At 43.2% G+C, this 71,361-nt stretch overlaps 4 protein-coding genes and 1 pseudogene across 7 annotated transcripts; 3 read left to right on the top strand and 2 right to left on the bottom strand.

Moving 5' to 3' along the window:
* The first annotated feature begins 3,374 nt into the window (after positions 1–3,374).
* LOC103233856 (olfactory receptor 7E24-like) lies at positions 3,375–6,840 on the top strand. Its single transcript, XM_037992261.2, has 2 exons — positions 3,375–3,403; positions 5,843–6,840. Exons 1-2 carry the CDS (start codon positions 3,375–3,377, stop codon positions 6,783–6,785), a joined length of 972 nt encoding a protein of 323 aa, XP_037848189.2. The 3' UTR covers positions 6,786–6,840.
* A 6,846-nt stretch (positions 6,841–13,686) lies between these two features.
* On the top strand, positions 13,687–18,118 carry LOC103234354 (olfactory receptor 7E24-like). Its single transcript, XM_037992268.2, has 2 exons — positions 13,687–13,715; positions 17,176–18,118. Exons 1-2 carry the CDS (start codon positions 13,687–13,689, stop codon positions 18,116–18,118), a joined length of 972 nt encoding a protein of 323 aa, XP_037848196.1.
* Positions 18,119–25,153: 7,035 nt separating this feature from the next.
* On the top strand, positions 25,154–32,523 carry LOC119621863 (putative gustatory receptor clone PTE01; annotated as a pseudogene).
* Positions 32,524–41,497: 8,974 nt separating this feature from the next.
* On the bottom strand, positions 41,498–42,433 carry LOC103233858 (olfactory receptor 7D4-like). Its single transcript, XM_007995156.3, has one exon. It carries the CDS (start codon positions 42,431–42,433, stop codon positions 41,498–41,500), a length of 936 nt encoding a protein of 311 aa, XP_007993347.3.
* An 8,401-nt stretch (positions 42,434–50,834) lies between these two features.
* On the bottom strand, positions 50,835–70,244 carry ZNF699 (zinc finger protein 699). Of its 4 annotated transcripts, XM_007995158.3 has the most exons (6): positions 69,483–70,244; positions 65,251–65,299; positions 62,569–62,695; positions 58,651–58,761; positions 58,067–58,250; positions 50,835–57,706 (listed from the first exon to the last, which is right to left on the bottom strand). In XM_007995158.3, the coding sequence occupies exons 2-6, from the start codon at positions 65,293–65,295 to the stop codon at positions 56,242–56,244; spliced, it is 1,932 nt and encodes a 643-aa protein (XP_007993349.3). In that variant the 5' UTR covers positions 65,296–65,299; positions 69,483–70,244; the 3' UTR covers positions 50,835–56,241. The 4 variants fall into 4 exon arrangements, with proteins under 4 accessions (XP_007993349.3, XP_007993351.3, XP_007993350.3 ...); XM_007995160.3 differs by lacking the exon at positions 62,569–62,695 and having other exon boundaries at positions 69,483–70,243; XM_007995159.3 differs by lacking the exon at positions 65,251–65,299 and having other exon boundaries at positions 69,483–70,243.
* Positions 70,245–71,361: the final 1,117 nt, after the last annotated feature.

Below are 71,361 nucleotides of genomic sequence, written 5' to 3'. Positions count from 1 at the left end.
CACTGTTGGTGAAAGTGTAAATTAGTTTAACCATTATGGAAGACAGTGTGGAGATTCCTCAAGGATTTAGAACTAGAAATACCATTTGACCCAGCAATCCCATTACTGGGCATATACCCAAAGGATTATAAATCATTCTACTATAAAAATACATGCACACATATATTTATTGCAGCAGTTTATTACTGTTCACAATAGCAAAGACTTGGAACCCACCCAAATGCCCATCAATGACAGACTGGATAAAGAAAATGTGGCACATATATGCCATAGAATACTATGCAACCATAAAAAAGGATGAGTTCATGTCCTTTGCAAGGATATGGATGAAGCTGGAAACCATTATTGTCAGCAAACTAACACAGAAACAGAAAACCAAACACCGCATGTTCTCACTCATAAGTGGGAGTTGAACAATGAGAACACATAGACACAGGGCGGGGAACATCACTCCCCGTGCGTGGAGATGAGAGATTGTAATAAATAAAGACACAAGACAAAGAGATAGAAGAAAAGACAGCTGGGACTGGAGGACCACTACCATCAAGATGCAGAGACCGGTAGTGGCCCCAAACAGCTGGGCTTGCTGATATTTATTGCATACAAGACAAGGGGGCAGGGCAAAGAGGGTGAATCTTCTAAGTGATTGACAAGGTGAAGCAAGTCATGTGATTACGGGATAGGGCCCTTCCCTCTTAGGTAGCAGAAGCAGAGAGAGAAGGTAGCATACGTCAACGTTTTCTTCTCTGCACTTATAAGAAAGATCAAAGACTTTAAGACTTTCACTGTTTCTTCTACCGCTATCTACTATGATCTTCAAAGAGGAACCAGGAGTACAGGAGGAGCATGAAAGTGGATGAGGAGCGTGACCACTGAATCACAGAACCACAGTGGGGGGTTTAGGCCTCTGGATGACTGCGGGCAGGCCTGGATAATATCCAGCCTTCCACAAGAAGCTGGTGGAACAGAGTGTTCCCTGACTCCTCCAAAGAAAGGAGACTCCCTTTCACAGTCTGCTAAGTAACGGGTGTCTTCCCAGACACTGGCATTACCGCTTGACCAAGGAGCCCTCAAGCGGCCCTTATGCAGGCGTGACAGAGGGCTCACCTCTTGCCTTCTAGGTCACTTCTTACAATGTTTCTTCAGCACCTGACCCTACACCTGCCGGTTATTCCTAGGTTATATTAGTAATGCAACAAAGAGTAATATTAAAAGCTAATGATTAATACTGTTTATAATACTGATTGACAGTTGGTCATGATCATCTCTATACCTAATTTATATTATGACTATTCTTAGTCTATTTTCTTTATTATACTGAAACAGTTTGTGCCTTCAGTCTCTTGGGCCCATACTCCCCCCAAAAATATTATTCATTTTGCATAATAAAGTGTGGAGCTATCTGTTGTTGATATTAGTGGAAGTTAACTGCTCCATCAAGAGAACTAGAGTAGACATTTCTCTAAAGAAGATATACAAATAGACAATAAGCATACAAAATGATGCTCAATATCACTAATCCTCAGCAAAGTGCAAATCAAAACCAGCGTGAGATACCACTCATTAGGATGGCTATTATAAACAAACAGAAAATAACAAGCATTCGTGAAAATGTGGAGAAGTAGGAAGGTTTGTACATGGCAGGTGGGAATGTACAATGGGGCAGAAATAAGAAAAACAGTATGGTGCTTCCTCAGAAACTGAAAATAGCATTACCAGATGATTCTGCAATTTCACTTTGGGGTAATTACTCAAAAGAATCAAAGAAGAGACTCAAGTAGATATTTGTACACCATATTTATAGCAGTGTTATTAACAATAGATGAAAATGTGGAAGCAACTCAGGAGTCCCTTGTTAGATGAGTGGATAAACACAACGTGGTCCCTCCATACATCTATACAATGGAATATCATTCAGCTTTTTTTGTTTGTTTGCTTTTAAAGACGGAGTCTTGCTCTGTCACCAGACTGGAGTGCAGTGGCGTGATCTTGGCTCACTGCAACCTCCGTCTCCTGGGTTCAAGCAATTCTCCTGCCTCAGCCTCCTGAGTAGCTGGGTTTACAGGCACCCGCCACCACACCTGGCTAATTTTTGTATTTTTAGTAGGCATGGGGTTTCACCATGTTGGCCAGGATGGTCTCTACCTCCTGACCTCATGATCCATCCACCTCGGCCTCCCAAAGTGCTGGGATTACAGGCGTGAACCACCGTGCCCAGCCATATTTCAGCTTCACAAAGAAAGGCAATTCTACCTTTCTTTCATGTTACCACATGAATGAATCTAGAGATATTATGCTAAGAGAAAGGAATCAATCACAAAAGGCAAACACAGTATGATTCCACTTATATCAAGTATCTCGAGCAGTTAAATTCATAGCAACAGTAGACTGGTGGTTGCCAGGGATTGGTGAGAGGGAGGAATGGGGAGTTTAAGGACCTGAGTTTCTGTTCTGAAAGACAAAGTTGTTGAGCGGATCCATGATGGTGGTGGCTGCACAACCCCGTGGATGTATTTAATGCCAGTAAACTGTACACCAAAAAGTGGTTAAAATGGTATTGGTTACCTTTTTTTTTTTTTTTTCTTTTTTTTTTTTGAGACGGAGTCTCGCTCTGTCGCCCAGGCTGGAGTGCAATGACCGGATCTCAGCTCACTGCAAGCTCCGCCTCCTGGGTTCACGCCATTCTCCTGCCTCAGCCTCCCAAGTAGCTGGGACTACAGGCGCCCGCCACCACGCCCGGCTAGTTTTTTTGTATTTTTTAGTAGAGACGGGGTTTCACTGTGTTAGCCAGGATGGTCTCGATCTCCTGACCTCGTGATCCACCCATCTCGGCCTCCCAAAGTGCTGGGATTACAGGTTGGTTACCATTTTGAAGAGGATAAATGGTAAAATATTACTTGCCATTTTGTATAAGGCTATATTTATAATTTTTATATTAAATGTGGTATATTTTGCCATGATAAGAATATGAAAAATTTAAAAAGATGCATCCTTGAAAAAGAAAAAGAAATGAAATAAGTGAATGATGAACACAAGCTTTCTCCTGATTAGAGGAAGAGCCCAGAAGTTCCTGTGGATGTTCATTTTTTCTTCTTTATCTTGCATTAATAAGGAAGTCCTTGGAGACTGGGGAACTTGGGCCTGTTTGGCTAATGAGGAGCTCTGTGCATTGAGCCCCCAAGGCCGTAGAATAGTAAATACTCAGCCTGTGCCTCCAGCCCTGCAGTGTGAGCTTCCAGGCCAGTGGGCTCCACACCTGTGGTCTGCATCAGGAGGCTCATGTCTGACCCTGTCTTCCTGCCAGTCCTGAGGACGGAGCCTGAGCCTCCATCGTGCACCACGCAGGGAAGACAGCGGACCTGCTCTCCGTGGTCATGGCCCAGCAGAGGGGAAGCGCAGCTCAGTGAGTGCTGAGGGAAGGTCGGGAGCCTTGTTTCCTCATCCTCAGCACAAACAGGACAGTAGGGAGGCAGATGGGAGGACACCAATGTGCAAGATGTCAGCTCAGACGACTGTGGGGTTTATGTTCGAGGTTGTGATTGGTCTCAGAAATCTCATTCAAAGTTTAACTTTTCTTCCACACTGGTCCAACTTCCCAAAGACATCTCACCCACAAGAGCGTGTTCCCAAAACATGCCAAGGAGATTATGAAGGTGATGAGGATGAGGAGGACAATGACAGTCATCACGACATCAAGAACTTTTACGGAAGGCTTCCTGAATGCCAGGCTCTCAGCTTCATGTTTTATGTAGCCGGTTTACTTTCATCTGTATAGTCTTCCCTGAGTTATACCTGCCACATTTTCTTAATTACAGAATAGGAAAGGAGCCATCTAAGTCCAGATACATGGCATTTGGCCAGGCCTCTCCCTGAGTCCAACCCGCCCTCTCGAATCCTTGTCTGTCCTGGCAGATGCCCCTGATAACTGCATTCTCCTTTTGGGGGTTCCTGGTAGACCACAGCTAGACCAGAGGGTGCCACGTTCACAGTATCAAGTATAGAAAGGGCAGCCAAGATCACATCAAAGATCCCAGAAAGAACTGGCACAGGATCTTTCTGGGCGCACCTCTCCCTTGCCCCTGTTCCTGGCTTTCCTTGCAGCTCTCCATCTCCTCAAAGGAGACATAAAATCAGGGTCTTGGCTCCATTCCTAATCAGGAGGCTGGAACCTGTTTCTGAATGCACTCCAAATGTGCCTGTAATTAAGAGCTCCGACCTCTGCTTACAACTTTCTGAGAGCCGGAAAGTAATGAAGAAGTGTAGTGCCTACTACATTACCAAGGCCTCAGAGACTGACCGCTTGGTTTTGAATCTGCCCACTTCACTGAACTGTGTGACATGAGGCGAGATGTCTGTGCCTCTGAGACTCAGCATTGTCATCTGAGCTGATTTCTAGTTAATCCAACTGCAGTGAGCGATGATTAAACAGATCGTGAGTGCTCCCTGCGTGATCTCTATGTGATGGATGCATAAAGGCAAAGTCAATTTTTATATTATTATTATTATTGTTTTAAGCTTAATCTTCATACAGTTGAACTGCAATGTCCTCTGGCCTGAAGTTACAGGCCCCTACATTCCTGACAGGACATTTGACATTCGTCCCTATCTAAGTAAGTGCCGAGTATGGTGAGAGGAATGTTTGGGTCTCTTTCATTTCTGATCCCCCAGAACCTATCTCTTGCCTGTCTCAAAGGAGGCATCAAAAATAAAGTTCCCCGTTAAATATTGAATAGGCCCTTCCTTGGATCAGAAAAAAAATTGGCTGTGATCAGTGTGACCTCAACACAGTTAGTGGTTTCTTGTCTGTCCTTTCATCCCTTTAGGAATGTCTAATAAAATGAGATACAAGATAACACCTGTTTATGTCTATGTCACAGATACAGGGGCCTTAGAATTCCATTTAGTAGCATCTGCAATGTTCAAGTACCTAAATACCATGGCAGAGATTTTCTTAGGTATATCAGAAAGAAAAAACGCACAAAGAGAAGAGGGCAGGTAAACCTGACACTTGCTTAGACACAATTTTGAGTTTCACGTCATTCCAGACTAAAAGAAAATAAAGAGAAAATGTTATTAAACTTCATTATTATTTAGTCATGACGCATGCATCACACATTATTGATATCTGTGTGGTCGCTGAAGGCCTACAATTATGTGCAACAAAACTTTCTTATCAAAACCCAAAGAAAACATAAGCCAAGGACGAGAGCTGTATATTCAATAAATTTGGAAACATAGCTCGTATATTTGAGTGGGCATTTACTTGTGTGAAGAAATGATGTCAGAAAACCTAAGAAGGATAAAAAATATGAAAAGTCATTGGCATGTAGAAAGATCTTCTGATTATGAACTATCAGGTTTGATTTAGCTTTCAGATAATGCAGTCCTAGCTCTTGTATAATGTTTGTAAATATTCTACATCAAAGGAATTTGTAGCACAGTGTCAGAATAAAATAAAGTGTATTTCACTGCTTCTTAATTTCTTTTAATTAAATTCACTATTTTTTTCTTAAAGAGACAAGAACGTTTTGTTTTGTTTCTGAAAAGAGTAGGCCATGTTTTACTGCGATCTTGGATTTTGAATATATTAAGTCCTTGGTCTTCTAACATTCTTCAATTTATTTTATCTAAAGTGGTATGTACAGGAAGAGTTGAATAGCACAAAAGCAAGTCATGTAACAATTCTGAGATGTTTGGGATTGTCACAACTGAGAAATATTGCTGAGGGTATATGGTCCCCAAGTGTGAATATGTTCCTCGTGACTTGCTTGTATCCAAAATATACACACAGCATTAAGTGCAATTTATGTCTTTTATTTTCCAACCCTCTTTTCTTCTCAAGGTGTCCAAGTTACACAGAGCCACAGAATCTCACAGGTGTCTCAGAATTCCTCCTCCTGGGACTCTCAGAGGATCCAGAACTGCAGCCCATCTTCACTGCGCTGTTCCTGTCTATGTACCTGATCACGGTGCTGGGGAACCTGCTCATCATCCTGGCCATCGGCTCTGACTCCCACCTCCACACCCCCATGTACTTCTTCCTCTCCAACCTGTCCTTGGCTGACGTCGGTTTCACCTCCACTACGGTCCCCAAGATGATTGTGGACATCCAATCTCATAGCACAGTCATCTCCTATGCGGGCTGCCTGACTCAGATGTCTTCCTTTGTCCTTTTTGCATGTATGGAAGACATGCTCCTCACTGTGATGGCCTATGACCGGTTTGTAGCCATCTGTCACCCCCTACTCTACCCAGTCATCATGACTCCTCACCTCTGTGTCTTCCTAGTTTTGGCGTCTTTTTTCCTTAGCCTGTTGCATTCCCAGCTGCATAACTTGATTGTGTTACAATTCACCTGCTTCAAGAATGTGGAAATCCCTAATTTTTTCTGTGACCCATCTCAACTTCTCAACCTTGCCTGCTCTGACAGCGTCATCAATAACATATTCGTATATTTAGATAGTACTATATTTGGTTTTCTTCCCACTTCAGGGATCCTTTTGTCTTACTATAAAATTCTCTCCTCCATTCTAAGAATTCCATCATCAGATGGGAGGTATAAAGCCTTCTCCACCTGTGGCTCTCACCTGACAGTTGTTTGCTTATTTTATGGAATGGGCGTTGGCGTGTACCTGACGTCAGCTGTGTCACCATCTCCCAGGAATGCTGTGGTGGCATCAGTGATGTATGCTGTGGTCATCCCCATGCTGAACCCCTTCATCTACAGCCTGAGAAACAGGGACATTCAAAGTGCCCTGTGGAGGCTGCACAGCAGAACAGTCTAATCCCATAGTCTGTTCCATCCTTTTTCTTATGTGGGTTAGAAAGGGCAACCACATTAAACCTCTACATCTGCAAATCCTGCCCCCTTGGTCACAGTATTTTTGTTGCTTGATGAGTTTTACTCCTTTCCACATTTCCTATGTGAATATTGCTTTCTTTGTTAAGCCTTTAACTGGAATGGGTGAGTATTCTGGGATCCTTTGTTTAGCGTAAACATCGTGACTGAATCTTCTATAGCTAGGCAGACTCCTTCAGTTTCTGAGCAATGACCCTGTTGTCCAGGTGAAATCACAACCATCTTTTTATATACAGGAAGTCCTCACTTCGTTTTCTAATTCTCTGAAAATTGACTTTATGGAAACAATATACAGCAGGTCCTCCAACACCATTGTTTGGTTCGAAGTTGTTTAGTTAGAATGTTGATGAGGGATAAATTGGTTTCACTCTACATAATTTTGCTTAAAGATGCAGTTTCCAAGAGACTATCAAAGATGCTAAGTGAGGACATACTGTACATCACATTCACCTGTTTCCACAGTTCATGTGGAATTTCTTTATAAACTGCTTTTAGGGAATCGATTCAGGCAGGTTACATGTAGAGATCCGTGTCACTGGTCCTCAGTCTTGGCTTTGATTGAAATCACCTGGGGAGCTTACAAATGCTGAGGCCTGGGTCTCATTACCTGAGATTCTGATTTACTTGCACCTGTGTGGGTATGCGGATTTTTTTTGTTTGTTTGTTTGTTTTAGGCATCAGAGATGGTTCCAATGATGAAGTTCCTAGAGGGATCAAGCTCCGATGAGGAAGAACAGAAGTTAATTGAAATATGATTTCTTCAAGTATGATCTTCAAATGCATTGTCCTTCAACGCCGTACAAATTTTTGTCATGGTGTTTTTTCTTACCACTTAGCATTTTCATTTTACATTTGCTGAAGTTACAGATTTATACACACATCGATTGCTGTTTTATTTCACACTTGTGCATACACATAAAATGGGAAATAGAAAAGAATGAAATGGTCACCATATCTCTAAAGCTTCACATTTCAAGACTTTTAAAAAAATATTTATTTTTTTAAAAAGTTGTCTCAATTAAGAAAGTGTAGTGAGGCCGGGCGCGGTGGCTCAAGCCTGTAATCCCAGCACTTTGGGAGGCCGAGACGGGCGGATCACAAGGTCAGGAGATCAAGACCATCCTGGCTAACCCGGTGAAACCCCGTCTCTACTAAAAAATACAAAAATCTAGCCGGGCGAGGTGGCGGGCGCCTGTAGTCCCAGCTACTCGGGAGTCTCGAGGCAGGAGAATGGCGTGAACCCGGGAGGCGGAGCTTGCAGTGAGCTGAGATCTGGCCACTGCACTCCAGCCTGGGCGAGAGAGCGAAACTCCGCCTCAAAAAAAAAAAAAAAAAGGAAGTGTAGTATACACACAAGATGAAGTATTATTCAACCTAAAAAATAATAAAATCCTCTCCACTGCAGCAAAAATGGATGAGATTGCAGGTCATTATATTAAGTGAAATAAGCCAGGTGCAGAATGACAAATATTACATGTCCTCACTTATATGTAGGAAAAAAAAAGAAAATCTTGGCCAGGCATGGTGGCTCATGCCTGTAGTCCCAGCACTTTGGGTGGCGGAGTCGGATGGATCACTTGAGGCCAGGAGTTCGAGACCGCCCTGGCATGGTGAAACCCCATCTCTACTAAAAATACAAAAATTAGTCAGGCGTGGTGGTGCATGCCTGTAATCCCAGCTACTTGGGAGGCTGAGGCAGGAGAATCACTTGAATCTATGAGGCAGAGGTTGCAGTGAGCCAAGATCATGCCTCTGTACTCCAACCTGGGCAACAGAGTGAGATTCCATCCCACACATACACACAAAAGGAATCTCATTAAGGGGTGGAGAGTAGAAAGGTGGCTAGCAGAGGCTAGGAAGAAAAGGAGTTAGTTGGGAAATGAGGAGAAGTTGATAATTGGGTACAAAAATACAGAAAGATGGAATAAACGAGTTCTAGTGTTTGATAGTACAGTACAGAAATTTTAGTTCACAAGAATTTATTGCACATTTCCAGATGACTTGGAAAGAAGCTTCCTAACTTTCTCATTATGCTGGTGTTTAAGCTATTCTCTTTCTGCTCCAATCATACCCTTCAATACTCTTCTTTTTGAGGCTAGATTGGAACTCTTGAAATCATGCTGATTTCTTTTCGTTGTTTTGTTTTGTTTGTTTGTTTGTTTTGAGACGGAGTTTCGCTCTTGTTGCCCTGGCTGGAGTACAATGGCGCGATCTCAGCTTACGGCAACCAGAAAACACTCAAAACCAAAAAACACTTTTTACTAAGTGCTGAGAACTCAAAAACCAGAAAACACTTTTTACTAAGTACTGAGAACTCAAAGAAATCAAAAGAAAATATATTCTGAAGCAATGTTAGCCTTTTCAGTGAGTAGAAATCCAACCCTCTGGGGACAATGGCTAAATTCAGCCACATAATGGTGCTACTTTGGAATCTACATCTGGAAGCAGCATGATGAGGTCTATGGAAGTCCCCAGTGCAGATGAAGCTCTCCCATTTGCAAGTTTGTCTCCGAGGTATATTTGTTGGGATTTGATAGTGTGGCGAATCAGAGACTCTGCTGGAAGTCAGAGGAAACTCAGCCGGGTCTTGATGTCCTAAAAGCCCAAAGTCTTGACTGAGGATGAGACCTATGGGATGAGCAGCATCTGAGATGTTCCCAAGGACACCCCAACTCCTGGTTTTCATGCCTTTGTGTAATCTGCTCTGATGAATAGTATAGACCAAGTGACTCATTTCCTAACAAAGAGAAGGTGGAAGAGAAGTGATACGATGTCACTTCTGGGAACATGGTGAGAGACTCCAACTTTCTTTTTACCTGCCTCATCTTGGTCTTTGGCTTGGTTGCATTGATGGATGCCAATGGCTACATTGTCAACTCCAGGTGGAGAGACCCTTATCACAAGAAATAGAGGGAGTTTTCTGGCCAATGTTTGTGAGCAACTTCACCCTGGCACCCACCATGTGAGTGAGCTTGGAAGTGGATCTTCTGCCAATTTATCCTGGAGATGACTGTGGCTGTGACCAGAAGGTTGACTACAACTTTCTGAGGACTTCTTGAAGTATGTAAGTGAAGTATCAGTTATCAAATAACTATGTAATAATCAATAATATTGGAATATACCAGTGTGACTCAATTAGAAAAAATAAAAACTGAGTCCTGAGGACTAATTCAAATAAGCATAAAACATAAGTCTCTGGCACATAAAAAGCCAATGTAATAGCAACTAATTAAGAAGTTCTCCTGAAAAACAAATATTAACTGAGAACATGGAAATAGTATCAGATTCTTACTATAATAGAGCTAATTTTCTCTAGAGTATGTGATTAATACAATAGATCCACAGATATAAATTCACATGAGTTATTTCATTGCTAATTGATATGGTTCGGGTGTGTCCCCACCTAAATCTCATTTTGAACTGTAGTTCCCATAATCCTCTGGGTACAACAATGGCTAAATTCAGCCACATAATGCGGCTACTTTGGAATCCACATCCAGAAGCAGCATGTTTCGTGGGAGGGACTTGGTGGGAGGTAATTGAATCATGAGAGCAGTTACCACCATGCTGCTCTCATGATAGTGAGTTCTCATGAGATCTGATGTTTTATAAAGGGTTCCCCTCCCCCCTTTACTCTGCACTTCTCCTTGCTGCTGCCATGTGAAGAAGGGCACGTTTACTTCCCTTCCACCATGATTGTAAGTTTCCTGAGGCCTCCCCCGCCCTGCGGAACTGTGAGTCAATTAAACTTCTTTCCCTTATAAATTACCTAGTCTCAGGTATGTCCTTACAGCAGCATGAGAACAGACTAATACACCAATCCTCCCCTCTTAAATTTTGCACTAAGTTTCTTATTCTTGCATTGCTATCAGAAGTGAGGAATACACACTGAAAAAGCAAGATATTGGTGAAAGATGTTAAAGACACACAAAAAAAGGAAGACGTCATGTGTTCACAGATTAAAGGACTTAGCATTGGTATGATGTTAGTAGTATCCAAGTGATCTGCAGATTCCATGCAATCCCTAACAAAACACCAATAACGATTTTGCACCAGAAAAATCCATCCTGTAATTTATATAGAATCTCAGGGAACTCTGAAGAGCCAAAATAATCTGGAAGCAGACAAAAGTTGAAGGTCTCAGATGACTCAATTCTAAAAGGGTGTACTGTTCCTTGCAACATCCTTCGAAGGGGCAGGTGGTAAAAATTTAGGGACTCTTTCAGGGGGCTCATCTAAGAAGTTGCCTGAAGCGGTTGGAAGCCACCTCTTCCTGATGCAACTTCAGCTGCAGAGACCAGGGAAATAGAAAGAGGCTTTAAAGGCCTGAGAATTCTCCTGGCAGCCTTCCCACCAGGCCTGCCTCCTCCCTGGATAGTCCCTCCCTAAGTCCCAGGCCCTGTGTGGGAGCCTGCTTTCTGGAAAAGCTCCCACAGCCTGGTGGCCACAGGCCCCAATTCCAGGACTAGACCCACCAGTGACCACGGTGTTGGGATTCACCAACCCCTCCAGACCCTGTTTCTCACCTGCAAAACAGATAGTCTCTCTGTCTTTATTTGATCAGCACTACTGAAGCTCACATGAGATAGTATGTGCAAGGTATGTGAAAAACCCTGGGGAACTTACTCTCCAGCTACTGTAAGGATTTGGTTCTGCCATCTCACTCAATGTACAATTGTTAGAAAAATGAAAATATGTTGAAATTCATTTTTTTAAAGTTAAAAATGTCACTCTTCCTGGCTTACTGGCCATTGGTGTATCTTCTTTAGGGATATGTCTACTCAAGTCTTCTGACCATTGTTAATGGGATGCCTTGGGTTTCTTGTTGTTTAGTTCTAGCTGTTCTTAATCTATTATGGATATTAGCCTCTTTTCAGATACATGATTTGCAAATATTTTTCCTAATCCTTGGGTTATCTTTTCACTCAGTTTAGCTTTTTGATGCACAAAAGTGTTTTTCATTTAGACGTAATCTAAGGAATCTAATTTTTTTTGTTGTTGCTTCTGCGTTTGGTGTCATATCCCAGAAACCATTGCCCACTCCGATGTCATAAAGGTTTTGCCAGCGTTTTCTTTTAGGCATATTATAGTTTTATAATTGTAGGGAAGTGCAAATCAAACCAAAAATGTCATATCAGCCAGTAGGATGGATATGATAAAACACTATGGAGTGTACTTGAAAAATTAAAAACAGAATGATCAGATGATCCTGCAATTGTATTTGTGCGTACCTAGTGGAAAGAATTAGAAGCCAGGAGTGGAAGAGGTATTTGTAAACCCATATTCATAACACCATTATTCACAACAGCCAAACATTTAGAAGCAACCCAAAGCTCCATGGACAGATGAATGAATATGTGTAATGCAGTTCATTCATACAATGGAAGACTATTCAGCCTGAAAAAGGCAGGCACTTCTGGCCAGCACAGTGACTCATGCCTGTAATCCCAGCATTTTGGGAGGCTGAGGTGGGTGGATCATCTGAGGTCGGGAGTTCAAGATCAGCCTGGCCAACATGGTGAAACCCTGCGTCTACTAAAAATACATTAGCTGGGCATGGTGGCATGTGCCTGTAATGCCAACTACTCAGGAGGTTGAGGCACGAGAATTGCTTGAACCCAGGAAGTGGAGGTTGCAGTGAGTCCAGATTGTGCCACTGCACTCCAGCCTGGGCGACAGAGTTAGACTTCATCTAACAACAACAACAACAAAAAGGGAGGCGCTTCTGACACAGGCTGCAACATGGATGAATCTTGAAGACATTATCGTCAGTGAAATACATATATCACGAAAGGATAAACACAACGGGGCTGAGTGGCTCATGCCTGTAATCCCAGCACTCTGGGAGGCTGAGGAGGGCAGATCACTTGAAGTCAGGAGTTTGAAACCAGCCTGGCCAACATGACAAAAGCTCATCTCTACTAAAAATATAAAAATTAGCCAGGCGTGGTGGCTCATGCCTGTAATCCCAGCTACTCAGGAGGCTGCATCAGGAGAATTGCTTGAATCCGGGAGGTGCAGGTTTCAGTGAGCCCAGATTGTACCACTGTACTCCATCCTGAGTGACAGAATGAGATTCTGTCTCAAAAAAAAAAGATAAACACAGTATGATTCCACTGATATCAAGTATTTAGAGTAGTTAAATTCACAGAGTTGGAAAAATAAAATGGCGGCCCCCAGGGATGGGTGAGAGAGAGGAATGGAGGATTTGTTTAATGGGCACAGTTTCCATTTTGAAAGATAAAAATGTTCTGGAGACGATGGTGGTGATGGTTGCCAAACAATGTGAATGTACTTAATGTCATAAAACTGTAAACTTAAAAATAGTGGAAATTGTAAACACTTTTATTGACCCTTCTATATGAAATAATATCTATGTATAATTTTTAATATTTACACATGGTATATTTTACCATAATAAAAGATGAAAATTAAAGCATGTGGATCTTTAAAAAGAAAAGAAAGAAGCGAATAATACACACAAGTTTTCTCCTGATTAAAGGAAGAGCCCAAAAGCTTCCATGGACACTCATTTTTCTCTTCTTTATCCTGCATTAATTTGAGGAAATCCTTAAGAGACTAGGGAACTTGGGCCAGTTTAGCTAATGAGGAGCTCTGTGCATTGAGCCCCCGAGGCTGTAGAATGGTAAATACTCAGCCTGTGCCTCCAGCCCTGCAGTGTGAGCTTCCAGGCCAGTGGGCTCCACACCTGTGGTCTGCATCAGGAGGCTCATATCTGACCCTGTCTTCCTGCCAGTCCTGAGGACGGAGCCTGAGCCTCCATCGTGCACCACGCAGGGAAGACAGCCGACCTGCTCTCCATGGTCATGGCCCAGCAGAGGGGAAGCGCAGCTCAGTGAGTGCTGAGGGAAGGTCGGGAGCCTTGTTTCCTCATCCTCAGCACAAACAGGACAGTGGGGAGGCAGATGGGAGGACACCAATGTGCAAGATGTCAGCTCAGACGACTGTGGGGTTTATGTTCGAGGTTGTGATTGGTCTCAGAAATCTCATTCAAAGTTTAACTTTTCTTCCACACTGGTTGTCCTTTTCATAGACATCTCATGCACAATAGCAGAAAATGAGTCTCTCTAAACTATCCCCTAAGCCCAACAAAAGGATGATGAAGGTGATGATGAGGATAAAGAGGAAGATGACAAACACCATGGCATCATGAACCCTTACTGAGGGCTTCCTAAATGCCAGGCTCTGAGCTCTGTGGTCTCTGTAGCTTATTTCATTTCATCTGCATCGCCTTCTCCAAGTTATTAGTGCACATTTCATTATTATTTTACAGACTCGAAAAGGAGCAATGCATTTTTATAGTAGAGAAGGGTGACATCCCCTTTGAACCAGGCAGTCTAAGTCTAGACACATGGCATTTGGCCAGGCGTCTCCCTGTATCCAACCTGCCCTTTCAAGTCCTTGTCACTTGGGAAGATGCCCTCGCTTACTCTGTCCTTCTCTTTGGAGGTTCCTGGTAGACCACAGCTAGACCAGTGGGTACCACGCTCACTGTAGCAAGTATAGAAAGCGTAGCTGAGGGCCGGGCGCGGTGGCTCAGCCTGTAATCCCAGCGCTTTGGGAGGCTGAGACGGGCGGATCACGAGGTCAGAAGATCGAGACCATCCTGGCTAACACGGTGAAACCCTATCTCTACTAAAAAAATACAAAAAAAACCCTAGCCGGGCGAGGTGGCGGGCGCCTGTAGTCCCAGCTACTCGGGAGGCTGAGGCAGGAGAATGGCGTAAACCCAGGAGGCAGAGCTTGCAGTGAGCTGAGATCTGGCCACTGCACTCCAGCCTGGGCGACAGAGCGAGACTCCGTCTCAAAAAATAAAAAAATAAAAAAATAAAAAATAAAAAGAGAAAGGGTAGCTGAGATCACACCAGAGACCCCAGAAAGAATTGGTACAGGATCATTCAGGGCGCATCTCTCCCTTGCCCCTGTTCCTGGCTTTCCTTGTAGCTCTCGACTTCCACAAAGGAGTCATCAATTCAGGGTTTGGCTTCCATTCCTATTGAGGAAGCTGGAAACAGTTTGAAAATGCACCTCAGATGTGCCTGTGGTTAAGACCTCTGACCTCTGCTTAAAACTTTTTGAGAACTGGAAGACCACGAAGTTTTTAGTGCCTGGATCTTAGAGACTGGCCATTAATGTTGAATACCACCCTTTCTAGTTATCTGCATGGCAAGGGGCGAGACGTCCGTCCTCTGGGACTCAGCACTGTCATCTGAATTGATTTCTAGTTGATCCAACTGAAGTGGGCAATGATTCAACAGATCGTGGGGGTCCCCTGCGTGGGTATGTGATGGATGCATAAAGTAAAGGAAAACTGAAATTTAGATACACTCCTTAATATTTTAAGCCTAATCTCCATACAATTCAACTGAAATATCCCCTGACCTAAATTTCTGGTGTCCCTGCGTTCCAGACAGGACATTTTATGTTGTCCTCATCTCAGTAAGTACTGAGTATTGTGAGAGGAACAAGCGAGTTTCTTTTGCTTCGATTTCCCAGAGCCTGTATCCTGCTTGGCACACAGGAGATAGCAAAAGTAAAAACCTACGTTAATTATTGAATTGACCCTTCCTTGGTTCACAAAAATTGGCTGTGATCAGCGTGACTTTGACATACTTGATTGTTTGCTGCCTGTTCTTTCATCCCTTTCAGGAATGTGCCATAGAACCAGAGACGACAGGCCAGGCACGATGGCTCACGCTTGTAATCCCAGCACTTTGGGAGGCTGAGGTGGGTGGATCATGAGGTCAGGAGATCGAGACCATCCTGGCCAACATGGTGAAACCCCATCTGTACTAAAATACAAAAAACTAGCCGGGCATGGTGGTGGGTGCTTGTAGGCCCAGCTACTCAGGAGACTGAGGCAGAGGAATTGCTTGATCCCAGGAGGCAGAGGTTGCAGTGAGCCGAGATTATGCCACTGCACTCCAGCCTGGTGACACAGTGAGATTCCGTCTAAAAAAAAAAAAAAGAAAGAAAGAAAAAGAACTAGAGATGATAAAATAACACTCATTTGTGTCTATGTCATGACACGTGGGTCCTATGATTCTATTGATTAGTATTCATAGCATTCAATTATTCGAAAACCAAGGCAGAGCTTTTCATAACTATCACAAAAAGAAACAGAGGCGGAAAGAAACATGGGCAGGTAAACCTGACTGCTTGGACTGAGACACATTTTAGACTTTCACATTATTCCAGAGTCCAAGAAGGTAATCCAAAAGTGTTCTTAGAACTTCATTATCGTTTAACCATCGACAGCTCTGTTGCACACTATGGACACTGGTGTGGTCAGTGCTGGCCTATGGTTACTGCATTTAACTAAAAAAAAATTTTTTTTTGAGACAGCATCTTACTCTGTTGCCCAGGCTGGAGTGCAGTCACGCAATCTCAGCTCACTGCAACCTCTGCCTCCTGGGTTCAAGCGATTCTCCTGCCTCAGCCTCCTGAGTAGCTGGGACTACAGGTGCCCTGCCATGCCGGGCTAACTTTTTGTATTTTTAATAGAGACGGAGTTTCATGATGTTGGCCAGGATGGTCTTGATCTCCTGACCTCGTGAACCTCCTGCCTCGGCCTCCCAAAGTGCTGGGATTACAGTCGTGGGCCACCGCGTCTGGCCAAACTTTCTTATGGAAACTCTAAGTCCACCTAAGCCAAGGACAGGAGTTATATCTTACATGAATTTTAAAACAAGGTCCACCTATTTGAGTAAGCAATTACTTTTTTGAAGGAGAAAAGTCAGAAAACATAATGATGAAATCACTAGAACATAACTGGCATGTGGAAATATTTTCTGATTATGAACCATCAACTTTAATTTCATTTCCAGATGACATGGTCTCAGCTGTTATACAGTGTTTAGAAATGTTCTAAATCAAGAGAATTTGTGGCAATCTATTAGAATAAAATAATATGTTTGAGTTCTTAATTACCTTTAATTAGGATAAACATTTGCTTAAAGTGAAGTCAATGTTTTTATTACTTATTTTTCTTCTGAAAAGATAGGCTGTATTTTCTAGCAATTATGAATTTGTTATATATAATGATCTGGTTCTTGGAATATTCTTGAATCTAGTGTCTCTAGGGCAGGTGTGTATAGCAAGAAGTGAATAACACAAAAATCAATGCTGAAATAATTATAAGAAAATTGGGTTTGTCACAACTGCAAAATACTTAGTGTGCCTTGCTCTGAAATCTGGAACATTACTTGTGAATTGTTTATATCCAAAACACAGACACAGTGCTAGGTGTTGGTTTACTTGTTTCCTTTTTTCCAACCCTCTTTTCTACTCAAAAGTTGTCCAAACCGTGCAGATCCACGGAATCTAACAGATGTCTCAGAATTCCTCCTCCTGGAACTCTCAGAGGATCCAGAACTGCAGCCCGTCCTCGCTGGGCTGTTCCTGTCCATGTACCTGGTCACGGTGCTGGGGAACCTGCTCATCATCCTGGCTGTCAGCTCTGACTCCCACCTCCACACCCCCATGTACTTCTTCCTCTCCAACCTGTCCTTGGCTGACATCGGTTTCACCTCCACCACCATCCCCAAGGTGATTGTGGACATCCAAACTCACAGCAGAGTCATCTCCTACGTGGGCTGCCTGACTCAGATGTCCCTTTTTGCCCTTTTTGGAAGCATGGAAGACATGCTCCTGAGTGTGATGGCTTATGACCGGTTTGTGGCCATTTGTTACCCTCTGTATTATCCAGTCATCATGAACCCATGTTTCTGTGGCTTCCTAGTTTTGTTGTCTTTTTTTCTCAGTCTTTTAGACTCCCAGCTGCACAACTGGATTGCCTTACAAATTACCTGCTTCAAAGATGTGGAAATTCCCAATTTCTTCTGTGACCCTTCTCAATTCCCCCACCTTGCCTGCTGTGACACCTTCACCAGTAACATAGTCATGTATTTCCTTGCTGCCATATTTGGTTTTCTTCCCATCTTGGGGATCCTTTTCTCTTATTATAAAATTGTTTCCTCCATTCTGCGGGTTCCATCATCAGGTGGGAGGTATAAAGCCTTCTCCACCTGTGGCTCTCACCTGTCAGTTGTTTGCTTATTTTATGGAACAGGCCTTGGAGAGTACCTCAGTTCAGACGTGTCCTCTTATCCCAGAAAGGGTGCAGTGGCCTCAGTGATGTACACGGTGGTCACCCCCATGCTAAACCCCTTCATCTACAGCCTGAGAAACAGGGACATTCAAAGTGCCCTGCGGCAGCTGCAAGGCAGAATACTCTAATCTCATTATCTTATCTGTTCTATTCTTTAGCGTGGGTTGGAAAAGGCAGCACGGTTAAATATCTAGACCTGCAAAGAATATTGCTTCCTTCATTATGTCTCTAATTGGAATTGCTGAGTATTCTGATATTCTTTGTTCTTAATAAACATCAGGATTGAATCCAATATACCTAGACAGACTCTTTTAGTTTCTGGGCAATGACCCTGGTATCCAGATGAAATTACATCTCTCTTCTTCTTCTTTTTTTTTTTTTTTTTTTTTTTAAGGATTCTCGCTCTTTTGTCCAGGCTGGAATGCAGTGGTGCGATCTCAGCTCACTGTGGGAGGTGACAACATGCTAGCAGCCCTCGCTCTCGGCACCTCCTCGGCCTCAGGGCCCACTCTGGCCGTGCTTGGGGAGCCCTTCAGCCCGCCACCGCACTGTAGGAGCTCCTCTCTGGGCTGGCCGAGGCCGGAGCCAGCTCCCTCTGCTTGTGGGGAGGTGTGGAGGGAGAGGCGCGGGCGGGAACCCGGGCTGCGCGCGGCGCTCATAGGCCAGCGCGAGTTCCGGCGGGCGCGGGTGCGGCGGGCCCCGCACTCTGAGCAGCCGCCGGGCGCCGCTGGCCTCAGGCAGTGAGGGGCTTAGCACCCGGGCCAGCAGCTGCAGAGGGTGCGCCGGGTCCCCCAGCAGTACGGGCCCGCCGGCAATGCGATCGAATTCTCGCAGGGCCTCAAGCTGCCTCCTCGCGGGGCAGGGCTCGGGATCTGCAGCCGGCCTATGGCCAAACCCATCCCCGGCCCGCAGTGGGCTCCCGTGTGGCCCCAGCCTCCCCGACGAGCGCCGCCCCCTGCTCCGAGGCGCTCGGTCCCGTCGACCGCACAGGTGCTGAGGAGTGCAGGTGCACGGTGCGGGACTGGCGGGCAGCTCCGCCCGCGGCCCGGTGCGGGATCTACTGGGTGAAGCTGGCTGGGCTCCTGAGTGCGGTGGGGACTCGGAGAGCTTTTATGTCTGGCTGAGGGATTGTAGATACACCAATCAGCACTCTGTGTCTAGCTCAGGGTTTGTAAATACACCAATCAGTACTCTGATTAGTTAGCATCTGCCCTAATAGGGACTTAGAGAACTTTTCTGTCTAGCACTGGTGTCTAGCTAAAGGATTGTAAAGGCACCAATCAGCACTCTGTGTCTAGCTCAAGGTTTGTAAACACACCAATCAGCACTCTGTGTCTAGTTCAAGGTTTGTAAACACACCAATCAGCACTCTGTGTCTAGCTCAAGGTTTGTAAACGCACAAATCAGCACTCTGTGTCTAGCTCAAGGTTTGTAAACACACCAATCAGCACTCTGTGTCTAGCTCAAGGTTTGTAAACTCACAAATCATGCTCTGTGTCTAGCTAACCTAGTGGGGACTTGGAGAACTTTTCTGTCGAGCACTGTGTGTCTAGTTCAGGGATTGTAAACGCACCAATCAGCACTCTGTCAAAACGGACCAATCAGCTCTCTGTAAAATGGACAAATCAGCTCTCTGTAAAATGGACCAATCAGCTCTCTGTAAAATGGACAAATCAGCTCTCTGTAAAATGGACCAATCAGCAGGATGTGGGTGGAGCCAGATAAGGGAATAAAAGCAGGCTGCCACAACTAGGACTAAGTTTCTTGGGTTTCCTTTGATAGTGTGTGGGGTTTGTTTTCTTCTTGTTTGCAATGACTCTTGTTGTTGCTCGGTTTTTTGGATCCACGCCATTTTTAAGAGCTGTAACACTCAGTGTGAAGGTGTGCACACAGCAAGACCACAAAACCACCAGAATGAAGAACCTCCAGACACACCTGAAGGTATGAAGGAGCAAACTCTGGACATGCCTTCTTCAATAACTGTAATACCGCTAGAGTCTGCAGCTTCATTCTTGAGGTCAGTGAGACCAAGAACCCACCAATTTCGGGCATAAGTGCAACCTCCACTTCCACGGTTCTCAAGCGATTCTCCTGTGTCAGCTTCCCGAGTAGCTGGGACTGCAGGTGCTCACCATCATGCTCAGCTAATTTATGTAGTTTTAGTAGAGATAGGGTTTCACCATGTTGGCCAGGCTGGGCTGGTCTTGATACTCCTGACCTTGTGGTCTCCCCGCCTCGGCCTTCCAAAGTGCTGGGATTAGGAGGGGCGTGAGCCACCACACCTGGCCACAATTCTCTTGTATACAGTTAAGTTCTCACATAATGTTGATAGGTTATTGGAAACTGTGGCTTTAAGAAAATAATTATAGGAGGTCCTCAAATAATGTCATTTAATATTGTTTAGCTATAAAGTTGTGAAAAACAATCTGGTTTCATTATACGTTATTTTTTCTTGCTGCAGTTTCTGAAATCTATTAGAGACCTTAAATGAAAATTTACTGTACTTCACGTTTACATTTCTTTTCACTGTTCGTTTGTAATTTATTTACGCTTCGCATCTATAAAATCTATTTAGGCAGATTATATGTGAGGATCCATGTCACTGGTCAAGGTTGAGTTAGATAGAAATCGCCCACATAGCTTATAAATGCTGAGGCCTGGGTCTCATTACCAGAGATTCTGATTTACTTAGACCTGTGTGAGTATGAGGATGTTAAAAAGCATCAGATAGAGTTCAGCTGGTGAAGCTCCCACAGGGATTAAGGTCAAAAATGTAAGTTATGAAAGAGTTCATTGTACCACCAGGCAATGTGATTTCTTCAAATGCATTGCCTTCAACACTGAACCGACTGTCATTATGCTGGGTTATTTTCACCACTTGGAATTTTCATTTTATCTACTGCAACTGCATATGCATATAGATTTTCATCATATTTTCTTCTTGTGCATACATAAAAAGAGAAATAGGAAATAACATGGTAACAATATTCCTAGACTTCCCATTCAGAGCCTGGTTCTTTAAAAATTGTGTTTTTACTTTCTAGTAAACAAAATGTAGTGTATGCATTTACAATGAGATATGATTCAGCTGTAAAACAAATGGCATCTTGTCATTTGCAACAACTTTGATGGGACTGTAGGTCATTAGGTTAAGTGAAATAGGGAAGGCACAAAAATGCAAATATTGCATGTTCTCATTCATATGTAGGAGCTGAAAAGTTAGTATCATGAAGGCAGAGTGTAGAATATTGGCTGCCAGAGCATGGTAAAAATGGGGAGGGGGTTGAAGAGAAGTTGGTATATGGGTCCAAAAGTCCATGCAAAAGAATTAAGTTCGAGTATTTAATAGTCATCAGATAAAATTAATAATATGGAATATTTCAAAATAGCAAGGAGATAAGATTTGTATGTTTCTCATTATGCTGGTGTTTATAGTATTTCTGTTCTGATCTCTTTCTTCTTTACTCATCTTTTGCCAGATTGGTACTCGAAGCCCTGTCCTATTTCTCATGTAGGTTTTTTGCTTTTGTTGTTGTTTTTGAGATGGAGTCTCTCTCTTGCCCAGGCTGGAATGCAGTGGCATGATCTCAGCTCACTGCTACCTCTGTCGCCCGAGTTTAAGCTATTCTGCCTCAGCCTCTCGGGTAGCATGGATAACAGGCACAGGCTGCCACGCCCAGCTAATTTTTGTATTTTTGGAGAAACGGGGCTTAACCATGTTGACCGGGCTGATCTCAAACTCCTGACCTCAAGTCAACCACCCACCTTGGCCTCCCAAAGTGTTGGTATTGCAGGCGTGAGTCACCACACTCCTGGTCATCACTCCTGGTCACTAAGGCTCATCACACTGAAAGTTCAATGTACTTCACTAACACATTCTCTCCCCGAAGCCTCAGAGTTTAGAGGCTACCCTTCAGTTACTATTTGTTAACACATTGTTTCCTTTCGCCTTTGTCCTGCAGTAACAGTTGAACCCACTCCCTGTATTCAGTTCTCTTCATTAAAATAACTAGATTGACTTCAATTCCTGAGCTTTGATTGGGGAACAAAGATATGTTGTAGTTCTATGCAATTGGAATCTTTTTAAATGTGCTCAAGAAATAAAGCTAGTTTTAAGACATAGGTCTTTGTGAAGGGCATCTGAGGTTTAAATGCTGGTTTTCTATTTCCAGTTGCTGTGTGGCTCTACTGATGTCTGAGGATTATTGAGCCACCAATTTCATCATAATTAATTTGATCATGTTCTATAACTTTATCCTGATACTAAACGTATGTTCACCAACAAAAGTGAGCTCATTTGTCACCTAATAGTCAACGAACATAAGTGGCACATTAATATTGCCTGTTGAAGTCACATTGTAGACGCTCCCCATAGGTAATGCTCTGTCATTTGCTGTTTATGTCAAGATTTAGGAGTGCCATGATGAACTAATACCTTACATGGCAGAAGTTTTGGATGCTTCAGAATAGCCATCTAAATTAGTACGACAATCTTTGATTTGGATGGAAATTACAGATAATAGAAAAAATTGCAGATTTGTAGCTACTTCATCAACCATATATTGGCTCTTGAATTTGGGACCTTTGGCAGCTCACAGGTCTTTCCTGAACCTCAAGATTCCTCAGTAGTAAATTAAGTCCAATCTTTTTTTATATTCCAAGATCATGCAATGATCATACATGATAGTATCATGAACCAGTAAAGGTAGTTTTCTATCAAATAGTAGCCCATATTATTACATAAAAATCAATTTTATGAAAATTTCCAGAATTCATAAGCAAACTGCTATTGCAGAATTCATTAGCAAACTATTATTGCAAACTGTAACCTTGTATGCAATATAAAACATTTCTATTACAGTATTTAATGTTGTGATAATGATCTATCTGAGAGACTGGCTGGGGATATGTAATGAAATATATCTCTAATTAGATAACTATTTAATAGGTAATAATGGAACAGTATGGCCAAACTCATAATCAGTGTATTATTGATTAGTGTATTGTTCAACATCTGGGTTTTAAGGGTTAAAGTTTGATTTTCAACATTAGCTCATCTAAGTCATTTGCTGACTGGACCGGAATATATTTATTAACTCCACATCCTCTTAATTCATCATTTTTTATGATGTTCAGCTTGAGGAACTCTAGGATTAAACAGATAATGTATTTACCCGATAAGAAATTAGTAAATGTAGATATCATTGTCATCATCTGTCCTTAGATGGATACATTTCAAGTGAATTATTTGAACTGTTGTGCTTTATCCTGGATGGCTGATGGACTGCATCTTTCTTATGTTTACACAAGGGCAGAGAATGGATATCATCATATACTCACAACCTTGCACAGTGAGGACAGCTCTTCATATAACAATGAAGTAGTTGTTCACTGACATATGAGAGTGAAGGCAATCTGACATCTGCACATGCCGTATTTTCTTTGCTCACTGAAGCCCTGTTCTTCTTATGCAGAGAACTCCTTGGAAACAAAATATATGGTTTGTTAGTGTTTGATCAGAACCATTGAATGGGATCTAGATTTTTTTAACAGCATTTAGAGATAAAGAATCACATAAGAAAGGAAAGATTTTGAAAGATTCTACAAATAATGAAGATTAATACATGACAGACGTTTTTCAGTTGCACATTAAAAAAAACTCAGAAAATAGTATTCTCCTGTTTCCATTAAGGGGACTCATATGAGGGGAAATTGGGAAAAGCTGAAAGAAAATGATTCCTTCCACTGCACAAACATAACTTTTTTGTTGCTGTTTTTGTTGAGATGGAGTCTCTGTCACCTAGGCTGGAGTGCACTGGCGCAGTCTTGGCTCACTGCAACCTCTGCCTCCCAGGTTCAAGCGATTCTCCTGCCTCAGCCTCCTGAGTAGCTGGGACTACAGGTGTGTGCCACCGCGACTGGCTAATTCTTGTAGTTTTAGTAGAGACTGGGTGTCACCATATTGGCCAGACTGGTCTCGAACTCCTGACCTCGTGATCTGCCCGTCTTGGCCTTCCAAAGTGCTGGGATTACAGGCATGAGCCACCGCTCCCAGCCAACTCTTTGGTTTTTATGCAAAAGTATATACCTTGAAGACATTATCATCAGTGAAGTAAATAAATCACAGAAGGATAAACACAACCGGGCTCAGTGGTTCACACTTGTAATCCCAGCACTTTGGGAGGCCGAGGCAGGCAGATCATTCGAGGTCAGGAGTTTGAGACAAGCCTGGCCAACATGGCGAAAGCTCATCTCTACTAAAAATACAAAAAATAGTCAGGTGTGGTAGCGCGTGCCTGTAATCCCAGCTGCTCGGGAGACAGATAGGAGAATCGCTTGAACCCGGGAGGTGGAGGTTGCAGTGAGCCGAGATCGTGCCACTGCACTCCAGCCTGAATGACAGAATGAGACTGTCTCAAAAAAAAAAAAAGAGATAAACACAGTATGATTCCACTGATATCAAGTATCTAGAGTAGTTAAACTCATAGAGTTGGAAAATGCAATGGTGGCCCCAAGGGGTGGGTGCGAGAGAGGAGCGGAGAGTTTAATGGGCACAGTTTCCATTTTGAAAGATAAAAATATTCTGGAGCTGATGGTGGTGATGGTTGCTAAATAGTGCAAATGCACTTAATGTCGTTAAACTGTAAACTTAAAAATAGTGGAAATTGTAAATGTTTATATTGACCTTTCTATATGAAATAATATATATTTATACTTTTTAATATTTATACATGGTATATTTTACCATAATAGATGAAAATTAAAGCAGTTGGATCTTTAAAAAGAAAAAAAAGCGAATAATACAAGCTTTCTCCTGGTTAGCGGAAGAGCCCAAAAGCTTCTATGGACACTCATTTTTTTCTACTTCATCCTGCATTAATATGAGGCAGTCCCTAGAGATTGGGGAACTTGAATGAATTTGGCTAATGAGGAGCTCTGTGCATTGAGCCCCCACGGCCATAGCATAGTAAATACTCAGCCTGTAAATACTCAGCCTGTGCCTCCAGCCCTGCAGTGTGAGCTTCCAGTCCAGTGGGCTCCACACCTGTGGTCTGCATCAGGAGGCTCATGTCTGACCCTGTCTTCCTGCCAGTCCTGAGGACAGAGCCTGAGCCTCCATCGTGCACCACGCAGGGAGGACAGCGGACCTGCTCTCCGTGGTCATGGCTCACCAGAGGGGAAGCGCAGCTCAGTGAGTGCTGAGGGACGGTCAGGAGCCTTGTTTCCTCCTCCTCAAGACAAACAGGACAGTGAGGTGGCAGATGGGAGGACACCAATGTGCAAAATAATCAGCTCAGACGACTGGAGTTTATGTTCTGGGTTGTGGTGGGGTCTCCGAAATCTCATTCAGTTTTACTTTCTTCCTACGCTGGTTCTACTTGCTATAAACATCTCATTGAAGCTAGGAAAAAAATAGGTCTCTAAGGCATTCCATAAACACTGTAAAAGGATTATGAAGGTGATGAGGAAGAGGACAGTCACCATGACATCATGAACTTTTCCTGAGGGCTTCCTGAATGCCAGGTTCTCAGTTCTGTGTTCTATGTGGTTTGTTTCATTTTAGCTGCATAGCCTTCTGCAATCTATAAGTGCACACGTTATTTTGCACGAGGAAAGGAGCTATGCATTTTTATATAACTTGTAGTATTTCATGAAGTAGAGAGGAGTAAAGCCTTGTTTGAATCAGGCCATCTAAATCCTTGCATGTGGCATTTGGCCAGGCCTCTTCCTGCATCCAACCTGCCCTCTCAAATCCCTGTCACTCTGGACCCATGCCCCTGCTCACTGTGCCCTTCTCTTTGGGGGGCGTTCCTGGTAGACCACAGCTAGACCAGTGGGTGCTACGTTCACTGTGTCAAGTGTAGAAAGGGCAGCTGAGATCACATCAAAGATCCCAGAAAGAACTGGCACAGGATCACTCAGGGCACATATGTCCCTTGCGCCTGTTCCTGGCTTTCCTTGCAGCAATCCGCCTTCTCAAAAGAGAAATAAAATCAGGGTTTTGGCCTCATTCCTACTCAGGAAGCTGGAAACAGTTTGAAAACACACCTCCGATGTGCCTGTGGTTAAGACCTCTGACCTCTGCTTACACCTTTCTGATAGCTGGGAAACATAAAAAAGGTTCATGTCTGAGACTCAGAGACTGATCATTTATTAGGTTGGTGGCAAAGTGACAGCAAAAACCACAATTCCTTTTGCATCAACCTACAATTTTTTTTTTTTTTTTTTTTTTTTTTTTTTTTTTGAGACGGAGTCTTGCTTTGTCACCCAGGCTGGAGTGCAGTGCCGCACGACCTCCACTCACTGCAAGCTCCGCTTCCCGGGTTCACACCATTCTCCTGCCTCAGCCTCCCGTGTAGCTGGGACTACAGGCGCCCGCGCCATGCCCGGCTCATTTTTTTAAATGTATTTTTAGTAGAGACGGGGTTTCACCGTGTTAGCCAGGATGGTCTCGATCTCCTGACCTCGTGATCCGCTCGTCTCGGCCTCCCAAAGTGCTGGGATTACAGGCGTGAGCCACTGCGCCCGGTCTATATATTTTTTTTTTTAAACCCTGTTCATTCCACTTACCTGTGTGGCAGGGGGCAAGATGTTAGTGTTTCTGAGACTCAACATTGCCACCTGGGTTGATTTTTAGTTGACACAGATACATTCAGTATTGATTAATCAGATCATGGGGGCTTCTGTGGGGTCTATATGTGATGGATGCATAAAGGCAACGTGTATTCTAGAAATTGTTAATATTTTAAGATTAATCTTTGTATCATACAACCGAAATATTTTGTGACTTGAAGTTACTGTGTCTTTACTTCCCACAGGATATTTTATTTTTGTCCTTATATAAATAAGTAGTGATTGTTGTGACAGGAACAACTGAGTCACTTTCATTTCTAATTCCCTAGAGTCTCTATCCTGCTTGACACACAGGAGGCATCAAAAATAAAAATGTCTTTTAAGAGAAATGCGGGCCGGGCGTGGTGGCTCACACCTGTAATCCCAGCAATTTGGGAGGCTGAGGCAGGTGGATCACTTGAGGTCAGGAGTTTGAGACTAGCCTGGCCAATATGGTGAAACTCCATCTCTACTAAAAATACAAAAGTAACCGGACATGGTGGCAGGCACCTGTAATCCCAGCTATTCAGGAGACCAAGGCAGGGGAATCACTTGAACCTGGGAGGCAGAGGTTGCAGTGAACTGAGATCGCCCCACTGTATTCCAGCCTTGAAAATGGAGCAAGGCTCTGTCTCAAAAAAAAAAAAAAAAAAAAAAAAAAAAAAAAAAAAGTGAGAAATGCATATCAAAACTACAAGGAGATACCATCTCACCCCATTTAGAATGGCTTTTATCAAAAAGGCAATAGCAAATGCAGGGATGTGGAGAAAGGGGAACAATTGTACACTGTTGGTGGGAGTGCAAGTTAGTACAAACACTATGGAGAACAAGTTCGAGTTACCTCAAAATACTACAAATGGAGCTACCATAAGATACAGCAATTCCGGGCCGGGCATGGTGGCTCATGCCTGTAATCCCAGCACTTTGGGAGGCCGAGGCGAGTGGATCACGAGGTCAGGAGATCGAGACCAGCCTGGCTAACATGGTGAAACCCCATCGCTACTAAAAATACAAAAAATTAGCCAGGCATGGTAAGGGGCGCCTGTAGTACCAGCTACTCAGGAGGCTGAGGCAGAAGAATTGCTTGAACCCAGGAGGCGGAGCTTGCAGTGAGCTGAGATTGCACCACTGCACTCCAGCCTGGACGACAGCAAGATTCTGTCTCAAAAAAAAGATACAGCAATTCTATTGCTAAGTATATCCCCCCCAATAAGGAAATGAGCATATTGAAGAGATACCTGCACTCCCATGTTTAATACAGCACTAGTCACAGTAGCTATGATTTGGAAGCAGCTAAGCATTCACCATCCATTCAACAGATGAATGGATAAAGAAATTGTGTACATATGCACAATAGAGTATTATGCAGCCATAAAAAAGGAAGAGATCCTGTTTGCAACAACTTGGGTGGAACTGGAGGCCATCAATTTAAATGAAATGGGCCAGGCACAGAAAGATAAACTTCACACGTTCTCACTTATTTGTGGGATCTAAAAATTAAAACAATGGAAATCATGCAGATAGAGAGTAGAAGGATGATCACCAGAGGCTGGGAAGGGGAGTGGGGGTGGGGGCGAAAGTGGGGATGGTTAAGCAACATAAAAGTATAGAGACAATGAGATCCAATATTAGGTGACTAATGAACAATAATTTATTGAACATTGAAAAGTTAACAGTAACTGGATTGTTTGGTACAAGGAAAGGATAAATGCGTGAAGTAGAGGATACCTCATTTACCCTGGTGTGATTATTGTGCCTTGTATGCCTGTGTCAAAATAGCTCATGTCCTTCATAGATATATATACCTACTATGTACCTATATTTTTAAAAAAGAAAATGATGTATATTATATATATAAACGTGGATAGAACTCTGCAGAAATGCTGAATGAAAAAGCAAGTTACAGAGCACTACCTGCTCTATACTTTCATTGACATAAAATTTAAGAAAGGAAGGCAAAATTAAATGATTCATTACTTAAGGATACATATATGAGTAGAGTGTAAAGAAGAGATTAACTCAAATTTCACATTGGAGGTTACCTGTGCAATAGGATTGGGGTGCCTGGAACCATAAAGGATGCACGGCTTCAAAGATTGTGTTTTTTTTTCTTGTTTGTTTTGGTTTTCTTTGTTTGTTTTTTGAGACTGAGTCTTGCTGTGTCGCCCAGGCTGAAGTGCAGTGGTGCAATCTTGGCTCACTGCAACCCCCACCTCCTGAGTTCAAATGATTCTCATGCCTCATCCTCCCGAGTAGCTGAGATTACAGGTGTGTGCCACCATGCCCAGTTAATCTTTGTTTTTTAGTAGAGGTGGGATTTCACCATGTTGGCCAGGCTGGTCTCGAACTCCTGACCTCAAGTGATGAGCCTACCTCGGTCTCCCAAAATGCTGGGATTACAGGCATGAGCCACCAAGCCTGGCTTAAATATTGGTTTTTGTTTTTTTGGGTTCTTTGAGATGGAGTCTTGCTCTGTCATCCAGGCTGGAGTTCAGAGGCGCAATCTTGGCTCACCGCAGCCTCCACCTCCCGATTCTCTTGCCTCAGCCTCCCAGGTAGCTGGGATTACAGGCAGGCACTACTGCACCAGGCTAGTTTTTATACTAGAGACGGGGTATCACCATGTTTGTCAGGCTGGACTCAAACTCCTGACCTCAAGTGATCCTGCCACCTCGGCCTCCCAAAGTGCTTGGATTACAGGCATGAGCCACTGCGCCCGGCCCAAAGATTGGTTTTATTCCATTTGTTAAATTGTGGGATCGGTACTTGGGTATTTCATTATCGTTTATTTTAAAAGTACATACATGTTATGTACATTCCCTTGATTTCTTAGAGCGTTTCACAAAAAATTATATACACAGAATAAAATAAAGCCAAAAATCTCTGTAAATACTGAACAGATTCTTCCTTGGTTCACCAAAAAAAAAAAAAAAAAATGGCTCTGATCAGTGAGGCTTCAACGCACGTGATTTCCTGTCCGTTTGTTCATCCCTTTCAGGAACATGCCATGGCATGGAAACAGACAACCTAAAATAGCACTGTTTTGTCTGTGTCATGAACACATGGGCCGTAGAATTCCATGTATTATGTTGGTGTAAAAGTAATTGCGGTTTTCACTTTTTTTTTTTTTTTGCAAAAACCGCAATTACTTTTGCACCAACTGAATAATGGCCTCTACGAACATTCAGTTATTCAAAAGCCATGACACAGATTTTTGTTAAATATTGAAAAAAAAGAGAAAGACGGAAAGAAGAGGGGAAGGTAAACATTATTGCTTAGATATAAACACATTTTAGACTTTCACGTATTTCTAGCCTCACAGAAAGTAATGCAAAAGTGTTGTTAAAATTTCATTCATGCCTGTAATCCCAGCACTTTGGGAGGCCGAGGCGGGCAGATCACGAGGTCAGGAGTTCGAGATCAGCCTGACCAACATGAAACCCTGTCTCTACTAAAATCACAAAAATTAGCTGGGCATGGTGGCATGTGCCTGTAATCCGAACTACTCAGGAGGCTGAGGCAGGAGAATCTCTTGAACCTGGGAGGCGGAGGTTGCAGTGAGCCAAGATTATGCCACTGCACTCCAGCCTGGGTGACAGAACAAGACTCCATCTCAAGAAAAAAAAAATGTATTAATGCTCAAACATCCACAGGTGCCTTGCTCACTACAGACAACTTGTAGTCACTGATGGCTTTGATTATGCACATCTAACTAAACCTTACTTGTCAAAACTCTGAGTCCACCTAAGCAAGGACAGGAGTTGAATATTAAATGAATTTCAAAAGAAAACCCACATATTTGAGGGAGCCTTTACTTCCATAGGAAAGCGAAGTCAGAAAACATGAGGACAATGAATACTAGAACAGAAAAGGCATGTGAAAATGTTGTCTGCTTATGAACTGTCAACTTTGATTTACCTTTGAAATAACGTGGTCCTAGGTATTACAGAATATTTCTAAATATTGTAAATCAAAGGAATTTGTAGCATTGAACTGGGATGAAATAAGGTATATTTGAATGTCTCTTGGTTTATTTTAATTACAAAGATATTTCTTTACTTTTTGTGTGTGTGTTTAAGACAAAGTCTCACTCATCCAGGCTGGAGTGCAATGGTGGGAACTTGGCTCACTGTAACCTGCACCTCTGGGCTCAAGCGATCCTCCTACCTCAGCCTCCCAAGTAGTTGAGATCACATGTGCATGCCGCCATGCCTGGCTAAGTTTTGTATTTTTAGTAGAGACAGGGTTTTGCCATGTTGGCCAGGCTGGTCTCAAACTCTTGAGCCTAAGTGATCCACCCGCCTTGGCTTCCCAAAGTGCTGGGATGACAGGCATGAGCCACAGTGCCTGGTCAATATTTCTTAATTTTATATTTTTACTGAAAAGAGTATGCTGCATTTTAACGTGATCATGAATTTTCTCAAATGTTCTTGCTCTTCTCACTTTGTTCAGTTGAGTGTCTCTAAGGTAAGGGCCTACAGAATCAGGTGACTAACACACCAATCAATCCTAAAAGGATTTGTAGAAAATTAGGTTTTATGGACACAAAGATGGGAAAAAACAGACAGTGGGGACTGCTTGATGGGGGAGGGTGGAGGTGCATGGGGTGGAAAGCTATCTATCCAGTACTAAGCCCACTACCTTGGTGTTGGGATCATCGCTGCACCAAGCCTTTACCGACACACTATTTACTCATGTAACAAACCTACATATGTATTCCGTGAGTCTAAAAAAAAGAAAAAGAAAATTAGGGTTTTCAAAACTGAGAAATATGGCTGAGGGTGTATGATCCTCAAATGTGAAAACATTAATTGTAAATTTCTTGTATCCAAAATACAGACCCAGTGCTGGGTGCTGATTTTGTTCTTTCCTTCCTTCCAATTCTCTTCTTCTCAATTGTGTCCAAGATACACAGAGCCAGAGAATCTAACCAGGTGTCTTAGAATTCCTGCTCCTGGGACTCCCAGATGATCTAGAATTGTAGACTGTCCTCGCTGGGCTGTTCCTGTCCATGTACCTGGTCACGGTGCTGGGGAACCTGCTCATCCTGGCCGTCGGCTCTGACTCCCACCTCCACACCCCCATGTACTTCTTCCTCTCCAACCTGTCTTTGGCTGACATCGGTTTTGCCTCCACTACAGTCCCCAAGATGCTGATGAACATCCAGGCTCACAGCAGACTCATCTCTTATGTGGGCTGCCTGATTCAGATGTCTTTTTCGATCCTTTTCGCATGTATGGAAAGTCTGCTCCTGGCTGTGATGGCCTATGACCGGTTTGTGGCCAACTGTCACCCCCTACACTACCCAGTCATCATGAACCCACGCCTTTGTGGCTTTTTAGTTTTGGTGTCTTGTCTTCTTAGCCTGTTGGATTCCCAGCTACACAATTTGATTGTGTTACAACTCACCTGCTTCAACGATGTGGAAATCTCTAATTTTTTCTGTGACCCTTCTCAACTTCTCAACCTAGCCTGCTCTGACACCTCCATTAATAACATGGTCGTATATTTTATTGGTGCCATATTTGGTTTTCTTCCTCTCTCAGGGATCCTTTTCTCTTACTATAAAATTGTTTCCTCCATTCCAAGAGTTCTCTCTGCAGGTGGGAAGTGTAAAGCCTTCTCCACCTGCAGCTCTCACCTTTCAGTTGTTTGCTTATTTTATGGAACAGCCCTTGGAGGGTACCTCAGTTCAGCTGTGTCTCTCTCCGCCAGGAAGGGTGCAGCGGCCTCAGTGACGGTACATGGTGATCACCCCCATGCTGAAACAGGGACATTCAAAGTGCCCTGTGGAGGCTGCAAGGAAGAATAATGTAGTCTCCTTATCTGTTCCATCTTTTTTGTAGTATTGGTTGGAAAAGGCAGAGCTTTGATACAAAATATCAAAACCTTTAAATCCTTCCCACTTCGTTACATTGTATTTGTTGCTTGATAGGTTCAATTCCTCTCCATGTTTCATATGTGAACGTGGGCGGCAAGCCACCCAGGTGCCCAGGCAAGAGACCGAGGGCAGGAGCTGTTCCAGTATAATAAAAAATATAAAATAAGAATAGTTGTACTAGATAGAAATCATAGATATAATTATATATGAATATCGTTAATCATTAGTTTGTAGCAATTACTCTTTACTCCAATATTATAATAATCCTTGCTCTGCAGTCATAACCTAGGAAAAACCAGGTCATACAGAGATAGGAGCTGAAGGGACATGGGGAGAAGTGACCAGAAGACCAAGAAGTGACCAGAAGACCAAGAGTGTGAGCCTTCTGTTATGCCCAGGCACGGCCACTAGAGGGCTCCTTGGTCTAGCGGTAGTGTCAGTGCCTAGAAAAAGCCCCTGTTACTTAGCAGCCCCTGTTACTTAGGAGTCTCCCTTTCCCAGGGGCGGGGAGTTGAGAGAAGACTGCTCCACCCCGTCTTGTGGAGGGTCTGACATCAGATCCCCCGCAGCCATCCTGAGGCCTAACCGTCTCCCTGTGATGCTGTGCTTCAGTGGTCATGCTCTTGGTCCACTTTCATGTTCCATCCTGTACACCTGGCTCTGCCTTCTAGATAGTAGTAGAATTAGTAAAAGTACTAAAAGTCTCTGAAATGTAGAAATAATGGCACAAGCTGTCCTCCCTCTGCCTCGGCTGCCAAACAGGGAAGAGCCCCCTGTCTAGTGGACACATGACCCACGTGACCTTACCAATCATTGGAGATGACTCTCACTCCTTACCCTGCCTTCTTGTCTTGTATCCAATAGATAACAGCACAGCCAGGCATTCGGGGCCACTACTGGTGTCCGGGCCCAGCTGTCTTTTCGTCTCTCTCTCTCTGTCTTGTGTCTTTATGATCTCTTGTCTCCGCACATGGGGAGAAAGACCCACAGACCCTGTAAGGCTGGTCCCTACATGTGAATATTGCTTCCATTGTTTCATCTTTAATTGGAATGTGAAGGTATTCTGGAATTTTGTTCATTGCAAATATTCATGGCTGAATCCAGTATACCTGGACAGCCTCCTTTAGTTTCTGAGCAATGACCCTGGTATCTAGGTGAAATCACAACCCTGTTTTTATATACAAGAAGTCCTTGCAATAACCCACAACACTCGGACCAACTGAAGGTTTTCATTCTTGTTCATGTTTCCTATGTGAATATCGCTTCCTTTGTTACGTCTTGAATAGAGCAATGTCTATTCAAGTCCTCTGCCCAATTTCAGTGGGCCTTTAGGCCTGGATGACTGCAGCCGTAGCCAGCATGTTGACTGCTACCTTTGCAGAATTTAATGAGGTATCAGTTATCAAATAAGTATGCAATAGTCAAATATTCAAATTAGTAGAAAAATTAATTAGAATGTGTAGGTATTCCGGTATCCTCTGTTCATCATAAATATCATGACTGAATCCAGTATACCTAGATAGCATCTCCTTTAACTTCTGAGCTATGACTAGTATTCAGGTGAATCTCAACTCTTTTTTTTTTTTTTTTTTTTTTTGAGACGGAGTCTTGCTCTGTCACCCAGGCTGGAGTGCAGTGGCACGATCTCGGCTCACTGCAAGCTCTGCCTCCCAGGTTCACACCATTCTCCTGCCTCAGCCTCCCGAGTAGCTGGGACTACAGGTGCCCGCCACCACGCCCAGCTAATTTTTTGTATTTTTAGTAGAGATGGGGTTTCACCATGTTAGCCAGGATGGTCTCAATCTCCTGACCCCATGATCCGCCCACCTCAGCCTCCCTAAGTGCCGGGATTACAGGCATAAGCCACCATGCCCAGCCTCAACTGTCTCTTTATGAACAGAAAATCATCCCTTATCACGTAACATGATTGATGGATTCTTGGAAACTGTGACATTAAGGGAAGGATATATGGCAGTTCCTTGAATAATGTTGTTTCATTGCAATGTTGATGAGCAAAAAACTTCGTTTCATTTATTATACATCATTTCACTTAAAGTTATGGTTTACAAGAACCTGTTGAGGATGTTAAGTAAGGACCTGCCCTACTTTGAATTTCCACCCCTTCCCACCGTTCATGTGTAATTTCTGTACAAATTGCATTTATGAAATCTATTTAGGTAGAGACTCTGTGAGGATTCCTATCTCTAGTTCTCAAGCTTGGTTTTGTCTGAAATCTCCTGGGAAACTTACAAATGCTGATAACTGGCTCTCATAACTAGATATTTGGATGTGGCAAGAAACTGGGGGGCTTCTCTGGTCATCATCCTGCAAGAGCCTGAATCCTACCAATAGCCACATGAGTTAGCTTCACAGCAGATCTCTCCAGTTCGAGTCATGGGTTGACTACAACCCTAGCAGGCACCTGATTGTCATCTTGATGGATACCCTGAAATATTTAAGGGACATGGAAAGTTACCAAATGAGTGTCCGAAGATCAGTAGTTTCTAACATGCCAACAGATATTAATTTGACAGAGAAATTAGAATGAGGCTTTTATTCAGCTTAGTAGAAAAAGCACAAATCACCAGCGCATACAATCCTAAACCACAGGCAAGGCATATAAAAAGGAAAATAAGTTCTCCTCGGAGACATAAAACTGAACTGCAAAAATTGAATTAATATCAAATTCTTGTTATTGAAGACCCGATTCTTTATTTCCATGATTCATGCTATGGATTTGCAGATGTAAGAGACAATATTAGGTTTTTGGATGTTTTGGTTTTTTGTTTTGTTTTTTTGAGATGAGTCTTGCTCTTTCACCCAGACTGGAGTGCAATGGCATGATCTCAGCTCACTGCAACCTCCACCTCCCAAGTTCAAGTGATTCTCATGCCTCATCCTCCTGAGTTCTTGGGATTGCAGGCACACGCCACCACACCCGGCTAGTTTTTGTATTTTTAGTAGAGATGGGGTTTCACCATACTGGCCAGGATGGTCTCGATCTCTTGACCTTGTGATCCGCCCGCCTCGGCCTCCCAAAGTGCTAGGATTATAGGTGAGAGCCACTGCTCCTGGACTGATTCTTCTTTTAATATCGTTACCTTCTCTGTGATCTCACACGTTTTGAGTACTATAAAGGAAAGTCCTTGCAGCAATCGGACTGAGCTATTCTCTTCCAAATTAAATATATGCAAGTCATCAAGACAGTGAAATTTGGTCCCCTTGCAGTCCAGAGTCCTTTGCAGAATGTCATGTTGATTTAGACTAGCAAGACGTTGGGTAATTCCATTCCCAAAACAATGTATCAGTTGGTAGCAATTTGTTATGAAGTATGGAAAGTCATTGATCATGTCAAAGAAAAGTTGCATCGCACGGGGTCAAGCTGTCATGGAAGACTTTAATCAAGACCATTGCAATAAAGGTCAAGACTATTGCATTAGGGAGGCTGGGCGCTGTGGCTCACGCCTGTAATCCCAGCACTTTGGGAGGCCGAGACAGGTGGATCATGAGATCAAGAGATCGAGACCATTCTGCCCAACATGGTGAAACCCCATCTCTACTAAAAATACAAAAATTAGCTAGGCATGGTGGCAGATGCCTGTAGTCCCAGCTACTCAGAGGCTGAGGCAGGAAAATCACTCAAACCTGGGAGGCAGATGTTGCAGTGAGCTGAGATTGCGCCAGTACAGTCCAGCTCCGCATAGGGAAAAGAGATTGACCTCAACTCCACTGAAACAAAAATGAGAGGATTTTCAAATGCTGGAGTGAGCTAATGGAAAAGTCCAGGAAGCCGTTAGGGAGGAGGTTGTCCAGTGTGATTTGGCTGTCTGTGTTCACTAATTGTCACTTACAGAAGGCTCTTACCCTCCCAAAGAAGCTGAAAGATAGGGATGTTGTTTTTATTAATAATTACATTTCAAAGGGATAGCACCCAGGTTCTTGAGAAAGACATTCCTGGGTTATAAAGGTGGGATGTGGCAGGGCATGATGGCTCACACCTGTAATCCCAGCACTTTGGGAGGCCAAAGTGGGATGATCATTTGAGCCAAGGAATTTGACCAGCCTGGGCAACATAGCAAGATCCCACGTCTGACAGAAAAAAAAAAAATAGCCAGGCATGGTGGCCTATATGCCTGTAATCCCAGCTGCTTGGGAGTCTGAGGCAAGAGGATCACTTGAGCCCAGGAGTTCGAGGCTGCAATGAACTATGATCATGCCACTGTACTCCAGCCTAGGTGACAGAGTGAGAGACAATCTCATTTAAAAAAAAAAAAAAAAAAAAAGCTATGAGACTTAAAAATGAGTTATCTCCCTTTCAAGGGAGCAGATAAATAATTTGTAATCGCAAGTTTTCTAAAGTAAATGCTCTTTAAAAAAAAGGTCAGGGCTCTGTAGTCAGGAAGAAACCTAGCTTGTTTTGTAAAGCTGAGGAAAACATTAAAGCCATCTTAGTCCATTGAAAATCAGAATGTTCAAAACTGTTGTTCCAACTCTTGGATATTTAAACATAGCACCGTTACCTCTCATAGTAAAACAGAGGTGGTGGTGTTGTCATTGTCATCGCTGTTGTTGTTTTGAGACGAAGTCTGTCTCTGTCGTCCAGGCTGGGGTGCAGTGGCGCAATCTCACTGCATTGGGTGATGATTTGCAGCATCATCCCAAGACACATATTATCCGATTTCTTGTTGGGACATCCCTGTATAATCTCGCCTTATACCAAGGTACTCACTGCAATCCCTGCCTCCCAGGTTCCGGCGATTCTCCTGCCTCAGCCTCCCGAGTAGCTGGAACTACGGGTGCATGGCACCACACCCAGCTGACTTTTGTATTTTTAGTAGAGAGGAGGTTTCACCATATTGACCAGGCTAGTCGAACTCCTGACTTCAAGTGATCTGCCTGCTTCAGCCTCCCAAAGTGCTGGGATTATAGGCTTGAGCCACCACGCCTAGCCTAAAACAGAGGCTTTACGTTGCTTTTTACTAGTCTCCAGAGTTCCAAACTGAAATGGCAACATTAAAAGTGAGAGGCCCTAAGCTATCAGGCAGCAAGTCTAAAATGGTAAACAGGGTCCATGACCCACAGGGATTTGTGGTGATGGCAACAGATTGTAGGTGAGCAGACACCAAGTGTATTGTTTGACCTACATATCCAAAAACACATGATCAAGTCAGCAGAAGTCAGATGTCAGCTGCCACCATTGAAAATCAGATTCTTCTACTAGTTTTCTTGTTTTATTAATGACCACTGCACATTTAATCTTTAAATATGTACATTAGGCCAGGCGCGGTGGCTTACGCCTGTAATCCCAGCACTTTGGGAGGCCTAGGCGGGCGGATCTTGACGTCAAAAGATCGAGACCATCCTGGCCAAACATGGTGAAACCCCGTCTCTACTAAAAATACAAAAATTAGCTGGGAGTGGTGGTGGGCGCCTGCAGTCCCAGTTACTCAGGAGGCTGAGGCAGGGGAATAGCTTGAACCCAGGAGGCAGAAGTTGCAATGAGCCAAGATCGCGCCAATGCACTCCAGCCAGGCGACAGAGTAAGACTCCATCTCAAAAACAAAAAACATGTACATTAAACATCACATTTGGGTTTTATTTGAAAACTTCATTTTTGTGCCTTGCCTCATAATACATGGTTATAGTTTAAGTGTTTTTCTCTTGTAAAATGACACGACTTTTTTTTTTTTTTTTTTTTTTTGGAGACAGAGTCTTACTCTGTCACCCAGGCTGGAGTGCAGTGGCATGATCTCGGCTCACTGCAAGCTCTGCCTCCTGGGTTCACGCCATTCTTCTGCCTCAGCTTCCTGAGTAGCTGGGACTACAGGCACCCGCCACCAAGCCCGGCTAATTTTTTCTATTTTTTTTAGTAGAGACGGGGTTTCACCATGTTAGCCAGGATGGTCGCGATCTCCTGACCTCGTGATCCGCCCACGTTGGCCTCCCAAAATGCTGGGATTACAGGCGTAGCCACCACGCCCAGCCAAATGACATGCTTTTCTTAAGGACCATATGGTGTAATAGCAAATTGAACTTCTACCAGTTTTTATACTCAAACCTCTTTTCAGATTTAGAGCATAGAAATTGAAGAGGTGCTGGGCTCATCTTTAGATGTCAAAATATGGCCTCTAAATAGTCATATTCCTCGAGGATCACATGGTGGCAAGTTGATTACATCAGACACCTTCCACCCCAGCGTAGGCAGCAATTCATCTTTACTGAGATGAATATTTACTTATGTACTTACGTTTACCTTCCCTGCCCACAGTGCCTTGGCAAAGAGCATCATCCAAAGACATATTATCCGATTTCTTGTTGGGATATCCCTCCATTATCTCACCTTACACCAAGATACTTGTTTTATGGTGGAGGAGATATTAAAATGAACGTTTAGGAAGAGACCCAGTAGTCCTAATGGATGTTGCAGTATCTGAAGCTGCTCGGGACTACATATTAAGATTCTGGCAACTCTGTGATTCAGCTCTCACTCTCCTGAATCATAAGCCAGTGCTCGCTCCTGGCACCACATTTGAAGATGTGTCTTCATTCAGTCAGGTGCTGTTACTGTCTAAACTCCTGTTTTGGGCCTCTGTGAATTCACCCGCAAAATTAGGCAACTAGACAAAATACAGCATGATCAAACCTAAAATTCTGGGCAGATGGTTTGTCTGTTTCTGGTGATACATTTTCTTTTCTTTTTTTTTTTTTTTTGAGACGGAGTTTCGTTCTTGTTGCCCAGGCTGTCGTGCAATGGCACCATCTCGGCTCACCACAACCTCTGCCTCCTGTGTTCAAGCGATTCTCCTGCCTCAGCCTCCCGAGTAGCTAGGATTACAGGCATGCGCCACCACACCCAGCTAATTTTGTATTTTTAGTAGAGATGGGGGTTTCACCATATTGGTCAGGCTGGTCTCGAACTCCTGACCTCAGTTGAGTCACCGCCTTGGCCTCCCAAATTGCTGGGATTACAGATGTGAGCCACCGCACTTGGCCTTTTTTTTTTTTTTTTGAAACAGGGTCTCTTTCTGTCTCCAAGGCTAGAGTGCAGTGGTGTGATCACAGCTCACTACAGGGCTCAAGTGATCCTCCTGCCTCAGCCTCACAAGTGGCTGGGACTACAGGTGAACATTACAATAGTTGGCTTTTTTTTTTTTTTTTTTTTTTTTTTTGAGACAGCATCTCATTTTGTCACCCAGGCTGGAGTGCAGTGGCACAATCTCGGCTCATGGCAAGCTCCAACTCCCGGGTTCACACCACGGTTCTCCTGCCTCAGCCTCCCAAGTAGCTGGGACTATAAGCGCCCGCCACCACACCCGGCTAATTTTTTGTATTTTTAGTAGAGATGGGGTTTCACTGCGTTAGCCAGGATGGTCTCGATCTCCTGACCTTGTGATCTGCCCACCTTGGCCTCCCAAAGTGCTGGGATTACAGGGGTGAGCCACCGTGCCCAGCTTTTTTTTTTTTTTTTTTTTTGTAAAGAAAAGGTCTCCCTATTTATTTTAGAGGCTATCAAACTTATTTTAGAAATGTACTAGACAAACATATGGAGAAATGTTCAATCTCACTAATAAGGAAATAAATTATTTATCCATCAGTCTATTTTAAGTTTGGACATATAACATGATCTGATAACATTCTAAGATTGCAGATTTAACTCCATGGGGCAAGAATTTATTTTCACTTCTGTATCCCAGGAACCTAGAACAGCCTGGCACACTATAAGTTCCAATAAATACTGTCAAAGGATCACTGAGAAAGGTTTAAAAAAAGATTGTCAAATGAATGAATTCGATAAGAGCTAGCAATGGTTAATGGTAAAATGAACTATTTCATAACTTTTATCCAACAATGTCTGAGTTGAGTACTTGAACTTGTTGTATTAACCCTCAGGAATCAATACAAACAAATCTACAAACACCAAGCTGAGGTGTAGTTGTGGAAAATATAAAAGGAGGAGATGAAAGGGTAGAACTGAAGGATAACAGAGAAGTCTCTTTGTATAAGACTCATACAAAGTACTCACAGTACTCACAAGGTATGTTGACTAAAGACAGAGAAACAAATTCCATGAGATTAAGAGGCAGAATTTTTTTCTTCTTGAGACATTTTACTATCTTTGTTGCCCAGGCTGGTCTTGAACTTCTGGTCTCAAGTGATCTTCCTGCCTCAGCCTCCCAAAGCACTGGGGTTACAGGTGTGAGACACTGCGCCTGGCCTGTAGGCAGAATTTCTTTAGTTGCTGTTGTTTTTGAGACAGGGTTTGGCTCTATTGCCCAGGCTGGAGTGCAGTGGCACAATCTCTGCTCACTGCAGCCTCAGCCTCCTGGGCTCAAAGGCCCCTCCCACCTCAGCCTCCTGAGTAGCTGGGACCACAGTGTAGCAGGGCGAGTCGCAGACAAAACTACTCAGACACCGGATTAAAGAAGGAAGAGGTTTTGTATTCAGCCGGGAGCATCGGCAGACTTGAGTCTTAAGAGCCGAGCTCTCTGAAGAAGAAATACGTGGCCTTTTTAAAGGCTTACAACTTTAAGGGATCCATGTAAAAGGGTCATGATAAATCAAGTATGTGTGGAAAACGTGACGAGGGGCTACATGCATCAGCTAACAGAACAAAAAGTTTTACAGTGCTTTCTCATACAACGTCTGGAATTTACAGATAACACTAGTAGTTTTGGTCAGTGGTTAATATTATCATCATTATTTTAACCACCAGGGCCAAGTGGTGGTGCCAAGGTCGTCTAGCTATTTATCTTCTGTTTCCAACTTTTTGCTTTCTCCCCCTTCTCCTGTCTTATAAACTAGAGAAAAGGGGAGACGGGGAAAGGCTGGGAAAGACAGCAGGAGAAGTGGTGGTCTCATTCTATAACAGGTGCACACCACCATGCCTGGCTAATTATTGTATATTTTTTGTAGAGACAGGGTCTTGCTGTGTTGCCCAGGCTGGTCCAGAATTTCTTTAGCTCACTGCTGCTACCTCTGCCAACTCAGAAACCCAGGACCAATGTTCCCGTCATTAAGCATACAGCGTTCTCCTGAGCAGTCTCTCTAGGGCCCTCTTGATGTCCCTGTTCCTCAAGCAATAGATGAAGGGGTTCAGCATGGGGGTGACCACAGTGTACATGACCGAGGCCACCATGCCTCGCCAGGAAGAGGACGATGCATTGGAACTAAGATACACACCAAGGCCTGTCCCATAGAATAAAGAAACCACAGACAGATGAGATCCGCAGGTAGAAAAGGCTTTGAGTTTCCCATCTGTGGATGAGCTTCTCAGGATGGAGGAGACAATTTGGGTGTAGGAAAAAAGGATTCCTGAGAAGGGCACAAAACCCAGAAGGCCGGTCACCACGTAGAGCAGGATGTAATTGACGTGTGTGTCTGAGCAGGCAAGCGTGAGGGCCTGAGCAAGCTCGCAGTAAAAGTGCCGAATGACCCAAGTGGTGCAGAAGGACACCCGCAGCATCAACAGACTCTGGATCAGGGAGTATGACAAGCTGAGGAACCAGGACACAAGAACCAGCAGGCCACAGAGGCGGGGGTTCATAATGACAGGGTAGTACAGGGGGTGACAGATGGCCACATACCGGTCATAGGCCATCACGGTGAGGAGAAATGTGTCCATGCCTCCAAAAACCATGAAAAAATACATCTGGGAGATGCAGCCTGCATAGCTGATGGCATTGCTCTGCGCCTGGATGTTCACCAGCATCTTGGGGACCGTAGTGGAGGTGAAACCGATGTCAGCCAAGGACAGGTTGGAGAGGAAGAAGTACATGGGGGTGTGGAGGTGGGAGTCAGAGCTGACAGCCAGGATGATGAGCAGGTTCCCCAGCACCGTGACCAGGTACATGGACAGAAACAGTTCGAAGAGCGTCTGTTGATCCTCTAGGTCCTGGGAAAATCCCAGGAGTAAAAATTCTGAAACCCTTGTTTGATTTCCCAAGTCCATGTTGCCGACACATCAGCTAGACAGTTAAGGAAGGGAAGAAACATGAAATAGTTGCTGAACAGGCTCCAAAATCTCTCTGCTGTTTTTATTTCTTGAGGAGAATAATTGGATACAAAAGGTTTAAAATTGCAAAACTTAGGAATCTTACATTCTGTCATTTGTTATAGGCAACATTTCATGATGTTGACTAACGCCTGTTCATTGGCCTCTTGGAGACCCACCCATTCCCTTTTTCTCTGCTTTAGCATCATCAAATCTACCAAGATAAGAGCAACTTTAGACCTTAGAGATAAAATGGTCTGCACCTGCTCTAACACACGTAAGGTCCAGTGAACCTAAGAAAAGGTCAGGGTCATCTTCCTTGTCTAAGACACAACCAAGACTGAAGAAGGTCACAACTATGTCTGAACAGTGAGAAAATATGAAAGCAGAGATAATAGCTAGGCAGAATATTGCAAGATGAGTGGATTTAGGTTTTCCAAGGAAGGAAAGAAGGAAGGAGGGAGGGAGGAGGGAAAGAAGGAAGGAATTCTCTTTTTCCATCCACATAATAAATATGGCCTAATGTGTTTCTGTTGTCTAGTGTTGGTGCACAATTTTTTTGTTGTTGTTGGTTTTCTGCCTTTTTTTGTTGTGGTTTTTTTTTTTTTTTTTTTTTGAGACAGAGTCTCACCCTGTCACCCAGGCTGGAGTGCAGTGGCGCAATCTCGGCTCACTGTAACCTCTGCCTCACTTGTTCAAGCGATTCTCTTGCCTCAGCCTCCTGAGTAGCTGGGATTACAAGTGCGTACCACCACGCCCAGCTAGTTTTGTAAAAAACTAGCTAGTTGCACCATGTTGGCCAGGCTGGTCTTGAACTCCCAACCTCAGGTGATCTGCCCACCTCGGCCTCCCAAAGTGTTGGGATTACAGGCGTGAGCCACGGCGCCTGGCCTGGTGTACAATTTGTGTTGAGCCATGCTGGGGAGTATAGAATAATTGAACTAGGTTGACAACTAGGTTGTCAGTCACTGAAAAACTGCTAAAAGTCATTCCGTAAGAGGGTCTTCTTTGGGCGAGGCTAAGTGTTAGCTGTTGGGGATCAAAGATGAATGATGTGGTCTTTTTTTTTCTTATGGTTCCACCTTCCAGAAGATGGATTCAGAAACAGATCATTGTAACACAGTGAATTAAGTGCTAAAATAAAACGATGTGCAGAGTGGAGTACAGAGAGGATTCCTCAACCCAGCCTGGAGTAGTGCATTCACGGAAGGACTCCTGGAGGAAGGAATACCCGGGCAAGGAGTTACCCAGGTGAAGGGTTGCACAGGGGCATTTCTGGCAGAGATATAAGCAAGGGAATAAGCCTAGAAGCAAGAAGCAGCACCAGACAGTTCTCTTAGCCCTTTGCTGCTGCTTAAGCGCGGTGTTAGATAAGAATGATGAGGATGATGTTGGAGAGGTGGGCAGGGATGACATGTCTAAGAACTTTGCAAAGTATAATCCATAAAGGATGGGGCTGTGAAGGAACTGCAATCAAAGGAGTAATGTGATAGGAATTGCAATTCTCCCTGGGGCTTGGAGGGAAAGATGGATTTAGGGCAGGCAAAACTTAAGGACAAGGGAACGGGGTTGGAGATTCCTCATATCATTAGAGTTGAGTGGAACAACTCAGGAATATTTTTACAAAGGAACAAGGTCAAGCTAATAGTCTCAGTTTAAGGACGAGACTTGACACTCAAGTGAAATGGAGGGAATTATGGAAAAGAATCCCGCGGGCTTCAATGCTTCCCTTGCGTTCCCCAGAGGATATGATGTCAAGAGGAGACTGGATGTTGGGCTTGCCTGAGCCCTTCACTTTTCCTCACTCACCCACCCTACCCTAGTGGTTATACACCATGGCCTTCGATTCCAGGGAACACAGACGCTTGTCTACTTAGAACCATGGATAAGGGTAAAGAAAGATGGGGAAGGATAAGTCTTTCTGGAGAAGCAGGAGATGTTTCCAAGCAAGTGAGGGTCACAGAGGAGAATTCAGAGAGGCTTGATCTAGGCAGAGGGCCTCTAAAGTTCTTGGGTCAAGTAGTAAGTGAAAAGAACTAGAAGTGACCAGGACTTCACTGCAAGGCACCTACAGCTCTATCAATACCTTGGGGCATCCATTTGTACAATGCAGATTGCTCACTGTAAGACCACACAGAGTGATCCAGGGCAGCACTATGATACCAAAGAGTGCCCCAGGCCAACAAACAGTAGCCCTTCCTATGATCTCCATCAGTCATCCACCCAAGTAATATACAGGCAAAGTTAAAGCTCATTATGTAATGGCAACTTAAGCAAATAGTCTAGCCATTCTCCCTTCTAAGAAATCAGTCTCAAGAGCTGCTGCTTCATGGATGTCAGTGTTTCTCTTGCCCTGTGATTAACAAGTCAATGCCTTTCCCCTCAATCATCTCTTTTCCCTGTTTCCCTCAACACTTACTGGGCTATGCTGGCTTGGCAATGTGGACCCACCACAGGAGCCACCTCCCCTGAATCTTGTTGTCTCGTGGAAGTAGGTGATGAAGACCAGACGCTCTACCCTCCAAAAGAGCAGGGAGAGAGAGCCCAGCAGGTGGTACGGGGCCTGGATGATTTCTCCTGGAGAACACATGAGTGTCTTGGACCTTGCGCCTGGAGGCCTGGGTGACGGTAAGTAAATAAGTTGAATGTTGGGCCCTGGGAGGGTGTATCCCCTCTGAAGCTTGTTAGACAAATTGGTCAATGGCTTATTCATTCCCTGATCAGTTTGATTCCTCAAGGGCAGGGACTACACAAGAGGTTTCTGAACTGCCAATTCCTTATCCCTGGGAGACTATCAATGGGGCCAGCTGTGATTCCCGTCTCCTGTACCCTCTCATTTGGGAAGAATTACTCTAGTCTACTTTGAATCACCTTTGGTGACAACTGTCAGCAATTTTTTTTTTTTTTTTTTGGAGAGAGAACCTCGCTCTTGTCTCCCAGCCTGAAGTGCAGTGGCGAAATCTCGGCTCATTGCAATGTCTACCTCCCGGGTTCAAGCGATTCTCCTGCCTCAGCCTCCCAAGTGGCTAGGATTACAGGTGCCTGCCACCACGCCTGGCTAATTTTTGTATTTTTAGTAGAGATGGGGTTTCACCATGCTGGAAGTCTGGTCTTGAACTCCTGCCCTCAAGTGATCTGCCTACCACGGCCTCCCAAAATGCTCAATTATAGTTGTGAGCCACCACACCTGGCCAGCATTTTCTGACTTGAGGTTTCCTAATCAGGCAGATAGTTGGGTAGCAAAGGGTCCCACGATTCACAAAAGGTAGTGGTTCTCAAAAGGGAGCCTGCACCAGAATGACCTCAAGGACTTGTTTAAACACAAGATTGATAGAACCCACTTTCAAGTTTCTGTCTCAATAGGTCTAAGCTTGAGTCATAATTTGCATTTCGGACACATTCTAGATGTGATGGTCCCCAGGACAATCTTTTTGGGAACCAGTATCCTGGAACAGTGTTTCACAAATTTAGATGTATCAAAGTATTATAAAGAGGGGATCTTGTGAACAGATAGCTTCCCACCTTATCTCAGACTTACCTTGCCAAGATCTCCAAAGGAAGACCTAAGAATCTACTTAAAAAAAAAATACTATAGTTTTTTGTTTTTGTTTTTGAGACAGGGTCTTGCTCTGTCACCCATGCTGGAGTGCAGTGGCGTGATCACAGCTCACTGCAGCTTCAACTTCTGGGGTCAAGCAATCCTTCCACAACAGCCTTCTGAGTAGCTGAGACTACAGGAGTGCACTAACATGCCCAGCTAATTTTTACTTTTTTTTTTTTTTTTTTTTTTTAGAGACACGGTTTTACCATGCTACCCTAGGGGACCTTGTTAATATATAGCTTCCCACTCTATCCCAGACTTACCTCATCAATATCTCCAAGGTAGGACCTAAGAATCTACTTTTTAAAAAAATTATAACAGTTGGCCAGGCACAGTGGCTCATGCCTGTAATCCCAGCACTTTGGGAGGCCAAGGCGGGCAAATCATGAGGTCAGGAGTTTGAGACCAGCCTGGCCAACATGGTGAAACCCCATCTCTACTGAAAATACAAAAATTAGCCAGGTGTGGTAGCGCATGCCTGTATTCCTAGCTACTCAGGAAGTTGAGGCAAGAGAATTGCTTGAACCTGGAGGTGGAGGCTGCAATGAGCTGAGATCGCATCACTGCTCTCCGCCTGGGGGACAGAGTGAGACTCTGTCTCAGGAAAAAAATGCAACAGTTTTATTTATGAAACTTTTTATTAATTTAAAATAAATAATACAGTTTTTATTATTTTTTTTCCTTTTGAGACAAGGTCTCACTCTTGTCCAGGCTAGAGTGCAGTGTCGCCATCTCAGCTCACTGCAGCCTCAAATTCACCAGCTTAAGTTATCCTCTCACCTCAGCCTCCCAAGTAGCTGGGAGTACAGGCTGCGCCCCCACACCCTGCTGATTTTTTACATTTTTTTGTAGAGACAGGGCATCGCTATGTTGCCCAGACTGGTCTAGAATTTGTGGCCTCACAGAATTCTTCCATCTCAGTCCCACAAAGTGCTGGAATTACAGGCACGAGCCAGCACACCTGGCCTTTATTAATATTTCTATTGTGGCCAGGCGCGGTGGCTCAAGCCTGTAATCTCAGCACTTTGGGAGGCCGGGATGGGCGGATCACGAGGTCAGGAGATCGAGACCATCCTGGCTAACACGGTGAAACCCCCGTCTCTACTAAAAAATACAAAAAACTAGCTGGGCTAGGTGGAGGGCACCTGTAGTCCCAGCTACTCGGGAGGCTGAGGCAGGAGAATGGTGTAAACCCGGGAGGCGGAGCTTGCAGTGAGCTGAGATCCGGCCACTGCACTCCAGCCTGGGTGACAGAGCAAGACTCCATCTCAAAAAAAAAAAAAATATATTTCTATTGTGGTAAAATATGTATAACAAAATTGACCATTTTAAGTGTAAGACTTAGCAGCACATTGCCAGGCATGGTGGCTCATGCCTGTAATTCCAGCACGTTGGAAGGCTGAGGTCAGCAGATCATCTGAGGTTGGGAGTTCAAGACCAGTCTAGCCAACATGGTGAAACCACGTTTCTACTACAAAAAGTATACAAAAGTTAGCCAGGTGTGGTGGCGTGCACCTGTAATCCCAGCTACTAGGGAGGCTGAGGCAGGAGAATCGCTTGAACCCAGGAAGCGGAGGTTGCAGTGAACTGAGATCACACCACTGCGCTCCAGCCTGGGCAACAGAGTGAGACTCCATCTCAAAAAAAAAAAAAAAATGCAGACTCAGTGGCACTATGTACATTCACAATGGTGTGCACCATTACTACTATCCATCTTGCATTCTTTTTCATCATTCCTGAATGGAAACCCTATACACATGAAATAATACCTCCCATTCTCCTCTGCTTCCAGGCCCTGGCAACCTCCATTGCTCCTTCTGTGTTTCTGAATTCCCTGTTCATGTTTCCTCATGTAAGTGGAATCACACAATATGTGTCATTTTGCATCTTGTTTATCTCACTTAGCATAATGTTTTCAAGGTTCAACCATGTTGCTTTTATTGATTGATTGATTGATTTACTTTTAATAGCAATGTGAGTCTTACTGTTTTGCCCAGGTTGGTCTCAAACTCCAGGAAGAAAATTTCTGGACGTTGTACTCTATGGTGACTTAGTTGTTAATAATGTATTGTACACTTGAAATTTCCTTAGTCGTGGTGGCTCACATCATGCCTATGATCCCAGCACTTTGGGAGGCTGAGGTGGAAGGATCATTTGAGTCCAGGTCTTCCAGCCTGGACAACATAGCTAGACCCCATCTCTACAAAAAAAAAAAAGGGGGTAAAAAATTAGTCAGTTATGCTGGTGTGTGCCTGTAGTCCTAGTCACCTGGAAGGATCACTTAACCCCAGAAGGTCCAGGCTGCAGTGAGCTATGATCACACCACTGCATTCTAGCCTGGGCAACAGAGACCCTGTCTCAAAATAATAATAAACACTGATTTTCAAATATTCACCATAATCCCATCAACAATTGTATTTCCATATCCTCGCAATCTAACTATAGTCCCTGTTAGGACTCCATTACCAGGTCATGGAACCAGAGTACATGAGGCTCCCATGTCAAGGAGTCCCAGAAATGTCTTTTCTCTACCTCCTGACCATTTTACACACTTCTGTGAATATGGCCTTGTGTTACCAGTCACGTTTCTACTAAAAAAAGTATACAAAAATTAGCCAGGTGTGGTGGTGTGCACCTGTAATCCCAGCTACTCAGGAGGCTGAAGCAGGAGAATCGCTTGAACCCGGGAGGCAGAGGTTGCAGTGAGCTGAGATGACGCCATTGCACTCCAGCCTGGGGGACAGAGCAAGACTCCGTCTCAATAATAATAATAATAATAGTAATAATACTCCTTGGGAGGCCAAGACAGGTGGATCACAAGGTCAGGAGATTGAGACCATCCTGGCCAACATGGTGAAACCCCGTCTCTACTAAAAATACAAAAATTAGCTGGGTGTGGTGGTGTGCACCTGTAATCCCAGCTACTCAGGAGGCTGAGACAGGAGAATCCCTTGAACCTGGGAGTTGGAGGCTGCAGTGAGCCAAGCTCGTGCCACTGCACTCCAGCCTGGAGACAGAGTGAGACTCCATCTCAAAAAAATTAATTAATTAAATAAAATAAGAACTTAGGATAATGGAAGAAGTGTTTCTGATCCCACAGGATTTAGTCCCTGCTTCCACCCTAGCCATGCTAGTATCACTTCCTATATGCATTTCTGGTGATATTGAGTGGCTTTCATTTCCAGCCAATGTTGATAATCTATCTGCCCAAGACTAAACATAGACGGGTTCTTATTCCTTATTTTTTAACATCTTTCATATTTTAACATATTAGCCAATAATTTTATGATTGAGGAAGATAACAGAAACACAACTAATTGAGAAGCTTCTCTGGGTACTTTGGGCCTCTTACAGAGTGTGGTACTGGGTTTAGAAGTCTTATCGTATTTCACAAGACTTAGTGTAGATAGTGAATTTGAAGACAGGTCTGACCAGAATACTGTGTCCTATATATTCTAGTAGCAGAACACTTAGATAACTGTACTCATTCATTTTACAAATGTTTGAGTCATTATGAAGTGTCAGTCGCCATAAAGGAAGCAATCCAGAACTAGTCATAAATCTGAGTTGGGAGTATGGTGTCATTTATAAGGGTGGAACAGGTATGATAAGGGTGGCTTGCTAAAGAAAAGTTCTATTTGGGGCATGTTATTTTTAAGATGATTATTAGCCATGCAAATACATGTCTGGAGCTAAGAGGAGGAGTCTGAGCCATGATTTGAAGTTGGGAGTTGTTAGCCTGTGTATCAGTTAGCTCTTGCTCCAATGTGCTGCCTAACAAATGATCACAAAAATCCCAGAGACAAAACATCATGTATGTATTTAGCTCACAAATCTGGGAGTTGATCTGCATTGGGTTCACTGAGCCACTGAGCTACTCTTGCATCTGTAGTAGTGCCACAAGTGCTAAAGTTAGCAAACCCAACTACACAAGCATGTTTAAAGCCTCTGGTCATATTTTACTGGTTAACGTCACATTGCCCAAAACAAGTCACACAGCAAAGGGCATGAATATATAAAGAGTGAGGAAATGGGGGCATTAATTTTCTAGAATATGGTAGTGAAAGTCAAGGTACTTGGACCATGGGATGAAACTACCTTCTGAAGGAGAAAGAAAAAAAGGACCAGCCAGGCGCGGTGGCTCACACCTGTAATCCCAGCACTTTTGGAGGCCGAGGCGGGTGGATCATGAGGTCAGGAGATCGAGACCATCCTGGCTAACAAGGTGAAACCCTGTCTCTACTAAAAATACAAAAAAAAATTAGCCAGGCGTGGTGGCAGGCGCCTGTAGTCCCAGCTACTCAAGAAGCTGAGGCAGGAGAATGACATGAACCCGGGAGGTGGAGCTTGCAGTGAGCCGAGATCGCGCCACTGCACTCCAGCCTGGGCGACAGAGCAGCGAGATTTCGTCTCAAAAAAAAGAAAAGAAAAAAAGGACCTATTGAAAGAAAGGTCACAGCCAGGCATGGTGGCTTATATCTGTAAACCTAGTATTTTGAGAGGCCAAGGTGGGCAGATCACTTGAGCCTAGGAGCTCAAGACTAGCCTGGGCAACATGGCAAAACCCTCTCTCTACAAAAAATACAAAAAAAAAAAAAAAAAAAAAAAAGCTGGGTATGGTGGCGCATGCCTGTAGTCACAGCTATTCAGGAGGCTGAGGTAAGAGGGTCATTTGAGCCCAGGAGGTCGAGGCTGCAGTGAGCTGTGATTTTATACAGCCTTTCAGAATAGTTTTCAACTTTAATGAGACAACATAAACCTGATACAAAACAGACAAGTATATTATGATAAAAGAAATCACAGGACAACCTTCTCATTAACATAGACACAGAAATACTTTTTAAAAAGTAACATTGAATCTAGCAAAAACGAAAAGGCTAATAAACCATATCCAAGTGTGGTTTATTCCAGTAATAGCTGTTGTTTTACCATATGAAAATAAAGGAATATATAATTCACTTTATTAACAGATTTAAGAATTTCTTTTCCAGACCTCTCAGGATTGACAAGGATTTCTTAAAAGACCTTGATACATGCAGAGAAGACACTAGATAAAATCTAATGTCCATTCATGATTTTTATGAAACAATCTTAACGATCCAAGAACAAAACAGAATTCCCTTAATTCGATAAAGGTTATTTGTAAAAAAACTTCTAGGTAGTGTCATACTTAATGGTGAAATATTAAACACATTTCCCTAAGTTCAGAAACAGGGCAAAGATATTCATTTTCATCATTTCTATTTGTTACTCTAAAGAAATAAGGCAAGAAAAATTAGCAAAAAATAAAGTTTAGAAATTAGGTAAGACTTTCTTTTATTGGTATTAACAGGATTATATATATAGAAAATCCAAAATAATCCACAAAGTATTGGAATAAATAATTGAACTTATAAATGTCACCACCTATAAAGTCAATATACAAAAAGATATTGCAATTCTATGTACTAGCCAAAAACACTGGGAAAAAAAAATACAAAGCAAAATAAACCTAGAAATAAATTAAACAAATCAAGATTTCTACAATTAAAACTATAAAACACTCTTGAGAAAAGTTAAAGACAACCTATGTAAATGGACAATTATACCATACTCATCAATTGGAAAACTCGATATTGTAAAGATGTCAATTATCCTTAGGTTATTTTACAAAATCAATGCAATTATAGGCATAGTATCAAAAATTCATTTGTGAAAATCCTGAGATTCCAAAATTAATTTGGAAAACATGGGAAACAGAGAAGGCAAGACAATCTTAAAGAATAAAAAAGTTGGAAGGCTTTCACTACCAGATTTCCAAAAATACTACAAAGCAACATAAATTAAGATCGTATGCTACTGATGCAAGAAAAGACAAATGAACCAAGGGGCAGAGATCGCCTAAGCAGAGAGGAAACCATGGTCTCTTTGATAAATCTATATACACATACCTTGATCCCACCTCACATGCTACAAAAAATTATTCAAAGTAGATCACAGACCTACATTAAAAAACAATAAAGAATCTAGAAGGAAACATAGGATAATAGATTCATTACCTTGGTCCAGGCAAATAATTCTTAAACAGGTGTCAGATCTCAAGTTGATCTTTATGCTCATTAAAGATTAAGCAGCAATCTTTTTTTTTTTTTTTTTTTGACACAGAGTCTCACTCTGTTGCCCAGGCTGGAGTGCACGGGCACAATCTTGGCTACCTGCAACCTCCACCTCCCGGGTTCAAGTGATTCTCCTGGCCCAGCCTCCTGAGTAGCTGAGATTACAAGCACAGGCCACCACGCCTGGCTAATGTTTCTTGTAGAGACAGTGTTTCACCATGTTGGCTAGGCTGGTCTCAAACTCCCAACCTCAGGTGATCCGCCCGCCTCGGCCTCCCAAAGTGCTGGGATTATAGGAGTCAGCCACTGTGCCCGGCCGAGCAGCAATCTTTAGCAATCTAAACACGTTAACGGATGATACCTGACCTTTCTAAAATGCTCTTTAGGAACTACCTAACCCTGGCTGATTTCCCAGACTTCACAGTTCCTACTTGCTGCTAAGACCAGCATAACAGCTAACAGTATTACCACTGCTTTCAGATCCTACCTGCCCACTCCTGCCTCCTCCCCTCTGCATATGCCCCCAAATTGCTAGGACCCTATGATTCAGTCAGTGCAGACTCTAACCCAGTTTCTGGATAAGCACGGGCACGAACCCTAAACAAGTGAGAGTATTACATTCCCCAGGCCAGTGACTAGAGTACAGTGGGCAAGTGAGCCCGTCAGAGCCAACTAGATTCAATTCTGATCATCATATTGGAACTGTTGAAAAAGACAATCACTCTTTTCTCCCTGAGACTTTAAGCTGGGAAGAAAGTAGCCAGAGTTTCTGGGGCCTGCTATGAAGAGACAACCTGCTTGGAAGAAATGCTAATGCAGGAGGATGCACAGCCAGGACAGGGAGACAGAATTCAACTATAGAACATTTTTTTAGCCCCTGAATTTAGCCATGCCTGAAGCTCATTATACCCCAGGACTTTTTAGTAATAAATTATTTCAACCAACAATTCCCTTTAAAGAATAAAAAGACAAGACAGAGATTGGGAAATGTTATCTGTAATGTATGTATATGTAATGTATATATTTTATGTATATATGTAATATATGATACATAGTTTATACATATCTATGCATGTGTACCTAGATATAGATATATATACATACAATAAAGGACAAGTAACCAGAAGGAAGCCCTTTACTTTTTTTAAAAAAAAAAGGAACCATAAATCTGGGTGTGGTGGCTCATGCCTATAATCCTAGCACTTTGGGAGGCTGAGGTGGGCGGATCACCTGAGGTCAGAAGTCCAAGACCAACCTGGCCAACATGGTGAAACCCTGTCTCTACTAAAAAAAAATACAAAACTTAGCCAGGTGTGGTGGCACATGCCTGTAATCCCAGCTACTCAGGAGGCTGAGACAGGAGAATCACTTGAACCCAGCAAGCAGAGATTGCAGTGAGCAAGATCATGCCACTGCTCTCTGACCTAGGTGCAAGAGTCCGTCTCAAAAAAAGAAAAAAAAGAAAAGACACCATAAATGGGGGAAATGTTTCAACAGGTGCCCTCACAAAAAAAAAATCCAGATAGCCAATAAGCACGTCGAAAAGTAGTCAAAATCATTACACATCAGGTAAATGCATACCCTCTGCTGGATGACTACAATCAGAAAGTGCTGGACAGGTGTGTCAAACAACTGGAACTTTCATGCATTGTTTAGGGGATTATTGGTGGAATCAATATTTTTTGGAAACTGGAATACCTACCAAAACTAAACTTAAAGTCTACCCTATGATTCAGAAAATTCATTCCTGCGCATATAGCACTTACCAAGATAAATAAGCCCATATAGCTATCAAAAGAACAATTAAAAGTCAAACTACACATTATGTTGAGCAAAAGAAGCCAAAACACATAACTGTACAGATTGTATTTTAACATTTAGATGAAAATCAAGAACAAGCACACCAAGTCAATTATAGTAAGAGTCAAAATTGTGGTTGCCTTGTGGAGTAATTAATCACTGAGACAAAGAGGAAGAAGGAACTTCCTAAAGTCTTGGAAATGTTCTGTGTTTACCAGGACATATACATACATGAAATTTCATTAAGCTGTACATTGAAGATTGGCATACTTCATGCATGTTAGTGTATGTGTAACAAAATAAAAAGTGATTAAGGGGAAATAGTAGAGTTACACTTTTAAAGGGAAAATAGGAGGGAAAACGTCATAGTAGTAGAGTTATACTTTTAAAGGGAAAATATAATACTGTAGCTAAAGGTACCTGAAGCAATTCATCTTCTTACATTAAAAAAAAAAAAAGGCAGTAAAATCTTTCCTGTTTAAAGGTTTGAAGTATAAATCTTCCTCCATTTAAACAGGGTGACACCCTGTGGATGCTTACCTCAATTACCAAGGGTAACTTCCCTCACTCTCCACAGCTCTTGCTTTTCTTTCTTTTTTTTTTTTTTTTTTTTTTGAGACATAGTCTTGCTCCGTCGCCCAGGCTGGAGTGCAGTGGCGCGATCTCGGCTCACTGCAAGCTCTGCCTCCCGGGTTCACGCCACCCTCCTGCCTCAGCTTCCCGAGTAACTGGGACTACAGGTGCCCATCACCACGCCCAGCTAATTTTTTGTATTTTTAGTAGAGATGGGGTTTCACTGTGTTACTCAGGATGATCTCGATCTCCTGACCTCGTGATCCGCCCGCCTTGGCCTCCCTAAGTGCTGGGATTACAGGCGTGAGCCACCGCACCCAGCCAGCTCTTGCTTTTGAGACTTGCAAAACTATCTTTTCCCCATGAATAGCGCGACATGATGCGATTGGACTGTGTAAGACAGACTGCAACACAAGCAAAATGGCAATGCCAGAGCTTGCCAGAAAATCCAAGAAGTTGTATATAGTGATAGCTGTAGAGATGCTGCCTTGGAGGACACTGAAGTCAAGCAAGCATTTAATGTTTGGTTTTTTGTTTTGTTTTGTTTTTGAGAAAGGGTCTCACTCTGTCACTCAGGTTAGAGTGCAGTGGCATGATCATAGTTAACTGCAGCCTCAAACTCCTGGGCTCAAGTGATCCTCCTGCCTCAGCCTCCTGAGTAGCTGTGACCACAGGCATGCACCATCATGCCCAGCTATAACATTCAGTTTTGAGCAAATATTGATCAATGAGTCCAACAATCCAAAAAATGAGCTGAAAACTAGAGGTCACCAGGCCTTTATACCTCTGTCTCCCTGTCTGATGGCCCCACTAAACATAGCATAATGGCTTTTTCTTCCCTTATGCCTTCCAAATCTCATACAAACTCTTATATTAGACAAGTCTAACCTAGAACTGGAGAAAAAAGTGATTTTGGGAAATGTAGTTAATGTAATACAATTTTTACACTCAAAACACTGAATCCAATTCCCAGCCACGAGCAAGGACAAAGAATAAAATATAAAAATAGCATATTAAATTAATTTCTGCTGAAATTACTCACTAGACAATAAAAGCTTTAAACAGTAAAAATTGATCATTTCAGAAACTCTAACGTCTCTCTTAGGAAGAAGAATAGGAAGAAAAATATTGAGTGGGCAAGTTCTACTATCTGCCATGTAGACTAAAAACAAAGCATCAACAAAAACCAAAGTGTCAATATTATAGTGACTACCCATTTAAAGAACAATGAACATTAATTAGAAACCACTTTTTAAAAAAAAGACCACTCCTGCCTATACAGAAAAATTTTTTCATATCCTCCATGGATCCAAAAGATTTTGTCATGGACATCATATTTATATCAGAACCAAAATTAAAGCACCTCATATTAAAGGTATGTGGCTGGAGCTGAAAAGGTAAATTTATTACCTTAAATGTTCCTATCAGAAAACACTGGTAATCAAAGAGCCAACAGTCTACTTTAAGGATGAGGCACTGATCTTCATTTCTAGTATGAATTTTCTTATATATAATAAGCAATGTTCATAAAGTTTTCAGTACATGATTTACATACACAGGGTTTCTCTAAAGTGTCCTCAAATCTTCAAAACGATGAGCAACCATTTCCTACTTTCTTACATTCACAGGGTGTCTCCACAGTATGAGATCTCACAAGTTGCCTAGGATCTGAAGCTTTGCAGACATTCCCATATTCCTTACATTTGTATGTTTTCTCTAGTGTGAGTTTTCACATGTCTTCTAAAGTAGGCAGGACAAACAAAGGCTTTCCCACATTCTTTACATTCATAGGGCTTCTCTCCAGTGTGGCTTCTCACATGCCTTCGAAAGGAAGAGGGACAACTGAAGGCTTTTCCACATTCCAGACATTCAAAGGGTTTCTCTCCGGTGTGCATTCTTGCATGTACAGTAAGGTATGAAGAATGACGAAATGCTTTCCCGCATTCCTTACATTCATAGGGTTTTTCCCCAGTGTGCGTTCTCATGTGGATCCTAAGGGCTGAGGGATAAATAAAGGCTTTCCCACATTTCTTACATTCATAGGGTTTCTCTCCAGTGTGAGTTCTGATATGTACTGTAAGGTGGGAAGAACTAATAAAGGCTTTCCCACATTCCTTACATTCATACGGCTTCTCTCCGCTGTGAGTTCTTAGGTGTTCGGTGAGGGACGAGGAACGACTAAAGGTCTTCCCACACTCCTTACATTCATACTGTATCTTTCCAGTGTGGTCTCTCACATGTGCTCTAAAGGACGAGGGACAACTAAAGGCCTTCCCACATTCCTTACATTCATAGGGTTTCTCTCGACTTTGATTTTTCACATGTGTATTAAGGGAAGTGGGGAGGTAGAAGGCCTTTCCACATTCCAGACATTCATAGGGTTTTTCTCCAGTGTGTTTTCTTATATGGATACTTAAGGAGGAGGGACAATTGTAGGCTTTCCCACATTCCTTACATTTGTAGGGTTTCTCTCCAGTATGTGTCCTGACATGTACAGTGAGTTTTGAGGACTCGCTGAAGGCCTTCCCACACTCTTTACATTCATAAGGCTTCTCTCCAGTGTGAATTCTTATATGTATTATAAGGTGAGAGGAAGAGCTAAAGGCCTTCCCACATTCTTTACATTCATATGGCTTATCTCCACTGTGAATTCTTTTGTGTTTGGAGAGTGAGGAGGAACAACTGAAGGCCTTCCCACATTCCTTACATTCATAAGGCTTATCTCCACTATGAATTCTTTTGTGTTCTGTGAGCGATGAGGAACAACTAAAAGCTTTCCCACATTCCTTACATTCATGGTTTGTCTTTCCAACGTGAATCTTCATATGTGCCCTAAAGAATGAGGAACAACTGAAGGCCTTGGTACACTCCTTACATTCGTAGGGCTTCTCTTCAGTGGGGGTTTTCATATGCTTCTTGAAACAAGCAAGAAAATGGAAGGCCTTCCCACATTCCTTGCACTGATAGGGTTTGCTTCCAGTATGAGACCTGATGTGATTCTTAAGGGATGAATGATCCACGAAGGCCTTTCCACACTCATGGCATTCATAGGATTTTACTTCAGTATTTCTCTTGAGTGAATCAAGATTTGGAACTTGGCTGAAAGTCTGTCCATCTTGATTTTCTTCACAACATTCATAGATGTTCTCTACCATATGATTTCTTTTAAAAATAAAAGACACATTATTAGTAAGAAATATCTACCAATTTCAGTGAATGCGTATTTTTTCTGCTCTTCTGTCAAGTTACAAGCTGAAAGTTCTCACAGAGAGTTGTACCATAGCCAATACTGTCACCCAGTTACTGACTCACGGGATTTTTCTGATAATTGTTTACAACTGAAGTATGTGTCAAACATTCAAAATCTCGGTCTCATTTGTGGAAAAAAAAATTAACTCATGAAAATTCTTTCTCAAGCCACAATCTTTGTTCTAGGCTTGTTAATATATACATATTTCTTAAATTTCATGACTTTAAGATTCTCTCCTGAGACACTTTCTCCTTCTCACGAATGGCACTCACCTCAAATGTCTCTCATGGCTTTTGTTCTGATCATCAATACCACAGGACTCCTGGTTTTCATGTAAACTGGAGAACCAGGAATCATTCCTTTTGAATCTTACTATTTTTTGTTCATTGGATATTTTTTCTCCACAGATATCTTGTGGAGCAACTGATTCATTAGTTTTAAGTTGAGTCTCAAAACCTGAAACAGAAAAAGTGAAAGCTTCTGTGAGCAAAGGACTTTTTGCAGAGTGGCTTTTTCAGGACTTTGGCATTAATAGGCGCAAGGGTCAAAATGGTAAGCAATTAACTAAGAAATAATTCTATGAAGATTGAAACTAACATAACTAAGATAGTATTAGGAGAACAAAACAGAAATTGGATAGAATGCACATGACCAAATGCTACCTTACAAAGAGGAAACGTGGAAGGTCTTTGCCAAGAACAAGGAAAATGTGACAGGACTGATAAAAAGTCAAAATAGTCATCTGAGATATCCGTGGAAGATGAGCTTCCTCATATAAAACAAAGTTTGTTTTTGTTTTTGATTTTAAGTTGATATTTTTCCCCCAACCAAAGCAGTTTCTCCCAAGGATTCTTGCCTTCCTGGTGCTCTCCCATAAAGATGACCTGGATAAGTTCTGTCTTCACTGTCTGCAGGTCTTCCTCTTGTTCCCACTGGCAGATCAGATGGGGTGTGTGTAGCAGATACCCTGCACAAGCAGAAAGGCATATCACAAGGGAAAATAATGAAGAATCACAAACATTTCCATGAGACAGAAACAAAACTTTAGTCTTCTGATATTCTGTGAGTTTAACTGCAACACAATGTCAATTTTTTTTTTTTTTTTAAAGGAGAGGTGACAGGCCAGGCGCAGTGGCTCATGCCTGTAATCCCAGCACTTTGCAAGGCCGAGGCAGGTGGATCACAAGGCCAGGGGTTCAAGACCAGCCTGACCAACATGGTGAAACTCTCTCTACTAAAAATACAAAATTAGCAGGGTATGGTAAAGCACGCCTGTAATACAAGCTACTCAGGAGTCTGAGGCAGGAGAATTGCTTGAACCTGGGAGGTGGAGGTTGCAGTGAGCCGAGATTGTGCCACTGTACTCTAGCCTGGGTGACAAAGTGAGACGCCATCTCAAAAAAAAAAAAGGTGAGGTGGCAGGAGGAAGCAGCCTCTGACATACAGAACTGATCTAATGTTCACACCTAAACCTCAATTTCATTCCAAGCTGGTCAGTCAGTCACAACTGGGACATTTTGTTCTCCTATTGAATATAAATAATCTCACAAAATACCAATCTTCGATAAAGTTACTCTGAAATCATGATAAAATGAAACAAAACAAGGTTACCTCATAATTTTGTCTAAAGACTTCATGCCACCCACAACATACTCAATAATAGAGTATTACTGAATAATACTGTCAGCAATCAGCAATACTATCCACTTTCTGTCAGCAACCAATCTAAAAGGACTGCCGTGTGTCACTAGGCTGAACGTCCCCTCAAAATTTATGTTCAAATTGATCAATGGAAAAGCATAGTGGGTTCAGAAACAGAGCCACACTGATATAGTCAGCTTACCTTGACAGAATAGCAAAGGCAATACAATGGAGAAAAGATAGTACTGGAACAACTGGACATCCACAAGCAAAACAATAAATCTAGACAGAGGCCTTAGATCCTTCACAAAAGTTAACTCAGAATGGGTCACAGACCTCACTGTAAAATGCAAAGCTAGAAAACTCCTAGAAGATAACAGGAGAAAAATCTAGATGACCTTCTGTTTGGCAATGACATTTTTAATTTTTTTTAAGAGACAGGGTCTCACTTTATCACCCAGGCTATAGTAGTGGTGTGATCATAGCTCATGGCAGCCTCACACTCCTAGACTCAAGTGATCCTCCAGCCTCCACCTCCCAAGTAACTGGGACTACCAGCATGTGCCACCACACCCTGGCAATGATATTTTAGATATAATGCTAAAGCATGATCCATAAAACAAAGAATCAATAACCAAACTTCATGAACATTAAAAATTTCTGCCCTCTGAAAGACAATGTCAAGAGAATGGAAATATAAGCTACAGCCGGGGAGAAAATATTTGCAAAAAACATATCTGAGAAGGAACTGTTATCAAAAATATATGAAGACAGTATCAGATTTCATACAGAAAAATATATATATATTCGGAGAACTCTTAAAACTCAACAATGTTTAAAAAAAAAAAAAAGACAAAATGAGCCAAAGACCTTTACAGACACCTCACCAAAGAACATATACAGATGGCAAATAAGCATACGAAAAGATGTTCAACATCATAAGTCATCAGGGAAATGCAAATTAAAACAAGGCACCACTACACACCTATTAGAATGGCCAAAATCCTGAACATTCAACAAATGCTGGTGAGGATGAGGAGCAACAGGAACTCTCATTCATTGCCGGTTGGAATGCAAGATGGTATAGCCACTTTGGAAGACAGTTTGGCAGTTTCTTATAAAATTAAACATCCTCTTACCATAAAATCCAGCAACTGAATTGCACTCCTTTTACCCAAAGGAGTTGAAAACTTATGTCCACGTAAAAACCTGCACACCAATGTTCACAGTAGCTTTATTTATAACTACCAAAACGTGTAAGCAACCAAGAAGTCCTTCAGTAGGTCAATGGATAAATGGTGGTACATCCGGACAACAGAATATTAGCAGTACAAAGAAATGAGCTCTCAAGCCATGAAAAGACATGGAGGAATCTTAAATGTATATTGCTAAGTGAAAGAAGCCAATCTGAAAAGGCTACATACTGCATGATTCCAACTCTATGACATTTTGCAGAAGGCAACAACATTATGGAAACGGTAAGATCAGTGGTTGCCAAGATTTAAGTGGGAAGAAAGGAGGGATGAATTGATAGAGCACAGAGGATTTTTACAGCAGTGAAACTATTCTGTATGATATTATAATGGTGGATACATGTCATTATATATTCTTCCAAACCCATAGAATGTACAATACCAAGAGTGAACCCTAATGTAAATGATGGACTCTGGGCAATGATGATATGTCAATGTAGCTTCATCAGTTATAACAAATTTACCACTCTGGTGGGGGATGTTGTTATTAGAGGAGGCTATGCATGTGGGGGGCCAGAGGTTATATGGGAAATCTCTGTACCTTCCACTCAATTCAGCTGTGAACCTAAAACTGCTCTAAAAATAATAATAAAGCCTGCTTAAAAAAAAAAAAAAAAAAAAAAAAAGAAGTCCACTTAGAACCTCAGAATGTTGCCTTATTTAGAAATAGGGTCTTTACAGATATAATCAAGTTAAGACATGGTTAAACTGGATTTGGATGGGTCCTAAATCCAATGATTGGTGTCCTTATAAGGAGAAAGAGACTTAGAAATCTAAGTCTCTTCCTTAGACTCAGGGAAGAAGATGAAGGCAGAGAATGGAATGATGCATCTATAAGTCAAGGAATGCCAAAGATTGCCAGCAATCACCAGAAGCCAGGAAGAGAAAAGGGAGTCTTTCGACCCCCAGAGCCTTCAGAGAGAACATGGCCCTGCTGATCCCTTGATTTCAGAAACCCAGCCTCCGGAAATGCTGCGAAGGAAAAAATTTCCATTGTTATTAGCCACCAGTGTGTGATACTCTTGTTACAGAAGGTCTAGGAAACTAATACAGCCTGCTTCCCTAGACCCACCCCCAAATCACTCAACTGAAGCACAAATCCTATAATAGGTCTTTTCTAACACCCTCTTACTAGGACATGTAAGAGACATGTATTCTTGCTTGCTGCACTGCAAAATAAACCCAACTTGTTTAACTATAGGTGTGTTCTGGTAGTCTTTGGGTAAAGAACATAGATAGCAGTAAAATCCTCAAAATGTCCAAACTGCAAACCACCTCCCTGTGTCCTACAGTGATTGCTGAGGTTTATATCCACACTTTCGATACTTAATAAACCTCAAGGCTTTCAACCACAAAAAAAAGCATCAGTTCAATATACAGATGTTTATTTTTCTTTCTTTCTTTTTTTTTTTTTTTTTTTTGAGATGGAGTTTCACTCTTGTTGCCCAGGCTGGAGTGCAATGGTGTGATCTTGGCTCACCGCAACCTCCGCCTCCTGGGTTCAAGCGATTTTCCTGCCTCAGCCTCCCAAGTAGCTGGGATTACAGGCATGTGCCACCACGCCTGGCTAATTTTGTATTCTTAGTAGGGATGGGGTTTCTCCATGTTGCTCAGGCTGGTCTCGAACTCCCGACCTCAGGTGATCTGCCCACCTCGACCTCCCAAAGTGCTGGGATTACAGGCGTGAGTCACCGCGCCCGGTGCAGGTGTTTATTTTCATAGGTAAGCCACTAGACTGTAAGTTCCTTGGGGTCAGTGACCATATCTGTCTTATTTATCAATGTCTTCCCATTCCTCAGCCCAAATTCTAGAATAAAGTCAATTTAGTGAGATAAAATAACTTTCTAAACAACTATATGAAAGAATCTTGCCATTCTTACCTAGTGAGGCCAGGTTCTGGAAGTTTTCCAGCATCACCTCTCTGTAGAGGTTCCTCTGAGCAAGATCCAGCAAAGCCCATTCTTCCTGGGTAAAGTCCACAGCCACATCCTCAAAGACTACTGAGTCCTAAAACATACCACAAATTCTATTCAGAAAGGTACAATTCCTCGAATGTGTACAAGAGGACAGATGAGGCTGACAACATCGAGGAAATGAGAGTCATTTCATAGGAAGTTCAGAAGATCCCAGCATCTACTCTAGGACTCAGTCAACAAATCTCTCTTTCGATCTATACATAATTCATCACTGATCAAATCCTGGCTTGTAGATTTAACACTTCTAAAATACTAAATTGCCAGGCAAATTGGGTGAAGCCTATAATCCCAGCACTTTAGGGGGCCAAAGCAGAAGCAGAAGGACTACTTGAGCCCAAGAGTTCAAGACCAGCCTAGGCAACAGAACATGGTGAGAATCAGTCTCTACCAAAATTTTTTTTAAATAGCTGGGCGTGGTGGCATGTGCCTATGGTGGCAGCTACTCCAGACGCTGAGGTGGGTGGGAGGATTGCTTGAGCCGCGAGGTTGAGGCTGCAATGAGCATGACCATGCCACTGCACTCTAGCCTGGACAAAAAAAACAAAACAAAAAAACACTAAATTTATCTCCCCACACTTTGATGCCAATGAGCTAGGAAAAAAGAAAGTGTTTTTCCTACCCTTTTACATAGTCACTCAATACTGTACAGAACACTTCTGACACCAGATGTGTGGGGGATATTTTCCACACACACCAAGCAATTCCCCAGTGGACACCAGCTGAATATCCTACCATTTGCTTCTGAAACTGTCTACCTGGAGATTCCACAGGAGGTCCCACTAAACTGCCTCCCACTTCAGATGCCAATCCCAAGTTACAAGGCTGTCAGTTTTACTTCTGACTGGCTAAAATCAGGGCTCCTACTGCCCTCTCCTTGAGTTTGATTAACATGCTGGAACAACTCACAGAACGCAGGGAAACATGTTTATTGGTTTATCACCAAGGACATTACAAAGTACACAGATAAAACAGCCAGATGAAAAGATGGACAGGCCAAGGGATGGTGGGAAGTGGCGCAGAGATTCCATGCCCTCTCCTGGCATGCCACCCTCCAGGAACCACCACACATCCAGCTATCCACGAGCTCCTCAAGCCAGTCCTTTGAGTTTTTAAGGAGGCTCCATCATAGGCATGGCTGATTTAAGTCCCAATCCTCTGATCTTGCCTGCGTCTTTCTGAACCAGCCCCCATTCTGAGGCTCTCTAGGGGCTTCCAGACCCCAACCATCTCATGAGCACACAAAAGACCCTCTTATTGCTCCAGAGATGGGTTTTTAGGAACTCTGTGCTAGGAAACGGGATGAAAACCAAATTGTTTTGTTTTTTTTTTTTTTTTCTGAGACAGTGTCTCGCTCTGTCGCCCAGGCTGGAGTGCAGTGGCACCATCTCAGCTTATTGCAACCTCCACCTCCCTGGTTCAAGCAATTCCCCTGCCTCAGCCTCCCAAGTAGCTGGGATTACAGGCACATGCCACCATGCCCAGCCTTTTTTTTTTTTTTTTTTTTTTTTTTTTGGTATTTTCAGTAGAGAGAGGGTTTCACCATGTTGGCCAGACTGGTCTCGAACTCCTTACCTCAGGCAACCCGCCCACCTCAGCCTCCCAAAGTGTTGAGATTACAGGTGTGAGCCACTGTGCCCAGCCCCAAATATGTATTTCACAATATCATAGATGGTGACCAATGCCAGTCTTACGATGGCCTAGAAAAGTCCAGAGCATATTGAAGAAATGAGAGAAATGCTCTGGAAATGAAATAGTTTCCACATTGACATCATCGATTCCTTATTACAGAAATAACTTCACCTGTTACTTTGTTACCACCATAGCAATCACTACAACATTAAACACAGGGTCAAATCTACATGGAGTTTTAATGAATAAAAATACACTGAGAGAATAGAAGCTTTTCATTTTTTCCCCCTCTCACAAACCTGAGAGGCCCAGGAGCCTGCACAAGCACAACTTTGAAGCAAGGCCCACAGCTGGTCATACTTCCTTGTATTCTAGGCCAGTAGTCAACAAACTATGGCACATGGACTATATCCAAGTTGCCACTTGAATGCATAAATAAAGTTTTATTGGAACACAATAAAACGTGTTTACTGTCTATGGCTGCTTTTGCACTAAAATGGCAAAGCTGAATTGCAATAGAAACACTATGGCCAGTCAGACACAGCGGCTCACGCCTGTAATCCCAACACTTTGGGAGGCTGAGCCGGGCAGATCACAAGGTCAGGAGATCAAGACCATTCTGGCCAACATGGTGAAACCCCATCTCTACTAAAAATACAAAGTTAGCCAGGAGTGGTGGCACATGGCTGTAGTTGCAGCTACTGGGGAGGCTGAGGCAGGAGAATCGGTTGAACCAGGGAGTTGGAGGCTACAGTGAGCCGAGATGGTGTCACTGCACTCCTGCCCGGCGACAGAGCAAGACTCTGTCTGGAAAAAAAAAGAAACACTATGGCCTTCAGTGCCTAAAATAGTATGTGGTCCAATATAGAAACAGAATGCTGACTTGTGCTCTAAAACACTGAGGGAGACCTGGTGCAATGGAAATATTCTTTTGGACAATTATTACCTTTTACTTACCTGTATGCTATTTTTCTGTAATTCAACAGTTCTTTCTTCCTCCATGTCCCTTTCATGAAGAAAAGCAGGATATTGAGAAGTTAAAAGTAAAGAAGATAACATGAGAAGCCAGACTTCCCCAAAATTCCCACACTCATGAGCCTGGATGTTGCAGCCCATCAATTACAAGTAACAACTCCCCTCAACACACACACACACACGCAAATATACGCTGCTCTTGTGGGAAAGTGGAACAATCTCACGTCCCCCTAGAGAGAGAAAACAGTGCTCTGGTTCTTGCTGATCATAAAGAAGAGGTTAAGAGTGCTATTTTGTAAGTTAACTGAAGACTAGAAAAGTCTGGTTGTGTATTTGCCCATGATAACAAAAAGTATAAAATGTATCCAGGAATATCTTCCACAACAAGAATAAACACTCCCTGTCTCAAATTCAAGAAAGCACTGATTTATACGCCAGGCTTCTGGGAGTTCCACTCCCAATATTTATTTCTTCTGCACCACTTGGCGGGCTAACAGGCTTTGCTGCTCAGCCCTAGACCACTACCCCTGCCCCCATGAGCTGCAGGGTCCCCAAAACCTGAGAAAGAGCGTCAGCTTTTTTTTTTTTTTTTTTTTTTTTTTGAGACAGAGTCTCCCTCTTTCTCCCAGGCTGGAGTGCAGTGGTGCGATCACGGCTCACAGCTCACTGCAAACTCCGCCTCCCAGGTTCACCTCATTCTCCTGCCTTGGCCTCCGGAGTAGCAGGGACTACAGGTGCCCGCCACCATGCCCGGCTATTTTTTTGTGTGTTTTTAGTAGAGACGGGGTTTCACCGTGTTAGCCAGGATGGTCTCCATCACCTGACCTCGTGATCCGCCCGCCTCGGCCTCCCAAAGTGTTGGGATCACAGGCGTGAGCCACCGCGCCTGCCCGAGCATCAGCCTATTGAATTCCATATGCAGGAGGTAGAGAAGGCCGCTATATTGTGACAAACATGCTAAATTTGCCTGCACAGTACAGGAGTAGCAGAGTAAGACTACTTGGCCAAGCGCAGTGGCTCATGCCTGTGATCCCAGCACTTTGGGACGCCGAGGTGGGTGGATCACGAGGTCAGGAGTTCAGGACTGGCCTGACCAATATGTATTTACTAAAAATTCAAAAATTAACCGGGCATGGTGACGCGCGACTGTAATCTCAGCTACTCAGGAGGCTGAGGCAGGAGAATCGCTTGAACCCGGAAGGCGGAGGTTGCAGCCAGCTGAGATCAAGCCGCTGCACTCCAGCCTGGGTGACAGGGTGAGACTCCATCTCAAAAAAACAAACACAAAAATACTTGACCTGTGTCAGACCTGATGTGGTATCTGCAGGGCTGTTGCACAAATTTCAAACAAGGAAATATGAACAGTTACCTCCACTGTAATGGAACAAGTAGCATTTTTAAAAGCCAATAAAAAAAAACTAACATTCTTCACTGTATTAGTAACAATATACGCCAGCTGGGCAACCCTGATGTGAGAATGACTTTGCAAAGAAATGGCCACATTTTAGACTATTTCTCACAGAAGCTCTGCAATTCAAATATTATTATAACCAGTTTAGAGTTATCTTAGACTCAATTAACCACATGTTCAATATTAACCCATTAGACAGCTGCTGAGGCAGGGTATGAATGCAGGCCTATTTGTCTTCAAAACCCAAACACCCTGTGAGTACATTTCTGAACACATACCTTACATTTTAATTGTTATTAAGCCCCTTATTCCCTAGTTTTACCAGGATTTAGCCTAGAACCCTATCGGGCACGACGGAGAGTGGACAAATGAAGCATTCTAATCAAATATGCTGGGTGTGGTAGCTCTTGCTTGTAATCCCAGCACTTTGGGAGGCAAAGGTGGGGGGATCACATGAGGTCAGGAGTTCGAGACCAGCCTGGCCAAAATGGCAAAACCCGTCTCTACTAAAACTACAAAAATTAGCCGGGCATGGTGGTCCACAGCTGTTAGTCCCAGCTACTCGGGAGGCTGAGCCAGGAGAATTGTGTGAACTCAGAAGGTGGAGGTTGCAGTGAGCCAAGATCACACCACTACACTCCAGCCTGGGCGACAGAGCCAGACTCTGTCTCAAAATAAATAAATAAATAATCAAATATGCTATCTTTGAGCTCCTTCTCCTAAGGCCTATGTCTTGGGCAACGATGCTTCCCTTATAGCCCTTACCTCCTTCGTTTCATATTTATTTAGGTAACATTTATCCTGACCCTACTACATGAAGTCACCAGGAATAAGGCATAGGGAAAAAAAAGAAAAAAGAAAAATCCTGAAGTAAATGAATGTTATAATATTTTGGGGTAAGACACTAAGTAAACAAAATACATCAGGTAGAGATACATGCTATATAAAAAATGTAGCACATTATAGGGATAAGGAGACATAACATTTATCTTCAGCAAGTCAGGACAGGTAATGTGGCAGGGTAGAAGCAGAAAATTAAAATAACTGTTTCAGATAATGCTGGAATTTCAGAGGGTTTAGTATATCTACCATATATTTATAAGCATTATCAACTCCCAGAGGAAAAAAAAATCAGTATTGACCAGGCACAGTGGCTCATGCCTGTAACCCCAGCACTTTGGGAGGCCAAGGCGGGTGGATCACAAGGTCAGGAGTTCAAGACCAGCCTGGCCAAGATGGTGAAACCCGTCTCTACTAAAAATACAAAAAAATTAGCCAGGCGTGGTGGCAGGTGCCTATAATCCCCATTACTTGGGAGGCTGAGGCAGAGAATTGTTTGAACCCAGGAGGCCGAGGTTGCAGTGAGCCAAGATAGCGCCACTGCACTCCAGCTTGGAGGACAGAGTGAGACTCTGTCTCAAAAAAAAAAAAATTGGTATTGATAGACTAGACTATTGATATATGAGGTTGAATAAAGACCAGCATAAAAGTTTAGAAAGAAAATAGAAAATAATATTTTTTAAAACATAGTAAATCAGAAAAGCTAAAAAAAGCATCCGTTGCAAAAAGAAAAACTAATGAAACTGACAAACTCAGCTTTTTAAAACTTTTTTTTTTAATTTAATTTATTGTTTAAGACAGACTCTCTTGATGTTCCCAGGTTGACCTTATTTCCTAGGCTCTAGCGATCCACCTGCCTTAGCCTCCCACCAGCTGGGAACTACAGATGTGCACCACCACAGCTGGCAACAAACTCAGCAATTTTAAGAGCAACAGGGCTTAAAGAACAACAACAAAAATTATGAACAAGAATGAATCATAATTACAGCTATCATAAGGAAAATATAGAAAAAATTTAAGGAATAAATATGAAGATGCACAAGAAATCAATACATTTCTAGAAAGTAGTACAACTTTCCAGCAATGATCTAAAACCTGATTACATCCACTAATCAAAGAAAAAAAAATCAGCGGTTTAAAACATGGTCAGGCCGGGTGCAGTGGCTCATGCCTGTAATTTCAGCACTTCGGGAGGCGGAGAGCCCATGAGTTCGAGACCTGCCCAGGCAACACAGCGAGACTCCTATTTTCTAAAAAGAAATAGGAATAAAGAAAGGGAAAAAAAAAAAAACTACAAACACCTACAGCAAACATCCTATTTAATGGTGAAATGATAGAATAATTCCTTCTGGAATCAGAAACAAGACAAGGATGTAAATTATATGCTATTCTGTCAGACACTGTACTGGAGGTCCTGGCAAGTGCAGTAAAGAAATGGAAACTGCAAGGAATAAAAAGGGAAAAGATTGAAACTGACAGATGACCACATTTTCTGTGTGAAATGTAACCAATCTATACATAAATGATTCAAATGCATCATTAATAACAAAAAGCATCAGTTCACTTTTACCTGAATATAATGTATCAAACTGATGTCCACAGGCAGAGTATAAAATCCAGAGACCAAATACTATCTATTTTTTTTGAGACAGGGTCTCACTCTGTTGCCTATGCTGGAGTGCAGTGATGCGATCTCAGCTCACTGCGACCTCTGCCTCCCGAGTGGCTGGGTACACAGGAGGGCACCTTTTATTTTACTGTTTTTTGGGGGTTTTTTTGGTAGAGACGGGATCTTGCTATGTTGCCCAGGCTAGCCTCAAACTCCTGGGCTCAAGCGATCCGCCCGCCTCGGCCGCCCACAGTGCTGGGATTACAGGCGTGAACCACCGCGCCTGACACCAACACTAATGCATAAAGGGCACAGGAGGGGACCGAGCCGAGGCAAATGTCACCCCGTGCTCACCCGGCTCGCCGCGATCCACAGATCAGCTCACAGAGAACGAGGCTGAGGCACTTGTCCTTGAGACCCGAATGGCAGAGATGCTCTTCCTTTCTGGAAAGAGAGCAAAGGAAGCTTTCGGAGGCTGATGAACTACGACATTCGTTCTCCAACTCTCGCCTGCATCAGAATCACTCCGATTTCTGGACCCAGACCAGAGTTCCCGATTCAGTGAGTTTGGGACCAGCCGCGGCCGCAGGGGCAGCTGACCCGGGCTCTCCGAGGAGGCGCCGCAGCGGCGGGAGGCCCCGGGCGCGGGGTCCGGGCAGGGAGTGACAGGGAGGCAGCCCTTAGACCGCCGATCTTCAAGCCGAGCCCTCAGTCTCCCGCGGACCAGACCTGGTGCAGGAGGGGCGGGGCAGGGCAAGAGAGGAAGCCGACGGAGGCAAAAATGTTCTTCAGACGCTGGCGGAGTGGCAGGGCGACATGGCTGCCGACTCGCGCATGCGCAGAAGCGCACTTAGAGTCCTCTTTCGGAGCTGCAAGCGGTGTGTGGGGCGGGGCCTGGGAGGCGGGACTTGAGGTGAAGGGGGTGGAGCGGGGAGGAGCAGGGTGCGAAGGAGCGCGAAGGCTGGTTCCAGCCGCAAGTGGATGAGAAATCCTAGTTTCTTCATGATTGGGAGTAAACAGAGAAGAAACAGAACCCTAGACTGGACTTGGATGACTCGGCCTGACGGGCGGAGCTGGGGCTAGACCGGACCTAGGGGCGTGGCTTTTTAACTACTCCAGGGGGCGGGGCTAAAGGTGGAACCAGATTGGGAGGGGGGCTTGGTTGAAATTCCTAGTGGGTGGAGACGAGGGCTAGGGGCGCGGCGGGGCTTAAGTGACTGGGCCTAGGGATGGGGCTAAGGCTAGGGCTTCCCATCCAGGTCCTCAGCCACCACGGATACAGGATGCTCATCAATCGCGTTTATACCTATCCTCCACGTTGCTACAGCCCCGTACACAGGACACATTAATTTGCAACTCTAATATGAAACAGACTCTCCATTCACTCAGTCCTTTTGGGCCTTTCAGTTTTGTCTTTCATTGTTGTATTGATAACTTCTCCTGTAGAGGGAAGTCATTGACAATTATTTAAATACAAACTTTTACCTGGAAACTTGCTGAATTCTGATAGCTGTCAGTTTATTATTTGGAACATCAAATATAAATATTTTCTATGCTTATTCTCATTGTTTTAATATGTATAACTCATTTCTTTTTCTTTTTGTGAGGCAACGTCTCAATCTATCGCCCAGTCTGGAGTGCAGTGGTGCGACTATGGCTCATTGCAGCCTTGACTTCCCCAGCTCAAGTGATTGTCCCATCTTAGCCTCCCAAGCAGCTGGGACCATAGACGCATACCACCCCACCCAGCTATTTTTTAGTTTTTATTTATTTATTTATTTTTGAGACAGAGTCTCCCTCTGTTGCCCAGGTTGGAGTGCAGTGGCACGATCTCAGCTCACTGCAACCTTCGCCTCCTGGGTTCAAACGATCCTCCTGCCTCAGCCTCCCGAGTAGCTGGGATTACAGGCATGCACCATGACGCTCGGCTAATTTTGTATTTTTAGTAGAGACGCAGTTTCTCCATGTTGGTCAGGCTGGTCTCGAACTCCCGACCTCAGGTGATCCACCTGCCTTGGCCTCCCAAAGTACTGGAATTACAGGTGTGAGCCACCGTGCCCGTCCCATAGCAGTGTTGTTAACATCACGTAACCACTACCATGATGAAAGTAAACAGTTATTCTCATTCCTCAAAAAAACTCTGTAGTGCTGTCTTTTTAGTCAAACTTTTCCCTCATCATGAATTCCTACAATATTTCTTACAGTTTATTTTTCCAAAAATGTCTTATGCAGT

Source organism: Chlorocebus sabaeus, chromosome 6 (assembly GCF_047675955.1).
Source record: "Chlorocebus sabaeus isolate Y175 chromosome 6, mChlSab1.0.hap1, whole genome shotgun sequence".
Classification (NCBI taxonomy): domain Eukaryota; kingdom Metazoa; phylum Chordata; class Mammalia; order Primates; family Cercopithecidae; genus Chlorocebus; species Chlorocebus sabaeus.
The sequence above is the reverse complement of the archived record's forward strand: the minus strand, read 5'-3'. Positions and strand labels throughout refer to the sequence as shown.

Coding starts and splice junctions, on each gene's coding strand:
- LOC103234354 (XM_037992268.2), top strand. CDS start 13,687: ATGGCCCAGCAGAGGGGAAGCGCAGCTCA. Junction 13,716..17,175: donor CAGAGGGGAAGCGCAGCTCA/GTGAGTGCTGAG, acceptor TCTACTCAAAAG/TTGTCCAAACCGTGCAGATC.
- LOC103233856 (XM_037992261.2), top strand. CDS start 3,375: ATGGCCCAGCAGAGGGGAAGCGCAGCTCA. Junction 3,404..5,842: donor CAGAGGGGAAGCGCAGCTCA/GTGAGTGCTGAG, acceptor TTTCTTCTCAAG/GTGTCCAAGTTACACAGAGC.
- LOC103233858 (XM_007995156.3), bottom strand. CDS start 42,433: ATGGACTTGGGAAATCAAACAAGGGTTTCAGAATTTTTACTCCTGGGA.
- ZNF699 (XM_073016991.1), bottom strand. CDS start 65,409: ATGGGCTGCAACATCCAGGCTCATGAGTGTGGGAATTTTGGGGAAGTC. Junction 58,251..58,650: donor TATGGGAGAGCACCAGGAAG/GCAAGAATCCTT, acceptor TTTCTGTTTCAG/GTTTTGAGACTCAACTTAAA. Junction 57,707..58,066: donor AGCCATGAGAGACATTTGAG/GTGAGTGCCATT, acceptor TATTTTTAAAAG/AAATCATATGGTAGAGAACA.